Source organism: Lacerta agilis, chromosome 10, assembly GCF_009819535.1.
Source record: "Lacerta agilis isolate rLacAgi1 chromosome 10, rLacAgi1.pri, whole genome shotgun sequence".
Classification (NCBI taxonomy): Eukaryota; Metazoa; Chordata; class Lepidosauria; order Squamata; family Lacertidae; genus Lacerta; species Lacerta agilis.
The window spans coordinates 57674466-57746554 of NC_046321.1; the positions used below are offsets into that span (position 1 = coordinate 57674466).

General features: G+C 43.8%; 1 protein-coding gene across 1 annotated transcript; it reads left to right on the plus strand.

The window, feature by feature from the left end:
* Positions 1-1807: 1807 nt before the first annotated feature.
* On the plus strand, positions 1808-49698 carry IL17REL (interleukin 17 receptor E like). The gene is made up of 16 exons (XM_033163525.1): positions 1808-1904; positions 19320-19347; positions 22772-22921; positions 24805-24914; positions 27927-28041; positions 36427-36471; positions 36864-37009; positions 40176-40247; positions 40472-40526; positions 41227-41390; positions 42693-42737; positions 43747-43804; positions 44695-44843; positions 48218-48283; positions 49139-49196; positions 49528-49698. The coding sequence occupies exons 3-16, from the start codon at positions 22837-22839 to the stop codon at positions 49671-49673; spliced, it is 1314 nt and encodes a 437-aa protein (XP_033019416.1). The 5' UTR covers positions 1808-1904; positions 19320-19347; positions 22772-22836; the 3' UTR covers positions 49674-49698.
* Positions 49699-72089: the final 22391 nt, after the last annotated feature.

The window sequence follows — 72089 nt, forward strand, 5'->3', positions numbered from 1 at the left end:
TGAAGGTTGCATACAAATGTATCATTGTGTTTGGCACTTTTTATCATCCATGGTGGTCTTGCAGAGGAATAAAAGAATTCTTGGAGATGGTTTATAACAAACTTAAGAAAATGTTTAAGAAGAGTTTGGATTTGATATCCCGCTTTATCACTACCCGAAGGAGTCTCAAAGCGGCTAACATTCTCCTTTCCCTTCCTCCCCCCACAAGAAACACTCTGTGAGGTGAGTGGGACTGACAGACTTCCAAGAAGTGTGACTAGCCCAAGGTCACCCAGCAGCTGCATGTGGAGGAGCGGGGAAGCGAACCCAGTTCACCAGATTACGAGTCTACCGCTCTTAACCACTACACCACACAATGTTTCCTAATGACCTCTCTCCACATCAAACAGAGGGCCCGCGTGCAGCACCCCCGATCCTACGTGACTCCCAGCAGAGCGCTCTGGACCCCCCCCCCAAGACCACCCTCCTAAGTTGCGAACCTTGAGGTTCCCGCCAAACCTCAGTTCAAATAACCAATTGCGACTGGGGAGCTGGAGTCAGGGGAGCAGACCAGGTAAGGTTAGGGTCCGCTCTTTAAGCATAAAAGGGGGTGTAGCCTACCTGGGAGTTCTCAGTTGGCACCAGAGCTTCACTTGCCCTTTAGGCCTTTTGTTGCAGGTTAACTTCTTTACAGGTATGTGGGCAATGCTGAAGTCTTACGATGGTTGCTGTTAAAGGACCGGGAAGTAATTTCACTTGCACTGGCAGGTTTCACCTTCCCCGTAGCAAAACATCACAATGATTATTACTCATACAGTGGTACCTCGGGTTAAGAACTTAATTTGTTCCGGAGGTCCGTTCTTAACCTGAAACTGTTCTTAACCTGAAGCACCACTTTAGCTAATGGGGCCTCCCACTGCTGCTGCACCGCCAAAGCACCATTTCTGTTCTTATCCTGAAGCAAAGTTCTTATCCTGAAGCGTTATTTCTGGGTTCGTGGAGTATGTAACCTGAAGTGTCTGTAACCTGAAGCGTCTGTAACCTGAGGTACCACTGTATATCCAATTACCCCTCTCTCTTTTTTCTTTCTTTTTCCGAAAGCAGTTTACAGTAGTTGCACTAGGATGCCATGCCGGCAAACTTTCATTTTAAAACTTCCTACCTTTTTATCTTCCGGCCATGCTTGCTGTGCTAAACCACTGCTTGTTTCTCACAAAAGCAGAATGCTGGTTTCTGGTGTCCATAGGAAAGATATGGGAGTGGCTACGTCACTGAGAAATTGATATATTTTGGCACATTGCCAAGGGACTTTTGTGCTGTATTGCATTAGAAGCAGGAAAAAAGTGAACTCGGATCCTTGCACTATCTCTGTGCTCACACTTTTTTCAACTCATGGTAATAACTTTAAGCTTTACAACCAAAATTATGATTACGGCAAAATATTTACACAGTGACTCAAAACAGTAGTAAAAGTTTCTCTGACTCAGCAAGTTTGATTCAAAATTTAAGAAGAAAGATGACTGTCTGGGACTTAACTTCCAGAATCTTGTGAGTCATGTGGCTGAGGCAAGAGTTGTTTTAAAATACAAGGGGGGTTGGGTTTTTTTTTTTTTAAATTGTCCTTGTACGTTGTTGTTGTTTTTTTTAAAAGAGGAGGAGTCAAGCTGAAAGATAATAGGAGGTCCTTGTCATCATATCACAGTATTTAAACTTAGTTTCTCAGAGTGGAACAGCTGTTTCTACAAGATAAATCAAAGGGTAGCTTATTTTAAAATACTGTAGTCATGATTTTAAAAACCAGAAAAGAAAAACTTTTTATAACAGTAAAGTTGCTATTTAAGTTGCAGATTTTTGCAGTGTTTTGGGGAGCTTATGGCTATCAACTCATCCCCAGGATTGAAGAGTGTGGACTGACATGTTCTCAGGTATGTTACAGTTTTCTCTATATCTGTTGTCTCTGAATAAGTAAATTTAATGCTGATAACTAGAAGCATCTGATATACTCATGAAAAACTTCTTACATGTGCCAGTTTTCAGGTGGGGGATGTGCATTTCAACAAAAAGAAACATATATTCCGTTGAGCTTTCCCTAAAAAATGTAAAATAAAAACAGGGCAATGTTTGATACTAAATACTTAGTAACACAAGCTTTCAGGAATTGTTATTTCCAAATATTAAAAATATAAAAGAGGAAATGAGAGAGAAAAATCAGACAGATATAAATTCAGTCCATATTAGGATAGTGTGCAGATCACTTTGATGCTGGTCATATTTGCTTATAAACTATGAACACTGATGAAATTAACAAAACACTGTGAGTTCCTTTGTGCCTAAACTGAGCACAGAATTGTTTTATATCCTCACTGACTATCTGCTTTCATACCAAGCACTCATTGATTTATATGATCAATGAAACTATTTGAAAATAAACTAATTTAGGTCAAAACTTTATTCCTGTGGGCTTGTGCGCTTCTTAGGCTTGGGCTGTGCATTGGATATAAATGAGAAAAATAAACAGCACCGCTACAACCCTTTCATTTTCAGCTTGAATGACTGTTTTAAGAATACTGACTTTTAAAAGTATCTCCACTTGGGGGCAGTCCTGCAGATATGCTGAAATAGAATGCAATTTGAGTAGTGAAGTGAGGCTGAGCGGTTTATGAAAGCAAAGTTTTCAGCTGAGAGCCACACAGTGTTAAGAAGTGCAATGAGTTTGCTAACAGCAGGTAGCTGCAACAAAATGTTCTTTCTCAAAACGGGACAGGGTTTCTGCTAACCAATGCTTCCAAGCGGGATATGATTTAAATGATTGATCCTCGGCACTGCAAGGCTATTCAGCATGGACAAAGGACTGGAGCTCAGTTATAGATTTCCATGTCAAAGACAAGTTCAGTACCTGTCATTTCTAGGGCTGGGGAAGTGCTGAAACCATTAAAAAAAATTAATTGATTTTTCCATGTATACTTCTTCTAACAATATATCTTTAACAATGTTTCATATTTCCACCCTCCTCCCCTGGACTTCCCCCACACTCCCGTTTTGTTTTATTCCCATATTGTTCACCCTGCGTGTTGTTTCCCCCAAATTTTCCCAATACATATAGTCTTATTTTTTGTTGTATACAGTTGCGATTGTTTACTCAAACCCTGCCAATGAGTCCATTTCTTTATGTTGACTCTTCATATATGTTGTAAATGGTTCTCGTTCTCTTTTGAAATCTTTGTTGTCCTTTTCATGTAATTTTTCTGTTAGTTTTCCCCTGCCATTGTTCTTTCGCTGGTATTTCTTCTGTCTTCCAAGTTTGTGCTAATATAATTCTTGCCGCTGTTGTTGCATACATAAATAATTTCCAATTTTCTTTTTTTACATCTTGGTCTAAAATTCCTAGATTCTTCACAAAAGTCTTTTTAAACATCCCCCCCCCCAATTCATTATATATCATTTCCCAGTAATTTCTAATCTTTTTGCATTCCCACCACATATGATAGAATGTACCATCTTTTTCTTTACATTTCCAACAAGTTTTTGATCCCTTTTTAAACATTTTGACCACTTTCTCTGGTGTTATATACCATCTATACATCATTTTCATATAATTCTCAATCTGTAAATTTTAGATTCACCTTCCACATCTTTTCCCAATCTTCAAATTGTATATTATGTATATTATGACTTAAATCCTGAGCCCACTTTATTTGTGCTGACTTTACCATTTCATCTAACATTTCCCCATAAAGTAGGAGATTGTACATTTTTAAAAGTAATTTCGTGTCACTCTTGATTATCTGTTTTTGAAAGTTTGAAACTGTATAACTAAAACCTTTCTTATTGTCTTCCTTAAACTGTTCATTTAATTGTCTATGATGTAACCAGCTTTGTAAAAAGGTCTTCAATTTCTCATATCCTTTCAGCCTTAATCCTTTTTCTGCCTCTATTAATAATTCTCTATACGTTGGCCAATTTCCTTCCTTACTAAGTGGTTTTAATGCTAATGCTTCCACTGGCGAGAGCCACCATGGAGTTCTTGGTTCTAGAAAGTCTTTATATTTATTCCAAACTTTTATAAGTGTTTTTCTTATTATATGATTATGAAAACCTTTATGTTTTTTACTTTCCCGTACCATAAATATGAATGCCAACCAAATCTATTATCATGTCCTTCCAAGTCCAGTATTTCATCTCTTTCTAATTTAATTCAATCCTGAATCCACGTGATGCATGCTGCTTTGTAGTATAATTTCAAGTCTGGAAGGGAAAAGCCTCCTCTATCTTTTGTATCTATAAGTATTTTATATTTTATTCTAGGCTTTTTCCCATTCCAGGGAAGTCTGAAATCTTGAAGAGCTACTGCTAGTCCTTATAAGCAGTGTTCAGCTAGATGGTGGGATTTGTGTTTCACATTTACAGAAAAAAGGCTAAACTCACTGGGTAGTTAAAAAAAAAGTTTGGAACAAGCTGATTTCCTTCTGGAAAACTATCATGAATCAATTACGATTACTCTTGTTGGATAACAGGAGTCACTTCTTGAAGGGCTGATTCATCCTTCATTTTTTGGTGTCTTGCTGTTTGTTGACTCCCTGCTGCTGAATGTGACTTGCTCTCATTGAAAGTTATTGTGAGGTGATGAAATCTGGCAATATGTCGAAATCTCATTGCTATTAAGCTTTAACGGCTGCTTCACACGTGCAATTCATCAAGCGATGCACACAGTTGTTAATTTCTTATACAATAACTAGGTTTTTTTTTAGAAAATGAAATGAAACATTTTCCAAAACTCAAACAGAGCGCACTGTTGAGTTCCAGCAAATACGGCACGTTGTGGTCAGATATTGTATAGCTAAAGAATGCAGTGCCTGAATTCACCCTTAAACATACCTTTCTTGAGCAACTTGTGTCATGTGTGAGTTTTGTTCATATGGGATAGAACATGAAAGAGAAATCAAAATCACACTGCAGCCAGTGAAGATTTTATATCTGTGTTAAAACAGAGGTAGCAAACATCAGGGCTTTTTTTAAGTTTGGGAGGGCAGTGGTATAGTGTGTTGGGGTAGAGGGGCAATGGCCCCTCATGCAAAAAGGCACTCCCACAACAGTTTCCTTCATGTGACTGAGTTCCTGCTGCCTTCTGGGCCAATGGGGAGGCAAGCCATGCCTGCACTGGTCCTTTGGGTCTGGGGTGGTGCCTCCTTCTCCTTGTGGCCAGCGAGAGGACACCCCTGGGCTGGTCAAGCTGGGAGAGCTGCCAAGCCGTGTGGCCAGCACCACCAGCAGGGGGGCACAGTACTCGGCCCACCCCGGGCACCAGCAACCCATTCTATGCCACTGGCAGGGAGCAAACTATGTGGACTAGAAAACAGCCCCGCTCCATCATAAGCAAGCAATTCATTCAGGAAGTGTCTACTGATGAGAATGCCCTTGGATACATGTTTGAAATGCAGAACAAGTCCAAATTGACAGAGGAGTATTGGAAGATAACCATCTTAGGTTGTTCATTTAAGCACCCAGCAGTACGACATTCCCCTCATTAAATCAGTGGTTAAATTATACCCTCTGCCATAATTTCAAATGTTTTAAAAATACATTAATAGAAGGGCTCCCCCCCCCAAGCTGGAGCTCACCTCTGAGGAGGGGGCCATCCGACACCTGTTTTCCTAGAAAAATAGCACTGTTTAAAAGTATGGTCCACTGATTTGGTTTTTCAGTTTCTGCCATGAAATCCTGAAACTTCAAGGTGAATTGTTAAGAGAGAATTTTATGCAGATTGTGTTTTCATTCAGTTTATTCTCTGTGCTCAGTCTGCATATTAATTAGTACAGGGCACCCACAGCCCAGCCCACCAGGAAGACTGACCTTTTCCTGCTTTTACATGTGCAGCTTTTCTGTTTCTAAAAGCAATACATGCGACTAAAAATGAAATAACTGCAAAAACTGGCGGCAAGCCTATTTTAAAGGTGTTGTAGGTTAACTCACCAGGTCAGTTCATTTTGGACCCCTGATAATTTGGCAGCAAATGACACACTTAGTAGTGAGTAACAACCCCCCCCCCCCAAACAATGGGACTTGCTTCTGAGTAAACATATAGAGTATTATCCATCAGAGTATTACAGGGAAACTCCATGGTTTTAATCATATCTTTATGTTGCTTACTCTTTTTTCACAAAAGTAAAAGTGCTAAAACATGGATCTCTCTCCCTCTCGCGCTCCCTCTCTTTCTCTCTTTCTCTCTCTCTCTGAAAGAATATAGAGGAGGAAATAATCAAGGTAAGCTGGGATTTCCCTGTCACAGGAAAGTTTGTTTTAAAAACAGCAGCCAGTGAATCATGACGGAGTTCTCTCCCTGTTGTGACTTTGGCCTCTTAACCTTTAATATGGCTCACCTAGGTAGCCTGTAACCTGTGTGTGTTGAAACCTGCACAACATTAACACCCGGGGAAAGCTGTGATCATGATAATTTATGGGCAAATACTTTGCAGTGGTTCAGGCTTGTGGCTTATGGCTTTAGGCTATTATTTATTTAGTTATTAAATTTTCATACCGCCCTTCCTCCGAGGTGGTTCACAGCATAAAAAAATACAAAATGAAAACAAAAAACCAAAACAAAATACATAATACATAATGAAACAAGACCAAAAACAAGTGATAGACCCTCCCTCCCTGCAAAGCATTTAAAAGCATTTAAAAGACCATAGTCCAAGGCCTGGTTACAGAGAAACATATTCTCCCGGCGCCTCAAGTTATGTAGGGAAGGTGCCAGGTGAGCTTACCTGGGGAGAGCATTCCACAGACAGGGAGCCACCACAAAAAGGCCAATTTTTATGTCGCCACCTTCAAGATCTTTCATGGAGGAGTCGCATGACGAAGAACCTCAGATCATGATTTCAGGGTCCGGGTCGGTTTATTTGGGGAGAGATGGTCATTGAGGTACAGCGGTCCTGAGCTTTATAGGTCAAAGCCATCACTTTGAACTGTGCCAGAAAGCTTGATGATTTCTCCAGCATCCTACTTGAAAGCTTTCTTCTTCTTCTTTCCCTTTCCTGTGTTGTGTTGTTGTTGTTCAGTCGTTCAGTCGTGTCCGACTCTTCGTGACCCCATGGACCTGTCTTCCACTGCCTCTCGCAGTTTGGCCAAACTCATGTTAGTTGCTTCGAGAACACTGTCCAACCATCTCATCCTCTGTCGTCCCCTTCTCCTTGTGCCCTCCATCTTTCCCAACATCAGGGTCTTTTCTAGGGAGTCTTCTCTTCTCATGAGGTGGCCAAAGTACTGGAGCCTCAACTTCAGGATCTGTCCTTCTAGTCAGCACTCAGGGCTGATTTCTTTAAGAATGGATAGGTTTGATCTTCTTGCAGTCCATGGGACTCTCAAGAGTCTCCTCCAGCACCATAATTCAAAAGCATCAATTCTTCGGCGATCAGCCTTCTTTATGGTGCAGCTCTCACTTCCGTTCATTACTACTGGGAAAACCATAGCTTTAACTATACGGACCTTTGTTGGCAAGGTGATGTCTTTGCTTTTTAAACTGCTGTCTAGGTTTGTCATTGCTTTTCTCCCAAGAAGCAGGCATCTTCTAATATCATGACTGCTGTCACCATCTGCAGTGATCATGGAACCCAAGAAAGTGAAATCTCTCGCTACATTAAAAGGTTTTAAAAAGAAACAATCAATCCATTTCTTCCCCTTCTATTTGCCAGGAGGTGATGGGACCAGTGGCCATGATCTTAGTTTTTTTGATGTTGAGCTTCAGACCATATTTTGCGCTCTCCTCTTTCACCCTCATTAAAAGGTTCTTTAATTCCTCCTCACTTTCTTCTGTGTTGTAGAGGGCACCTAATCAGATCAAAGCTCTGCCTTGGTCATGCTTGACCTTTCAGACCAAGATATGCAGACCTACAGGGAGCGGGAGATGAGTGCAGGTTCCCATTGATCACTTGCGTTGGCAAAGATCCCTTAGGGCTCCTTACGCATCTTTAGTTCCAGCATTCTTTGCTGATGACCTACAAGTGTCTAACAAACATGTTTGCTTTGTTTGTTCTGTGCTCTATTAAAAGTCACAGCTAGTCCTGGGAAAGAAAAGAGGACTACTTGGAGTTGTCCTTACTTGCCCGCATATTTCCATGCTATTTGAATCAGCAGTGGAATTTTTAAGAGCGCAGGATTTTGTAGGTTAAGTCACATCATTCATTTAAAGCACTCATACCGTTTTGAGGCTGAATAATAATAATAATAATAATAATAATAATAATAATAATAATAATAAATTTATTTGCTGCCCATCTGACTGATCTACCCCAGCCACTCTGGGAGGCACCCAACAAATTAAAACACACCAAGACATCTAACATTAAAAACTTTCCTATACAGGGCTGCCTTCAGGTGTCTCCTAAAAGTCAGGTAGCTGTTTCTTTCCTTGAAATCTGATGGGAGGGTGTCCCACAGGGTGGGCGCCACTACCGAAAAGGCCCTCTGCTTGCATGTACACCATACACTTAAAAGCACTGCACTGGAATCCTGGAAACTGTAGTGTACAGAGCTCCAATTCCCAGCACGCTTAACAAACTACAGTTCCCAGGATTCTTTGGGGGAAGACCCGTGCTTTAGCTGTATGGTGTGTATGTGCAGTGTTGTGTATTGATTCAAGGGTTATAATATCTGTATTACTATTGTCTGTATTCACATTAGGGGAAAGGAACAGCTACTATTGGTTCATTCAAGTTGCTGCATTTGGATCCTCAGTCTTATTGGTTCCCACCAAAAGGCAGCTTTGTGATTGCTTGAGATTGTTCCCTCCAAAATGTATCCTTTCTAGCCAGTCTTTCTGTCCCTATAAATGTAGCATCCCTCTCCTCAGTTCCCCAGTCTTGTTTGTCTGCATAAAGAGTGTTCCATGAAGAAGCTGTCTCCTGCCTGCTATGTCAGAGCTGAAATCACTTGCTGAATCACGATCCCCACGTTACAACATTCAGCACAACAGTCATGGGAACTGTAGCTTGATAAGGTTGTAAGGAACCAATTCTCAGCACTGTTAACACAGCAGAGTTCCCAGGTTTCTCTGGTGCAAGCCAAGTGGGTATAAGAGTTCTTTAAATGCATGGTGTGGGTGACAATAGCGAGAGGCTATAGTACAGTGGTTAGAGCAACTGCTTTACATGCAGAAGGTCTTGGGTTCAATCCCTGGCATCTCCACAGAGGGCTGGGTGAGATTCCCTGCCTGAAATCCTGGGCAGCCACTGCGAGTCATTGCAGGCAATATAAGCTAGATGAGCCAACAGTCTGACTAAGTCTAAAGCACCTTCCTAAAACATTCCTATGATTTATTTTTCTCTGAACTGTGTCGAGGGACTGTGCTTGACATCCACTCAGGGCTTGAATTTCATCCCCACTTTCGGACTTATCACCAAAGGTTCACCCGACTCCAGGCTTCCTCCTCATTCTGGAATGCGCCTCCCCCTAGCCAAACTATTTATATACCGCAAAAAAGAGATTTTCTTCCTTGTGTGATTAAGTTAACCACCGCAAATGGTTTGCAGGAGGTCTGTCAAATATATCCGCCAGAACGGATTATGGTGGTAAGTGGAGGTTCCACTGTATAGATTTCTCCCATTCTTTGTTGAAGCTTTGATCCTCCTGGTTTCTGATTTTCCCAGCCATTTTTTCCATCTCCGCATAATCCAGTAGTTTAGTCTGACAGTCCACCCCAGCATCCTTGCAACTCTTGTAGCATATATAAACAGTCTTTTCAGTTCTTTCGGTATCTCTGCACCTACAGTTCCCAACAAAAAGGCTTCTGTTTTTTTTTAAAACAAACATTCTTTTAACCCCCCCCAAAAAAATTCATTGCGTGTCCCTCCCTCCCATTGAATAATGACACGTGAGACATTATATCGAATTAATGGGCGTAAAGGCCACAACTTTATTGGTTACGGATGTTGAGCGGTATTTGTTTAGGCATTGGATCATAACCACTATATCTGACCCCAACCCGGGTGTTGGAGGTCCGTGAAGGGTTAACCACCAAGGGTAGCCCCACTGATGCTTATCAAGTGGAACTCCCCCTGTGATCACCGTTGGTGCGTGCCTTAGGCCCTAACCTCCCTAGGCTTCGGACGGGACCACGCCCCCGGAAACCTTTAATGGAATACCCCTTCCAATGAGGGGCAGGTGATGGCGCTACCTCCCCTTTTTACCTCTATTGATGTTATCCAATGCCTAGTCGCCAAACCAAAAGTTGTGACGAATTGCTACGAGGTAGGCGAAAAAACCCGATTTGGCTAGTCCAAATGGGAAAAAGTCCTACCAGGCCCCCCAGCCAACTGGGGCAACCAACCGGAGTCCATAGCAAGGTCAATAGCTAACCTAAAGGGTGGGTGGGCGGGAGAACCGATGCAGCTGGGGGCAGGGAAAAGAGGGGGGGGGAAGGATTCCCGCCATCTCCTAATAATAATAATAATATTTATTATTTGTACCCCACCCATCTGGCTAGATTTCCCCAGCCACTCTGGGCGGCTTCCAACAAAAATAAGATACAAAAATACCACACATTAAAAACTTCCCTGAAAAGGGCTGCCTTCAGGTTTTTTCTGAATGTCAGGTAGTTGTTTATCTCCTTGACCTGTGATGGGAGGGCGTTCCACAGGGCGGGCACCACTACCGAGAAGGCCCTCTGCCTGGTTCCCTGTAGCTTTGCTTCTTGCAGTGAGGGAACTGCCAGAAGGCCCTCGGCACTGGATCTCAGTGTCCGGGCTAAATGATGGGGGGTGGAGACGCTCCTTCAGGTATACAGGACCGAGGCCGTTTAGGGCTTTAAAGGTCAGCACCAACACTTTGAATTGTGCTCGGAAACGTACTGGGAGCCAATGTAGATCTCTCAGGACCGGTGTTATGTGGCATAGTTAAAGGCATGCCGGCCACGCCCCCCAGCTGATTGGTCGGCCTTCGGGGGGGGAGCGGCGGGAATCCAGCCAATCGTGCAGGGGCTGTGTATCAGCCCCTGCACGCGTGCTCGGGTCGTGACGCCCGCAACGCCACCTCCTGCTCATGGGCGGAAGCGGCTTTGTATATCATTTCCCAGTATTTCAAGGGAATCCTCATGATTAGATTCAGGGGGGTCCTGGCTGCTTTTCAAGGTCTGTGACATGTTAGGGATCTGGTTCGTCCTACAAGGACAAACCTACAAGGACTCCATACCTGGCTCCAGTTCAGGGCTACGTATGACATCAAACGCTGCACAGTCATGCTCTTAAGACAGTTTGTGTACCCTTTTGGAAATGCGGAAGCCATAATCAGCATGTTTGATTGAGATCATTTAAGGCAACATCCCCTTTCCCTCAGAATGCTTTCACAGGTCTTTTTTGATAATTACTGTTAGCATTTTATGCATTACTTCCTTGTATAATTCCAGTACGGGCGATAAAAAAAACACTTGTCTTTTATTTTGTTTCCCTTTTAAACTTCTTCCTGGTTTGTGGATTGGTGTTGGCACTCAGCTTCTTAAATATGGCTTCATCTTAGCTATATATATCTTGGCTAGTAGGCTGAGCTAAGGGACAGTCCCTGGTAAAGGTGAAATCAAATCTTCCCCATGACCCTGCAAAGGCTACAGTTCCTATTTCCTTGAAAAAGTTGTCTCAGTGGCATTGGGATGTGTGTGTGTGTGTGTGTGTGTGTGTGTGTGCACATTCTGGTGGTGGGCAGGGCAGAAAATGCTTATGCGTACAGGGGACAAGTCTCTAGGCACACTCACCTGTCCCTCTCTGTCTCTATCCAGGCGAGCTGGAAGCTTTTTTCAGAGATCAAGGGCACCTGCTAGCCAGGTAAAAATATCCAGCTAGGGTGAAAACAGGGCTGGTGAATCAGTGGTGTAGCATGGGAAGGGGGGGGAGAGTCAAGGGTGGTTGCCCCAGATGCAAAAGTGTTGGGGGCGCAACATTTCAATACCTGGTGCAGCTGTGCAATTCCGTAAGTGGGCTCTGTTGAAAACAGCTTCTCCATTCAAACCAGGAAATAACCTCTCCAGACAAAGGAATGATTCTTCTTATCTCTGCAGCTGCGACCCCCTGGGTGATGCAGATGCTGTTAAGCAGTTGAATGTGCATGTGTACTCCATCTGTTTCTCTCCCTCCCATCCCCTCTGCGTTGCCCCGGGCACTGGGAACCCACGCTACGCCACTGCAGTGAATAGTCTGGTCTGGAGAGATGTAGCCTAGGAGGGTGTGCAGCCTGATTTTAACCAATAGGTGGGGCTGTTCCTTAGCTCAACCTATAGCTTCCACTTTGACCTAAGATAATACAATCCACCAGCCAGGAAGAAGCTTAAAACAAAACAAAGAACTTTATTGCTGATAACTGACCGGAAACAGTAAAGAAAAACGAGAACAGAAAGACAAGTCCCATACTCATTGCATTATAGCATTATAAGTTTGTGGGTGCCTTGACCTGCCTTCTAATTCCTGGACCACACTTCTAATTACTGGGTGCTGGACACTGGATTTAGCATGTTAAAATCAAGCCAGGCATGTTCAGGAGATCACCTAGGATGGGCCATTAAGGAAGACAAAAGGAAAGTGATAAACCGTTAGGGATCTTGCACGAGAGAGGGGTCTTTCCTTGAGTTGGGTAGACCCGTAGTAGAGTTTCAGATTTGCAGTTTGCCCTCGTGTGTTCTAAAGGAAAAGTTGGGAAGCTGTGAGGCAATGGAAAAGCCATCTAGGCAGCTGCCTAGTGCAAAAATAGGAGTTATGGAAAGGGGGAGAGCAAGGCAAGCTGCAGAGCGACAGGCAGGAAGTCTGATGGCTGCTTGAACTCAGGACTGTGCCTATGAGACCCTCTTGAATGTAATGCTGTACACCCCTCTATCTGAGATTCAGGTTGTATATATGTGTAAATAATCCATATATGATAAAGACACCACAGTCTTTGCTGTGCCTCATTTCCAAAGGAAACACAAACCCCAGGCAAGCGTCTAGAATCCCTGGAATCTTGCGCGGCTGTGGCGATTGGGTTGGTGTGTAACAATAGCAATTTATCTTTGTACATTTATTTGCCTTCCCTTCCTCAAGATCCTGATGCCATTAACGAAACACCAAATAAATAAAAAATAAACGCTCAAGCAAATCCACACCTGAGAAGTGAGAGTGTGTGACTTCTGCTCCTGGCTCGTTTTACGTGTGATGAGGAACACACATTTAATATGCATGCAAATTATATTGTGCCCAGCTTTACTGATAAGCAGAGATTTCAGGTCCCTCTTTATTGTGTAGAGAAGAATGACTCAGTCTTGTTTTCCTTGTACCAGGAAATGGAATCTGACTTTGCAAATCAGGCAGTAAATCTAACAGAGATCCATTTCTTATCTCTTTGACACTATTAGCAATCATTACCATATCCGTGTGTGTGTGTGTGTGTGTGTGTGTGTGTGCTTATACCCCTCCATCCCCCCCAAACAAATTCCATTGATGCAAATAGACAAAGAGCAAGAGAAATAAAAAAAATTGTGTTTGTTTTGTGTAAATCCTGTTTCTGCAGTCCAAAAGATCTCCCCCAGATTGGCTTGTAAGAAAATTAAACACGGTGAAAGCATTTAAAAAGAGAGCTGCAGAACAGTGACATAAACCATTAGACCTGCAGTAAATATAACTGAATTAAAAATAAATAAATCGGAAACATAATTAGACCCTTGCCCTAAAGGATCAACAAATATAAAAGGTGTTTCAATTGGCACAGTGCCGTGGAATGGTATGGGCAAAAAACTACATAATTCTCACTGCCTAGTAAGCCTCATTGGAGAAGACATTCTCAAGCCAAGGGACAGCATGGAAAAAGCCCTTTTGCAAGTTGCTGCTTGCCTCACCTCTGAAGGCAGGAAGACTTGGAGAAAAGTCTCAAAGGATGCTCTGAATACTCCGGCAGGGTCCTGTGGAAGAAGGTGGAATACTGGAGCTAAAAGGTAAAGGTAAAGGTACCCCTGACCATTAGGTCCAGTCGCGGACGACTCTGGGGTTGCGCACTCACCTTGCTCTATAGGCTGAGGGAGCCGGCGTTTGTCCGCAGACAGCTTCCAGGTAATGTGGCCAGCATGACTAATCTGCTTCTGGCAAAAACCAGAGCAGCGCACAGAAACGCTGTTTACCTTCCCGCCGGAGCGGTACCTATTTATCTACTTGCACTTTGATGTGCTTTCGAACTGCTAGGTGGGCAGAAGCTGGGACCGAGCAATGGGAGCTCACCCCATTGCGGGGATTTGAGCCGCCGACCTTCTGATCGGCAAGCTCTAGGCTCTGTGGTTTGGACCACAGCTCCACCCGCGTCCCCCAATCCTGGAGCTGGAGACTGAGTAACCCAACCCTTGCTCTATGCAGGAAATTCAGAACCAGAGCATCGCCATATGCTTGTCTAGTCTCTGCTTGAAGACTTCTAACAACGGAGATCCTACTACCCCCTAAGTCAGGAGCAGGGAACCTCTAGCCCAGGGGCTGAATGCACCCCCCCCTGTCCTCCCTATATGGCTCTCAGGACTCTCACCAGCTCAAACCACTCAATGGCCCCGCTAGGTAAGAGGTGCATGTTGTTGGTATCCATCTGTCTCAAGAGACAATGGAGTGCGCCTTCGAGGGTGAAGTCAAACTTCTGTGTTAGCAGCAGACAACCCAGCTGCTTCTGCTCAACCTCTCAGTGCTTTAAGTAGTATTGATCATGTTATCCTTCTGGACTGCCTCTGCAGGATGGGCCTCAATTGTGCTGTGGCTCTGTTCCAACCTGCAGAACCGTGTCCAGAGATCAGCTCTAGAAGAGTTCTCTCTCTTTTTTTGGCAAATTTATTTATTTGGTTTTACGTATTAAGATTTACATTCTTTCCACAACATCTTACATAAAACGAGATCCCCACAAATCCCTAGACTCCCCTCCTTTTCTACTGCACCTTATTTATAATCATCTCAATTTTGTATCTTCATAGCATCCATAGTTTCACCTTACATTACAAGTGTTATTGCAATCCCACTAACGTTTTTAACTGTTTACAGTGGTCTCTTAGGTAAGTTATCAATTTTCCCCATCCCTTTGTTAAAGTTTTGGTCTTCCTGATTTCTGATTTTCCCGGTCATTTTTGCCATTTCGGCATAGTCCATCAACTTGATCTGCCACTCTTCTCTGGTAGGGACTTTGTCTTCTTTCAATCTCTGGGCTAGTAACATCCGAGCAGCTGTTGTCACAAACATAAACAGTCTTTTCTGTTCCCTTGGAATTTCAGCACCTAAAATTTCTAATAGAAAAGCTTGTGTGTGTGTGTGTTCTTTTTTTTTGGGGGGGGGATGTTATTTTAAACAGTTCCCCCCCAATTCATTATATATCATTTCCCAGAATACTTTTGCTACCTTACATGTCCACCACATATGATGAATGGTGCATTTTTTCTTGACATTTCCAATAGATATTTGCACCTGTCTTATACATTTTTGCTAATTTACTGGGAGTTAAATACCAATGGTACATCATTTTTGTTATGTCTTGGGTTCTGGGAGCAATAAGTCCAGCGACACTTCTTCGTGAACAGCTCTTTATTGTAAGGATAGGACAAGACTGGGGAATAGGGGGCAGGGGAATCTCTATTTATAGACACACTGGTACAGAGAGGAAAGATACATTTAAGCGGGAACCAATAATATTCAAACGTTCCGGCGGGACCCAATCAGGCTGTGGATTGTGCTTGTACTCTTTAAATTGACCAATGGCATTACTCCACCTGGCTGACAGAATGTCTTAATTAATACACAACAATTTTCATATAATTTTCTGGAAGGGTTCTCTTTGGCCTTTGTGTGCGTAAGCTATGGGGGATCCACAGGAACAGAAGCTGATGCCCACATGCAGGTTCACTAAACTCATATCTCCACCCTCCCGGTATGAAAACAAAGCCAATTAAAAACCTGAACTGAACAAGAAAATGTAATAAACTGGGCACACCTAAGAGGGGCAAGGCCAACCAGTGGCATGTGGTCAGTGGACTAGGGGGACTTGTCTAGTTCCCTAGATGTTCCCGGTAAATTAGAGTATTAAAGTATCAAAGCCTGGTGCCACCTTCCCCAAGGGCAGGGAGCTTCTGCCTGGCTTAGGGAGGGAGGCAGGATGCTCTGACGGGGTCTAAGAGCCCTCCCACCGATAACAGAAATCACTGGGTTAAAGCTGACTGAAAGTCCAGAGGGAGCATTATTATCAATATACAATGGGGTGGAAGCTTCGCAGGCTATTAAGGACTTGCTCACAAATTTATTGACAGCTGCACAGATTAGGATAGCCAGGAAGTGGAAGGGGCAAGCAGAATATAAAATGGGAGAATGGTATAGAGGTGTGGGATATAGCTATTAATGATAAATTAACATGTGCCAAGATGAATGATTCTGAAGAGACATGGAAGGTGTTTGTAGAATTTGTACTGTTAAAATGGAAAGGGGTCAGACCATCGCAAGAGGTGTTGAATTTTTGGGAGGTTGGATAGTTACAATGGCATGGTCTCAGGGGTGGGGTGCACATTTTTATTCTTATTTATTTATGATTATTACTTTGTCAAGGATGCGGGTGGCGCTGTGCTCTAAACCACAGAGCCTAGGGCTTGCTGATCAGAAGGTTGGCGGTTCGAATCCCCGCGACGGGGTGAGCTCCCGTTGCTCGGTCCCAGCTCCTGCCCACCTAGCAGTTCGAAAGCATGTCAAAGTACAAGTAGATAAATAGATAAATAGGTACTGCTCCGGCAGGAAGGTAAACAGCGTTTCTGTGCGCTGCTCTGGTTCACCTGAAGCGACTTAGTCATGCTGGCCACATGACCCGGAAGCTGCCTGCGGACAAACGCCGGCTCCCTTGGCCTATAGAGCAAGATGAGCATGCAACCCCAGAGTTGTCTGCGGCTGGACCTAATGGTCAGGGGTACCTTTACCATTACCTATTACTTTGTCAAAATAAAAGTAATACTAATTTAATAAAAAAGAGTGCTCCTGCCACATTCCCCAAACCCACCCAGCTTTGGGAAGGAGGCAGCAGGGTTCCAGCATCCTGTGAGAGATCCAGCACTTCTTTCCCAAAGCCCAGGAAGCTTCTGCCCGGCTTCGGGAGGGAGGCGCAAAGAGCCAGTGTGGTGTCGTGGTTAAGAGTGGTGGACTCGTAATCTGGTGAACCGGGTTCGCGTCCCCGCTCCTCCACATGCAGCTGCTGGGTGACCTTGGGCTAGTCACACTTCTCTGAAGTCTCTCAGCCCCACTCACCTCACAGAGTGTTTGTTGTGGGGGAGTAAGGGAAAGGAGAATGTTAGCCACTTTGAGACTCCTTCAGGTAGTGATAAAGCAGGATATCAAATCCAAACTCCTCCTCCTCCTCCTCCTCCTCTTCTTCTCACATGCATGATGTCAGGACATTGCCCCCCCCCCCATCATCCTCACAAGCTGCTGTCTCCAGCCCTAACTGTTCCCCTATGGAAAAAAAAATCACTGCACTCCATTGATGCTCACCCCTGGTGGCCTGTTTGAACAGTGCCCCCCTTCCTTCTTTTCCACAACACCCTTAATTATTACAGCATGTGTGTACACAGTGCGATTGAGCAAATTATACAGATGGGGGGGAAAGTACTTCTTGGGTAATTTATGAGTCATGTTTTGCCTGATTCTTCTGCTGAATGTAGGTTAGCGGGTCACCACAAAGAATTCTCAGAAATGAATTTCCCCAAATATCCGGAGTTCTTAAAAAAAAACAAAAACCACACACACACAACCCAAACAAAGCAGAAGTAGTCAGCCACACCATCCTTGTCCTGCTTTGGACTGGAACAGTTTCACTGCTTGTATAGCTGTCATTGATTTGCTTGCTTTTGTAACTGGATAGTGTAATGTTGTAAGCTGACCTCCGGTGAAGGGTGGGTAGGAAATCTTAAAAATAAATGCATCATTTAATACTAACAGAAAATATATACATATACACATACAAATATATATAATCACAAATACACACACACACACACACACACACACACACACACACAGTGCTTTTTTCTGGGGGGGATGCAGGGGTACGCATACACTAAACATTTTGTAACTCTAAATTTGGCCTCATTGAGGGGCAGTATTTCAATATGGGTAGGAAAATGAGAGTACCCCTAAACATTTTTTTAAAGAAAAAAAGCAGTGTGTGTGTGTGTGTGTATATGTGTGTGTGTGTGTGTGTGTGTGTGTGTGTGTGTGTGAGAAATGGTATTCTGCCAGGGAGTTTCGGAATTTTCAGTCTGCCTATGTTTTTGCATAATTGAATGCAAGTTTGTGTAAAATTTTATTTATGCTAACTGATGTCAACCTCGACACAGATCTCATTTCCCCTTTGCTTGCCAAGCTTTTGCTCTTTGATGGTTTGATGCATAGATGCAAATAAACACATCTGAATCCTGTGGAGGAACTGAGGCAAAGCCTATCATTTGGCCAATTAAGGCAGCTGCCTCAGGCAGCTTTTTTTTGGGGGGGGGGGTTGCAATAGGGGGTGGTCGTGAAAGGGCATCAAACAGTCAAGATCCGAAAAAGTACTGACTGTTCTCAAGAGAAAGACTGTGCTTTTATTCCCATGAAGCCTAGTAGCTTTAAGCAGGTTTGCAGCCAAAAATCTTGATCTTCTGAGAGAAGGCAAGATCGTTGATTAACCAAGGAACAGATCAGATCAAAGGAACTGCTCCAGTTGTCCTCGTGGGATCAAAGAACAATTCTAGATGTAGAATAGAAGTGAGGGACATCTGGCACAGGTCCCAGTTGGACTTGCAAGGCTGTGTTATTCAGGGGACCCAAAGAGACCAGCCCATCCTCACCCCAAGTTGGTGCCCTTGTGCATTAAGAACTTTGACAGGTGAGCAGGGCAACACAGCTGTCAATCATCTGATGTCATAAGGACAGAAAAGGTTCTGGGCCAACATTTTCTCCCCACTGTCTTTAACCCAACGAAACCAGTAGTTTTCTGGAAATCTAACTATATTTTGAATCCTGGTTGCAGGTTGTTTTGGTCCATTAAGGGGTGGGAAAACTGTGGTTTTCTAATGTTTGCTGGACTCCTCACCCCCACCACCCCTGACCCATGGATATGCTGACAGGGGCTGATGGAAGCTGGGATAACAACATGGGGGGGGGGACACAGGTTTCCCATATCTATCCCAGAAGAACAAATAATTCTACCTTCTTTTTTAACGATTGCCCTTCTCTGCCGCTGATAATGTGTGAACATATGCTTGTCATTGCCATACATAATAACTTTGTAAGAAGTGTCTTTTATTCCTTAGACACACAGTTTAAAAATTAATGACTTTCCCCCCATTTTTCCTCCTTCAGGGATTTCTTTGCAGAACACAGACTTCTAGTAAGTATAACCTTTTCATTGTTCTAGAAATTAAAGTATCCAAATACTAAAGTCCTAAGTGGACTTCAAAGCTGCTTCAGAGCTTTCTCCCTGAAATTTCCGGCTCAGCGGTAGACACCACCACTGATTCTCAACCGCTGTCTTGCCGAAATATATGACAACACATGAAAGGCTTGAATAGCAGCCTTACATCTAATATAAAAATGGGGCCTGGTTTTTACACAGAGACACTATTAAGCAAAGGAACGCCTCCACATGGAAACTAAGACTTATACATAAGACCTTAGTTCAGCTGTTAGTGACCGATACAGAGAAATTATCATTCCATCACAACTGAATATATGTGCTCCCTACTTTCTTAATGCCTAATGTCAGCAGCAGCTTTCAAACTTTCTACCTCCATGGGCTGCTATCCACTTCTGCATTTCTCTTCCTGTCTATCCCAGGGATCATAAGATCACAGAATTGTAGAGTTGGACAGGACCGCAGGGGTTATCCGGTCCAACCCCCTGCAATGCAGGAATCTTTTGCCCAACGTGGGACTTGAACCCATGACCTTGAAATTAAGAGGGATGGATGGCCCAACCTATTTCTAGTCTATAACTGTTTCATTCAAGTCCCAGTTTTGTGTGTGTGAATAAAACAAACATGCAAAATTTGCATGTAAACTTCATGCACTTTGTACATATGGCAAACACATTCTTCCTCCAAAATGCACATTTCTGTTTGTTTTTCAACACCTCTCCCAGTAAAATATGCATTGTTATTTTTTAAAAAAAAATACTGCAAAATTTTGAGAAGTGCTTACTCTGGTGGATAGCTGTGTTCTGATTTGCAGACATAAATCAGAAACCAGCAAATTAGGTCAGGCTGATTTAAAATGCTCGCCAAATGATTTTATCTTCCATCCCTAGCCTATATCACAGAATCCTCTGCGTCACAGAGGACTCTTGGAAGAGGTGTATGTTCTAGGAAACCCACTCAATGCATATAGAGAGTCTGTCAGACATGTTGGGTCTAATCATCTCAGGAATCGTATTGCACACTCTGGAAGATACCAAACCCTTCTGTGCCACAGAGCTTGTCGTATTATTTATTTAATTTAGGAATCGCTTCCCCTAAACAACCCGAAGTGATTAAACCATAAAAACATCAACAGTAAGAACATCTCTAAAACAATTTCAAGTCCAACCCAGATAAGGATCGAGCCAGAATATAAGGGACAGACACCTGCTTCTCCATCTCTCAAGAAAGTTGTGATAGGCAAACTGCCTTTGGGAGAAAGGTGTCAGTCATTGTTGATCTTCCTTCTGAACAATCCCTGATAAGCTTCCATACATCCTCAGGATTCCCCAGAACACGCTTATAAGAAAATTCCCATAATAGCCTTGGAAAACTCCTAAGCATGGCAACTTGTGGCATTCCTCCACAGTGAGTAGCACGCATTTGCAAGAATATCCACATTCAGTAGTTCTTGTACTGATCTGATGATGGTGATGATTGTATTTTGACTTACTGGTCGCTTAGTACAAAAAGCCTCCAAGCAACTTTCGAAAAAATTAAAAGCCCAAAGATGCCCCAAACCTAATAATAAACCATCAATTAACCCATCAGAAGAAACTCCAGCACAAAAAACATTTAATCCAATAGGCCCTCCATCAGATTGCCATAAAGTCGTGTGAAATAATATCAGTAGTAGTATTTTAAAATACTAGACAACGCCAAACACCGATGGGCTTTCTCCAGGGCTCGCTTTAATGCTCTCCCGTCAGCCCACCTAGAGGGACGATACAACAAGATTGCGATCGAACAAAGATTGTGTCCCTGTAATAGCAACGAGATAGAAACTATTGGGCATGTTATTTTACATTGCCCATTATATCGAGATTCAAGAAAAGAACTGATTGAACCGATTCTGAGGAAACTGCCTGGTAGCATAGATGATACCTATACCAGACTTCTCCTAGCAGATAAAGACCCCGAAATTACCAGGGCTGTGGCAAAGTACTGTTACATCGCGACTAGAATCAGACGAGTAGTGATGTCAACAATAGACTTCGAATTTTAACCTCGATGGAACGATAATAGTTAGCAGAGACCAATGAATTTAAATTTTAAACACTAAAAGGCTGAAATTTGGCTTGGGTGTGGGCGTCGGTTTTATGAATTGGCCCGCATTCCTGTTTTTGTTTGTGGCATAACACAACCTACACCAATATGTGGTTTTATAAATTGCTTTCTGGTCCTTGACCGTAATAAAGATTTTACTTACTTACTTACTTACTTACTTACTTACTTACTTACTATCAGTAGATGAGAAATCTTTGTGTCTGTGATAACCAAAATATTCAGACCAAATGGTTTGGAAGGCTATGGTGCCCTCTTGTGTAAATCTGCCATTTAGCCACAGCTTTGCAGGAGTCCTTCCACTTTGGAATTCGAATCCTGAATCCAATAATAATTCCCCAGAAATATTTAATGGGCTTGTCATTGGAATAAGAAACCCCCCAACATAACGAAGTGTGTTACAGTATTAAGTTAGTTCCCCCACAAGATAATCAGAGCAGCTCAGGTCCTGTGGGCCAACGGCAAGGAAACTTTGGTTCATCTGATATTGGACTCCTGAGTGGAGGGTGGGAGAAGCTCTGGAGCCTGACTGCCGTTTCCCCAGGTAAGCTACGCCTTCTATTGTGTGGGCTGGACGGTTCCTCCCCTAACCTGGCCAATCCCCCTGGCAACGCGTCCCCCAGGTGGGATTGGACACTGGCTGAGGTAGGCGGGGACCACAGGTATCCAGCCTGGGGAAGGCGACGCCAGCCCAAACTGGCAGGAGCCGCTCTGGGGGTCCAAGGAGGCTGCATGCGACCACACAGAAGTCGCTCCCCATTTAATGTGGGGAACGGTCATTAGTCTTTTCTTCCCTATAATGGGGTGTGTGTGTGTGAAGTGGTGACTCACCCCCCTGCGGCAGCGATTCCAGGGTCCCCTCTTAAAAGGGGTTATATAAATGGGTGTCACTGGCCATACACTGAAAAGTTGTCGGTGAACTACCCTGTGTTCGCGGATATGGGCTAGGCTGCCTGCACACACTTACGTCTCGCAGTGCACCCCCTTATCCCATTTACCCTGATGAGCCCCAGTTCCCCCCAGCTGGGGGGCTGGGAGGGATACACGCCCAAGGCCTAAGCCAAGGTCTTCCTGCATTCGGAAGTTTAATAAAGTTGTGGCCTAATTTTAATTCCATATATTGTTGTCAGAGTCTTTATTCCTTCCTTATGATCCCTTGGGGATGGGGCTGTCGCTGCCTGGTTACACAAGGATAATTTTAAGAGAAGCCTCCTGCCAACGAGCAGAGACTGTTCGTAGGGACAGTGCTTTTAAAAACATGTTCATGCACCTTTTATATATATAGGTCTATTCACAGGTGGTATTCTTAGCAGCTTCTGCTATCCTGCTGCTGCCTCTCTCTCTCCTGTCACCCTGAGAAGCATGAAGCTGTGGACTGTAATGAAGTGTGCAGGACAAAGGCAATGCTCTCTCCTCTTAAGTGTTAAGGGGACACTACATCTCGAGGGTAAGTAGGATTCAATGTGGAATCTCTGCAACAAACAGGTCGGGCGCCATTGTGGGATGGTGACAACGCCTACCCTGGGTCTGGCAGTTGTGCTGGAGGCAATGGGTTTTCCTGGACTTTGGTAAACCCTTTTGTCAGGGACCATGCTGAGGAAGGCTGCCCTGAGGAAGAATGGTGGGAGCCACCCCTTCCCCCTGACCCTGAATCTTCCCAGGAGCAGGAGGGCAGTATAGATTTGGAGCAGTGGTTCGCAGAGGGGCATAGTTTGGAAGGTAGGAGCTGGGAAATACTGGATGGGGAACAGCTAGCAGAATAAACACTAGAAGAGAGAGAGTTAACAGATTCATTCCTCCACTCAGCCCAAGGTCAAGAAGGGCCCAGAAAATCTCAGAACAGAAATAGGGCCAGATTTAGGTTTGATGAGGCCGTAAGCTACTGAAAGTAATGGGCCCTTTATACAGTATGTCCAGCTGTCCTTTGTCAACAACAAATTGTCGCTGTTTTTTGTGTGTTGAATATATGCTATATGGTAATTTATGGACCTAATAGGTATCTAAAGCCATTTGCACATAACAAAATAGGAGCCTACAAAACACTGTTGCTGTATGTAGGTTTTATTTTATTTGTTTTTTATTTTATATTTTGGAAATGTACATCCAGGTTTTTTTCCCTTTAAATTTTTTGGGGGTCCCCAAGAGAGTGGGGCCCTAAGCTATAGCTTGTTTAGCTTATACGTAAATCTGGCACTGCACAGAAAACACAGAGGGTGCAAGCTCAGATTACAAAACGTAGGAGTGATGTAGATTAATAGTGATGGAAGCGGGTGTGATTCTTAATTGGGAGCACCGCCATTCTGGTTAGATACTTTATTTTGTCCTTCGCTGTGTTTATTAAAGAAACTAACAGATAAGAATTCCCTTTCGTTTGATCTCCTCATTCACGGCCACGGGGGAGGAAGCTGATCCCCCCAAAGCCTGACACCTTTTTGGCTTCACCCAGGTTCGGAAACTGGATCACAGCCTGCCTGCCTATTTGGCCGATGGCAAGTGGGCTGTGGATTGATCCAGCAGGCTTCACTCTGGTCTGCCCCATGGGATTTTAATCCCAGGGCCTAGTCCACATCCTTGTCCAGTTTTGAAAAACTGTTCGTACATGTTTCACCTACACTCCAACATTTCTGTGATGTAAATAGGGACGTCCCATTCAATTATAGGAGGGTTGCGGGTGGCGCTGTGGTCTAAACCACAGAGCCTAGGGCTTGCTGATCGGAAGGTCGGCGGTTCGAATCCCCGTGACGGGGTGAGCTCCCGTTGTTCAGTCCCTGCTGCTGCCCACCTAGCTGTTCGAAAGCACGTCAAAGTGCAAGTAGATAAATAGGTACCGCTCCGGAGGGAAGGTAAAAGGCGTTTCGTGTGCTGCTCTGGTTCGCCAGAAGCGGTTTAGTTATGCTGGCCACATGACCCGGAAGCTGTCTGCGAACAAACGCCGGCTCCCTCGGCCTATAGAGCGAGATGAGTGCGCAACCCCAGAGTTGTCCATGACTAGACCTAACGGTCAGGGGTACCTCTACCTTTTTATTCAATAATAATAATCTCCTTGGCTCAGGGGTCATATAATGATGCTTACCGATGAAACATAGAGTTAAAGCTGTAGCAATTGCTTTACTTTCCAAATAAACACACAAAATACAAGTTATAACTGATCAGTGGTCAAGTCCACCCACACTGCATCTTTCTGTTTGTTTGCTTAAAGAAGATAGATTTCCAGGTGTGTGTGTGTGTGCTGAGTACCGTAATAATTTTTTTTCCCTGAAAAGGGGGCGGTAGGCCAAATACGTTTGAGAAGAGAGCAAGACTTACAAGTATTTCTAAATTTCTTTTTAGAAAATATCCGTGGCATGGAAATTTGTTATCTCTCAATGGAAACGCAGAACTCTCAGTGTGTGAGAGTGAAGATCTCGAAGGACATAAATGTAAAATCTGCTGTAAGGAAGGTAAATGCCATTTTGAGGTTTTAAGAACGAGCTATTAAATGCAAGGCTGTGCATATACCGGTATATCATGTATTTAAAGTACATTACTTCCCCAAAGGAATCCCAGGAACCATAGTTTACCCCTTGCCGATCTAAAGTTCCCAGCACCCTTAACAGAGTACAGTCGTACCTTGGAAGTCGAACGGAATCCGTTCTGGAAGTCCTTTCAACTTCCAAAACGTTTGGAAACCAAAGCGCGGCTTCTGGTTGGCTGCAGGAGCATCCCACAGCCCACCAGAAGCTGCGGAAGCCATGCTGGATGTTCGGCTTCCAAAAATCGCTTGAAAACCGGAACACTCCTTTCCGAGTTTCAATTGTTCGGGAGCCATTTTTTTTTCTGGGAGCCAAGGCGTTCGGGATCCAAGGTATGACTGTACTGTTCCCAGAATTCTTTTGTGAAAGCAATGTGCGTTGAATTGATGGCAGAAGGCTATACATAGCAATGCCCCCCTGCCCTCATTAATATAAACCAGAAAACAAGTGGTTTTAGACCGTGGGATGTTGAGGAGAGCTGGGGATGAACGTTTGCCTAGGAACTTATTTCTGACCTACAGTGCTATTGGGCCACCCTAAGCCATTCCCACTTCTTGGCTCCTTCCCTTAGTAATAATTGAACCAGGGAAGAGCTGCAGGCACCGAGTGAGACTGAAGCTATTTGAACAGGATCTGCAGCTCTCATAAAAGAGGAGCAAGCGTTTGACTGTAATTGCTACCACATTTGCAGACTGGTTCATGTCTGTCTGAAGAAGACATTGTGGTTTATGTTTGCATTGATATTATGAAAGCACCATAATGGCTGTATGTGTGTTGTGTGGGCTTAGGTATTTTGTGTCATTGTTCCCAGATGTATGTGTATATATCTACAGTGGTGCCTCGCAAGACGAAATTAATTCGTTCTGTGAGTGCTGTCGTATAGCAAAAATTTCGTCTTGCGAAGCACCAACGGGGGACGAGCGGTTTGACGGGGGGAAAAAACGGGAAATTTTTTTGTCTTGCGAGGCAAGCCCATAGGAAAATTCGTCTTGCGAGACAGCCTTTCGCTAGCGAATGCCTTTCGTCTAGCGAGTTTTTCGTCTAGCGAGGCATTCGTCTAGCGAGGTGCCACTGTATATCTATATCGATATCTATATCTATCCACAATTCATGGAAAAACTAAAATAAAACCTGCTTCCAACCTACCCTTTTACTTTTTGGGGTACAGAAAGTGATGGGGAAATGCACTGAAAAGTGTGGGATTACTTGACGAGATGCTGTATAACCTCCCCACAAATAAATCAGAATGAATAATCAATAGATAGTGGCTATCACAAAATTTGTGCAAAAAGATTCTATATGAACATGTCATCTGGAAGGAACCTTGAAATTCTTATCTCTCATTCATTCATTCATTCTGTTAGATATTATCCCTTCTTTTCAAAGGAGCCCAGGGTGGCACACACCAGACTGTTAAAACAATACAATTTAAACTAAAATAAACACATATTTTAAACACTTGAAAGCATTTAGAGCACCTAAGAAACGTTTAAGAGCAATCACAGTTGCTAATTTCAAGGTTGCCATGACCAGTATCTATCAACCTGGGTATTTAAATTCTTCCTGAAAGCCAATAAAGGAGGGAGAAAGACAAGCACATCAGCAGAGAGGGCATTCCACAAATGGGGAGCTACCACAGAGAAGGTCCCGTCATATACTGTACTGTATATGTATAGTGAATCTATTAATGGAAAGTGTTTTATGGCTACATTTCTTTTGCGAACCCTGGACTTAATGCTGGTTTGGGGCTAGAGGTTTGATCATTGTCCCGATTCAGCAAGGAGATGGGGGAACTGGCCAGCTGCAAATGTAGATACACCAGTGTAGATGCAGCTGGGCAAACAAATTCTCATCCATGTCAGGAGGTGCGTCTGAGACACTTTGAATAATGCTGGATGCATAGTTTGATGCATATGCGAATGTGCATCCATAGTCAGAAGAACTGCTGCTAACCACAGCGTCTTCCCTGCAAGCAGAGCTGAATCAGGGTCAGTGCTCATATACATTGATGGAAGGGCGCAGTGGGAATTTCTGCTAAGTCCCAATGCATAGGATTGCAGCCTAAATTTCAGAGACCATGAGCTTAAAAACCTGTACAGTCTCATTCGCTGAAATACCGACGAGTGATTCACTGCTGATTTCAGCGAATGATTCCTGTTTAACATAATGCAAATCTTTGAGCATGCTGTGATGTATACTAGGGCGGTTCATTAAAAAAACTTTGTTTTGAAAATGCCTGCTCCAAAGGTCTTCTCTTACTACACTAGGGATTATATAGCTACATATGAAATTTCATGCATATCAGTTAATATCTTGACCCTCCTCCACAAAAATAGCTGTTTACTTGGCCGTTTCCCTATGTCGTGAAGGCTGAAATTTCAATTCAGTGGGTCAAGATATTAATGGATATGCATGAAATTTCAGACATAGCTATATAATCCCTAGTGTAGTAAGGTAAGACCTTTGGAGCAGGCATTTTTTTAAAAAAGTTTTTTTTATGAACCACCCTAATACATACATGTGAGAGTTCTCCTCAGCTTCCTCCTGTGGAACATCTCAATATAAGACATTGTTGATGGAAAGGTGCTATGAATGAATGTTTGAAATCACCGCATTCTCAAGGGATCATTGGATCTGAGCAATTGCCAGAACGCTGAGTTTGCTATAGTTTGCATTTTAGCAATGAGCTTGGAATGTGAGGACCTCAGGAAATGTTTCCTTGGAAATTCCTCATGGAAGTCTGCCAGTATGCCATTCCTCTTGATTATTTAAATTGCGGCGAGAAAATAGAAAATATACCGTTTTCAAAAACAGGTTTGAACACATCAACCCAGTAGAATCAACAAGACCATAATCTAACCTCATTTTGGAATCTTTCCAACATGATCCGGAAATTGCCTATTAATTCCCTTGATTGTTTTTGGTATGTAATCCAAACAGGTGAAAGTGCAGTTTAACTGCTTTGAGGTCAGTGCAGGACAACATCTCCATGTGACCATGAGGACAATTCCAAATTACTGCGGAGTTAAAAAGGATCAAGAATATTATGTTGAAGGTTGGAATCCATCTTTAGAAATCAATGATGATCTTGGAGGTTGGGAGGGTGTAATGAATGAGAAAACGGAGATTCATACTGACCAGGATATTGGCAATTTTCACAAATTAGAACTATAATCCCAAACTGTAATGCCTTCTCTCATTCACCTTGGCTCAAGATTTACAGTATATAGCTGTAAGTATAAATATACTTACAGTGGTACCTTGGTTCTCAAATTTCATCCGTTCTGGAAGTCTGTTCCAAAACCAAAGCGTTCCAAAACTAAGGTGCGCTTTCCCATAGAAAGTAATGCAAAATGGATTAATCCGTTCCAGACTTTTGAAAACAACCCCTAAAACAGCAATTTAACATGGATCTTACTATCTAACGAGACCATTGATCCATAAAATGAAAGCAATAAACAATATACTGCAGTCAGTCAATCAATCAATCAATCAATCAATCAGTAGCTGAACTGGGTTCCACACAATCACAAAAAGAGCCACAAAAACACAAAATAAATAGCAAAGACAGACAGACCCCAGAGTAACACTCAAAACAGAAGTGTGGCACTCAAAAGGGAAGCATAGCACTCAAAACAGAGCACATTCAGCTTCCGAAAAATGTTCGCAAACCGGAACACTTACTTCTGGCTTTGCAGTGTTTGGGTTCCAAGTTGTTTGAGTACCAAGGTGTTTGAGAACCAAGGTACCACTGTATTAACAAATATGAACCAGGCTGGTTAGATTGGTGATATTTAGTTGTTTGTAAAGTAGTGTTGGGGAAGGAACTCAATTGAGTTCTCATTTGAAGGTGAATTTGCCCTTTCCAAAATAACACACAAACCAGAACACAGCCACCCTTCAAAAACCTGCACTTCTCTGAATTTTGCAGTACAGTTCTTCAGCCAAGTAATTTGTACAAAACTGCAGATCCTGGGGCAAAGTGTGCCTATAAATTCATATATCGGGGCAAGTATTAGGAAAATTGCATTTCACTTCCGGTGGCGGCGCCGGCTCATGCAGACGGGAGCTAACGCTCCGGTCAACTTCGGTGTTTTTCGGGGTACCTGTGACCGCGCCACGGCCCCCGTAGAGCCACAGGAGGGGAGTCCTGTGGACAGGGTTCTTGCGGGCACCAGACGCGTCGTCCCAGCTCCTGATCTACCCCCGTAAGGAGGAGGATTGGGCGAGCTGGGCTCCGGCGCGGTGCTGAAGAAGCCATTGCTGGCCGAAGTTGACGAAGCAGCGGGATCTGCTGGGCTTTAAAAAGAGCGCCCCATTCTTCCGAAAACTGATCGAAAATTAAGAGACTCTGTAAGTACTGAACGTATTGGATTATAATTTGAAGATTTTATTGGAAATTTGGCTTGCGGAGGGAAACGTAAAAGTAGGGAGTCCGTTTCCCTTTGACAGCGGCAAGGCGGAAGCAGACTGAATGAAGCTGTGCCGCGGACTTTTCTTTGATCTTTAAAAGACTTTTTAAAGCTGCTTTCACGATTCTTAATGGAATTGACTGGTTGACTGATTTAAAACGTGATCATTTGGATTTACTAAAAGGCTAAGAAGACACCGCTACACCCTCTGGATACGGAGACCGGGTCGGTTAGCGGGCTGCGTTATTTTGTTTAAATTTGTTTCACTTCTGCTTTCAACTGGAGACTGTTACATTTGGCTACTTTTTTGATGTACTTTCCCTGGATACACTGCTTATTTGACTGAGATGCCTTGGTGAGGTTACGGCTAAGATACTTTTCTTGACTTTGGAGTGAAGTTTGTGAAGTTTGTGGGAGTTTTAAAACTTTGAAAAAGATTTACTGGAGCTGGAGGCATTGGGACTTTTATTTTGAAAACTGCTTTGACTGTTCTGTTCATTGTTCTCTGGCACTGTATGTTTGGTCTATCGGCCACCTGGGATTTGCAGCAAGATTGTTTTGAGACTGGCCACTTTGTATATCTGGTGGTGACCTTGAAAAATATAGCTTTCTGCAGGATAGCAGTAAGCTTTTAATAAGTTGCCAGCAAAGCATAGCAGAAGAATGCAAACCCAGGAAACAACACCTACATCTGGATCTGTCTCTTCCAGGATAAGATCCAAAAAAGGTGATGAAGAAAAACAGAGAAAAGGGTCGGCTTCGAAACCTTTTGAGGAGCAAATGCTATCTGCTATTCAGAAATTAAGTGTCAGTCTGCAATCAGTGCATAGTGAACTTAAAGAAACAAGAGAAGAACTTAAAGGGACCAGAGAGGAATTACAAAGTGACATTAAAAAATCATCTGACTCTTTGCAAGCAGCAATTGCTTCTGTTGAGAAGACAGTGATTCAGAACAAAACTGAAATCACTAGAATTGGAAAAGAGGTTGATACACTTAAAAAGGAAGCTAAAGACGTTGGAGAAAAAATTAAAAAAGTGGAGACTAAAGTTGAAAATCTGGAACCAGAAGAGATCCAGAAAATTAAGACACAGCAGAGAGATCTACAAGAGTCTTTGGCCTTTTTGCAGTTGAAGGAAAAAGAGACCAACATAAGATTGAGAGGCGTCCCCGAATTTGAGCAAGAAAGTCTGAAAGACTTTTTAATTAAAGAATTTTCGGGATTCTGGGAGTTGGAAGAGTCGGATCTACGAACATCTATAGTGAAAGCATACAGGTTTGGAACGAAAGAAAAGAAGAATAAGAAAGCAGTGAATGACTGTATGGTGGTCTTCCAGAACAGGATTCAAAGAGACCAGATTCTTGACTTCCACTATAAGAACAACTTGGTGATCCAGCAGAGACCAATAATTATTTTTAAAGACATCCCACGTTACTTTTTGGACAGGAGATTCCCCTACTACGATCTAACTACAGAATTAAGAGCCAGAAAAATCTCCTTCAGCTGGGAATTCCCAGAGGGCCTGACTTTCAGATACAAAGAGAGAAGAGTAAGAATAAGATCATCTGAGGACAAGAAGAAATTCCTGGACAAACACAGTGCAGATTTTGTAGGATCTTCTCTGGATCCAGCAAGGCTGCGAAAATTGGATTTTCCACCTCCGGGAAAACCATCATCAGGAGAAGGAGAGAACAGTGAAGAAGAGGAAGAAGAGGAAGAAGAAGAAGAAGAGGAAGGAGCAAAGGGAGGATCGAAGGTATAAAATGGCGTTGAAAGTATTAACGTGGAATGTCCACGGCATGAACCTGAGGCCGAAAAGACACAGAATATATCACATACTAGAGAAGAAAAAGCTAGATATAATTTGTTTACAGGAGACCCATGTTGTTCGGCATCACAGAAGGATTCTTCAGAATAAGAAATTAGGCCAAGAATTTATATCGTCTGACAAGGTCAAGAAAAGAGGAGTTGTAATTTATGCAAAAGAGAATTACAATCCAAGGCACCTATTTAAAGATGAGGAAGGAAGATTCACCGCAATAGAAATTACAGTACAAGGCGAAAAAATTTTAATACTGGGACTCTACGCACCAAATGAAGGAAAATCAGATTTCTACAAAAAAATACATGATCTGCTGATGGACTATTTGGATTATAATTTAATTTGTTTGGGAGACTTTAACGGAGCGGTCTCTACAATGATGGATAGATCTCAGAGATCTAAGATTACAAATGAAGGCAAATTGCCAAAAACCTTCTTCAGAATGATTGAGAATTTGGACTTGATTGATACTTGGAGGCTGAAAAACCCAACAGAAAAGGAAGCAACTTATTTTTCTGAACCGCAGCAGTCATGGTCGAGGCTAGATTATGTCTGGGCTTCTAGAAGTCTGGTACCTAAAATCCAAAAGGCAGAAATTTGCCCTAAGACGTGCTCTGATCACAACGCAGTACAGGTGGACTTTAAAATCTACTCTAAGGATTCATTTCGGTGGAGAATGGATGATGTGTTATTAAGAGATACCAAGCTAGCAGAAGAAGCAGCTAAAAAGATGAGAGAATATTTCCAATTAAATTTAAATACAGAGGTGGAGAAAAGAATAGTATGGGACGCTGGGAAAGCAGTTATGAGAGGGTTCCTCATAAGGGAAAAAGCAAATAAAAAGAAACAACAAAATTTGGAAAAGGAAAGAATCTTGCAACAATTAAAAGAAAAAGAGAAGAAGTTGAGAGGACACCCGAAAAACCAATTTATTCAGAAAGAAATAAAAATACTACAGTCCCAATACTCTAAGATTTTAAATCAGGAAATTGAATGGAAAATTAAATTGATGAAACAAAGAACATTTGATTCAGCAAATAAGTGTGGAAAATTGCTGGCATGGCAGCTGAAAAAGAGACAGAAATTGAATACCATCACCAGTTTGAAGATTAATGACAAAACAATAGAGAATCCAGAAGAGATAAGAAATTGTTTTCAAAAAATTTTCAAACTTCTATATAAAAAAGATAATGTGGAAGAGAAAGATATTGTACAATTCTTGGATAAAAATGGTTTGCAAAGAGTCCCAGAAGAAAAAGCAAAAATACTCAACCACCCGATATCGACTTTCGAATTGGAAGAGGCAATTAGTAATATGCAGATTGGAAAGGCCCCAGGACCTGATGGACTTACAGCAAAATATTACAAAGTGTTAAAGGATTGGTTGATCCAGCCTTTGAAAGATGTTTGTAATGGAATATTGGAGGGAGACAGGGCACCCGACTCATGGAAGGAGGCGTATATTACACTAATTTTAAAACCAGATTCAGATGGCACCCAAATGAAAAGTTATCGACCAATCTCACTCTTAAACGTGGACTATAAAATATTTGCAAATGTGATGGCCTCTAGACTGAAAGGAGTACTGAAAGATTATATCCACAAGGACCAAGCAGGTTTTTTACCTGGAAGACACATCAGTAGCAATACAAGAAATATTGTGGATATATTGGAAAGACTTGAGAAAAAGATAAATACAGATGCTCTACTTATTTTTATTGATGCAGAGAAGGCCTTTGATAATATCTCTTGGTGTTTTATGAAGAAAAACTTGGAAAAGATGGGAGTTGGTCCAAGATTTCTAAATGGCATCAATGCTATTTACACAGAACAAAAGGCTAAAATAATAATCAACAGTGTAATATCGAAAGAGATTAGAATTGAAAAAGGAACGAGACAGGGGTGCCCGGTCTCCCCACTGCTATTTATCACGGTCCTGGAAGTTCTTTTGAATATGATTAGATTGGACAATACGATAAAAGGAATAAGGGTGGGAGAAAAGGAGTATAAACTTAAAGCCTTCGCAGATGATTTGGTGTTATCTCTACAAGAACCAGAAAGCAGTGTGACCAGAGTGTTGGAGACAATTGAAAACTTTGGAAGAGTAGCAGGATTTAAATTGAATAAAGCCAAAACTAAAGTGTTGACAAAAAATATGTCACCATCGCAGATTCAAAGATTACAAGACCTGACTGGATTGAACTTTGTTAAAAAGGTCAAATATTTGGGGGTTAATCTGACTCCAAAAAATATAAACCTGTTCAAGGACAATTATGAAAAATTATGGCAGGAGATAAAAAAGGACCTGGAAACATGGACTAGGTTAAAGTTATCCCTTATGGGCAGAATAGCGGCCATCAAAATGAACGTATTACCAAGGATGTTGTTCCTGTTTCAAGTCATACCTATTATAGATAAGTTAGACTGTTTTAGGAAATGGCAAAAGGATTTATCGAAATTTATTTGGCAAGGGAAAAAACCGAGAATTAAATACAAGATTCTTATTGACTCTAAAGAGAGAGGGGGCTTTTCCCTACCGGACTTGCGGTTGTACTTTGAAGCAGCTGCCTTTTGTTGGCTAAAGGACTGGTTTAAGCTGGAAAATACAGATCTGTTGGATTTGGAAGGACATGATAATGTGTTTGGATGGCACGCTTACCTGTGGTACGACAAAGTAAAGGCTCATAAGGCATTTAAAAATCATATAATTAGAAACGCCTTGTATCAGGTTTGGCTGCGTAATAAAGACTTATTGGAGAGAAAGACCCCTAACTGGATCTCTCCAGTTGAGGCGAAGGCTCATAAAAGACCCAACATGCCTGCGAAATGGTTGAAATATGCAGATATATTACAACAAGAAGGTCAAAGCTTTAAGTTAAAAAGCTATGACCAAGTAAAGGAAGGGGTGTATGATTGGCTGCAATATTATCAAGTAAATGAAGTCTTTAAAATAGATAAGAAAGTTGGCTTTCAGGTAGAAAAATCTAAGTTGGAAACAGAACTTTTGGACACAAACTCCAAAAATCTCTCCAGGATGTATAATTTGTTGTTGGAGTGGTATACGAAAGATGAACTGGTAAAATCCGCAATGATTGATTGGGCAAAGGATGTGGGACATAATATTTTGTTTTCAGATTGGGAAAGATTGTGGAGGGAAGGTATAAAATTTACTGCATGCAATTTGTTAAAAGAAAACATAATGAAGATGATTTACAGATGGTATTTGACACCAGTTAAATTAGCCAAGATGTATCATGGATTGACTAATGAATGTTGGAAATGTAAGAAAGTAGAAGGTACCTTCTATCACATGTGGTGGACGTGCCCAAAGGTTAAGGACTTCTGGGAGAAGATATACAACGAGTTGAAAAGAGTGTTTAAGTACACATTTTCTAAAAGACCAGAGGCCTTCCTATTGGGCATCTCCAACCATGAGATACATAGAAAAGATAAAGTGTTTTTTATGTATGCCACAACGGCCGCAAGAATCCTAATCGCGAAATACTGGAAGAGTGAGGAGTTACCGACTGTAGAGGAATGGCAAATAAAGACAATAGACTATATGGAACTCGCAGAGCTGACCGGGAAGCTACGTGACCAGAGGGAGGAGGTGGTGCAAGAAGACTGGAAGAAATTTAAGGACTATTTGAAATATCGTGAAAGACTGGTTGTTTGAGTGCAAGCAGCTGAAATATAGGCATAAGCTATAGAATGTTAGATATTAGGATATAAGAAGGAAAGAGTGAATAGTAGAAGAAGATATTATAATATGATTAAACAAGATGTTGATATTGATGTGTTACTTTTAAGAATTTGAGATAGAGACAACAAAGGTTAACTAAGAAGCATTATTATGACTGTTAATTACATCGGTTAAGAAACTGCTAAAATAGATTTACTAAGAACGCAGATAAGGGAGCGGGGGAAGTTCTATAATAAGATTAGAAACAAGAATATAAAAGTTAGAAAAATTTTGTTTTTGTCTTTTATGCATTGTATTGTTTTTTGATTGTTTTTATTTTTCTTTGTTTTGTTTTTTAGGTTTCTTTTTTGTAGTGTAGTTATGTTGTTGTGTAGTTTTTTATTGTGTGTTTTGAAAAATTTAATAAATTTTATATATATAAAAAAAAAAGGAAAATTGCATTTCATAGATGTGCTTGATGGGCAAAACATGTGCATATTGGGAGAAATTCTCACCGCAAACGCTGACGAGTTTTCATGAGGAATTTTTGAAATAAAAACAGTGAACTGATCTGGAAAGGTGGAGAACTGAATTGAAGATTAGGGGAAAAAATATTTCAGGAATTGAGAGACTCTGAGATTGACAGATTTGTCTACCCCTAGTATAAGGGCAGCCCATCTCCTGCCATGTTCTGCCACTTCTGCCACTAATGCCTAAAACGAAGAGCAGCACAAAGGGGTGGTTTTCATTGGTATCATAGCTAGGGACGAAATAATTTAACCTTCCCTCTCTGTTCACTCTAGTCCTGGTGAAAATCAGCTCAGCTATTTTTTTTTTAATAAAAAAAAAACTTGATGTAGTTTCTAATGATGCATTGAGCATCAAATCTCATTTGACCCTAATCGGCTTCCCAGTAAAACACAACCAGAAAGCAGAACTTATTCTGAAACTCCATTTAGCATTTCCATCCAAGCCAAGTAACCGATTCACCCATGCATTTCTTTTTAGGAAGTGGGTTCTGCCTGACTTCCCTTATTTACAGTGTTTGGTAAATAAAAGAACAGAAAACTCTTTCCAGCTGCCGTATAGTTTGACCTCCTACGCGTAACACTAAAATGCTTAGCGTTTGCTTTTCATTTTGTCACATGAAGAAAAAAAACCCCAAATAAGTTGTGAATAGGCTTTTAAGAAGTATCTTTAAAAGAGGGAACAGAATCAAATAAACGTGTGGCAAAAGAGCTTCTACCCCACTACGGGAGACCGTGAAACAAACAATAGTTAGATGGGGTGGAGCTGGGCATGAGAAAAGAGGAACTGGATTAGACCAAAGGCCTATCTGGTCCAACATTCTGGTTCCCATAGAATAATATTATTACATTATTACATTTATTAATTTTATTCAAGGGATGAAAGGTGGGGTGCATGGTTGTCCCTTTCCCATTTACCAGCACAACAGCTCTGTGAGGAAAGAAGACAGACTGAAAGACGTCCCAGAAAAATAAACGATCTGTTTTGAATTTTGCAGATTGCAGAAACAGTGATGTGGAAGAAAATATTCCCGTCTGTTTTGGTAAGCTGAGGTCCAGGAGGTCTAAATTACATGCACTACATCATGTAGTACACTTCCATTGTTTCTGAATTCTACTAATCATAGTTTGAAACTAATCTGAAACAGAAATGCATGCTTTGGTAAATTATTATTATTATTATTATTATTATTATTATTATTATTATTATTATTAGACTAGGACATCCGTACTCTCATTGGAGAAATATGGGGCTTACTCCTAGGTAAATATGGACAGGAATGTAGCCTTGCTGATCTTAATACTGATTGAAACCAAATGTCAAACCCAAATAGCAATGAAATCAGTCATGGAATTCTGGATCTTTTATTGACTCACATCAACCGTAAAATTAAAGCACAAACATTAATACCATTCTCTCTCTTCCCCCTTCAAGTTCCGGGCATCAGAATTGTTTATGACGTGGACAGAGCAAGAAAAACCATTTTGGTGGATATTTCAGGGGCTGTTCAAGGCACAGATTATTATGTTCGCCTTTGCCACCAGTGGTTTCTTTGTGAAGATGTGGGTCCAGTCACCTTGGTAAGTGTTTGTAGGAAACTGAAAATGGTCCACTTAGCACATGGGTAGGCAAACTAAGGCCCGGGGGCCGGATGCGTCCCAATCACCTTCTAAATGCGGCCCACGGACGGTCCGGGAATCAGTGTGTTTTTACATGAGTAGAATGTGTCCTTTTATTTAAAATGCATCTCTGGATTATTTGTGGGGCCTGCCTGGCATTTTTACATGAGTAGGATTTGTGCTTTTATTTAAAATGCATCTCTGGGTTATTTGTGGGGCATAGGATTTCGTTCATCCCCCCCCCCTTTACAGTGGTACCCCTGGTTAAGAACTTAATTCATTCTGGAGGTCCGTTCTTAACCTGAAAATGTTCTTAACCTGAAGCACCACTTTAGCTAATGGGACCTCCCACTGCCACTGCGCCGACAGAGCACCATTTCTGTTCTTATCCTGAAGCAAGGTTCTTAACCTGAAGCGTTATTTCTTGGTTAGCAGAGTTCTTAACCTGAAGCATATGTAACCTGAAGCGTATGTAACCCGAGGTACCACTGTAGTTCGGCCCACCACAAGGTCTATGGGATAGTGGGCTGGCCCCCTGCTTAAAAGGTTTGCTGACCCCTGACTTAGCAGAAAGAAATTTCCTATGTTACTAAAGACATCCAAAGGCCTACTATCATTTTGTACCATGTTCCTGATGGAGAGGCCATATTCAGCAGGACGGATGCATGCAATGTTTTGTCCTTTGTTGCTCTCTGTTTTCCTATCCTATCCTCTTCTCTTCTCTTTCTTCCACCTTTCTCTTTGCTCTTTTTCTTCCCCCAATGCTGCCAGCATCTTGGGACATCTAACAGGGGAGGCTAGTTTGCCTTGAGACTGGTAGGGGGGAAGGCAGAGAAGGCCAACAGGAAGCAGAGCCAGAGCCAATGACAGGCAGAGCCAAGTCATTCCAGTTTTTGCTCCCATCATCGCCCCTGCTGAGATTAAGAAGGTGGTAGCGGTGGCTGACAGCCAGCGCCATCCCTAAACTGGACGGATGACGGTTAACGGATGACGGAGAGCCAGTGTGGTGTAGTGGTTAAGAGCGGTAGACTCGTAATCTGGGGAACCGGGTTCGTGTCTCCACTCCTCCACATGCAGCTGCTGGGTGACCTTGGGCTAGTCACACTTCTTGGAAGTCTGTCAGTCCCACTCACCTCACAGAGTGTTTGTTGTGGGGGAGGAAGGGAAAGGAGAATGTTAGCCGTTTTGAGACTCCTTCGGGTAGTGAAAAGCGGGATATCAAATCCAAACTCTTCTTCTCTTCTTCTTCTTCTTAACTGAGGACAGAGTGAGGTTGGTGGGACACCCTAATGGACCAGCCTCCACTAACCTCTAGTCCTGAGCTTCAGAAAAAAAGGCGCTCTAAAGCAGAGATGGAGAATTGGTGGCCCTCTAGATATTGCTGAGCTCCAACTCCCATCACCTCCACCAGCTTGGCCAATGGTCAGGGCTGATGGGAGCTGTAGTCTGGTGAAAAAAAACCATCTGGAGGGCCATAGGTTCCATAGGCTCTAGAGGGACAAACTTCTAAATGCAAATAAGAGTATGGCTGCTTACATGAGCAGGATCTCCACTTCCAATGGTCATCTCCCCCTTCATAGAGGGCAGTGCTGATGGGGAGAAGGAATAATAATGATGATGATGATAATTTATTATGTATACCCCGTCCATCTGGGCATGAGCAGAAGCGATTTCTGGCACCGCGGACATGCACAGGTGCGATTTCCGGCATCGCGCTGCGCATGTCTGGCCCATGGACAATCTCGGTGGGAATGATCCAGCCCATGGCCAGAAAACCTTGCCGACCCCTGGCTTAAGCTGATAACACCATGGAAGTACATCAAAAGCAGCACTAAAATTGTTGAGCTCCTGTGCTAAAAGCCTAAGGACACAAGAGGAGCCCTGCTAGATCAGGCCAGTGTCCCATCTAGTCCAGCATTCTGTGCTCACAGTGGCCAAGCAGATGCCTATGGGAAGCTCACAAGTAGGATCTGAGTTGAACAGCCCTCTCCTCACTTGTGTTTCCCGGCAACTGTTAATCAGAGGTGTATTGCCTCCACGTAGGATGCGGGTGGCGCTGTGGTCTAAACCACTGAGCCTCTTGGGCTTGCCAGTCAGAAGGTTGGCGGTTTGAATCCCCATGACGGGGTGAGCTCCCGTTGCTCTGTCCCAGCTCCTGCCAAGCTAGCAGTTCGAAAGCATGACAGTGCAAGTAGATAAACAGGTACCACTGCGGCAGGAAAGTAAACAATGTTTCCATGCGCTCTGGTTTCCGTCCTGGTGTTCCATTGCACCAGAAGCGGTTTAGTCATGCTGGCCACATGACCTGGAAAGCTGTTTGTGGACAAACACCAGCTCCTTCGGCCTGAAAGCGAGATGAGCGCCGCAACCATCCAAGGTTCCTTTCCCTATATTGCCTCCGATATTTGAATGAGAACAGCACCTTGAGGCTTGATTACTGCAATGTGTTCTCTGTGGAGCTGCCCTGGACCTGGTCTGAAGCTCCAATAGGTGCAGAATGCAACAGCCGGACTGACGATGGGGGTGCGTGGCTGAGAACTTGGACCACCATTGTTAAAACATCTGCACCGGCTGCCCATCTGCTGCTGAGCCAGGTTCAAGGGCCTTGTGTTAATTTACAAGGCCCTGAACTATTTATATCCAGAATACATTAAGGGCTGCCTAAACCCTTATATCCCGGCTCGATCACCGAGATCATCTGCCAATGTATCATTGGTTGTCTCCCAAATTGGCAAGGCTCATTGGCATCAAAACAAAGCGCAGTCTTTAGTATTATTGGCCCAGGCCTGTGCAATGATTCTCTTGTCAGTAGAGATTCAGCAGGCGTCTTCTGTTTCAAACTTTAAAAGCCTCCTGAAAACTCTTCTATTCCATCAGGCTTATACAGGCCATTAAGAATGCCACTTTCCATAACTGTTGATGGTCCCCAATTTTGATCTTTGTGTGTTTTTATTATATATAAATAGTATTGTAAAATGCTCTTGTGTTTTTTCTTAAAACAAACATAGACAGCATTGATAACATTGATAACATTATTCTCCATAATAAGAATACATGGGGAATTTTCTGAAAGGTTATTTACTGTGCAGAAATACGTGACTTATTGCAGGGTATTTTACAATTTCAGGTACAAGGGAAGGACTTGGTGAAACCAGTTTCTTTACAGTACTCTCAGTTGTTGCCTTGTCTATGTATCGAGGTAGGTATTTTCAACTTGGTTGGACATGTAACCTGGTTAGAAAACGCTGTTCCTAATTGAAGGAGATTTATTTCCGAGAGTGGGGCAAAATCCTTGAACAGGAACACAACCAACTACATGAATGCATTTAGTAAAGAGGGGCTTTGTGGATAAGAATTTATTCAAAAATAGATTTTAAACTAGCTGGTTATTTGAATTAACGGATCTTCCTGTTTGGATTGCAGGCATGGCCAGCGATTTCCGATGCACAGAGAACCCAATTGTGCCCATTTAAAAATGGCAAGTAAAATATGTTTTTTGTTTTTTTGGCTCTTTTGAATGGACACTGTGCTGTTAAAGAAATGATTGTCAAGGGGAAGGTGAAATCACAGGTAGCATGATAGTAGGCTATCTGATCTGTTTTTAGTCTGAATTTTCTGCAGATGTGAATCCAGATTTCTGAATTTTACCTAAAATACTTGTCCAGCATATCAACAGTCCTTTAAAAATTGCAATAACAGATCATAGACCTGCGTCTGTACTCTCATGGTAGATAGCAACAGAGCCACATCTCACTCCTAGCCAACAAAATTATAGGTGCTTATAGCTAGCTTGTTGTCTTTGTCCATGGAGTTTTCGTGGCAGGGATACTGGAGTGGCTTGCCAGTTCCTTCTGAGAAGAGAAGACTCCCTAGAAAAGACCCTGATGTTGGGAAAGATGGAGGGCACAAGGAGAAGGGGACGACAGAGGATGAGATGGTTGGACAGTGTTCTTGAAGCTACTAACATGAGTTTGGCCAAACTGCGAGAGGCAGTGAAGGATAGGCGTGCCTGGCGTGCTCTTGTCCATGGGGTCACGAAGAGTCGGACATGACTGAATGACTGAACAACAACAAATAGCTAGCTACCATTGGGGAGGAGTTGAGTTCAGCATCCTGGACACTTGAGTTATATAATGTGCTTTTACGCAGCCTTCATTTTCCTCCTATGTTGCTTTTAGATACCAAGGCCCTGTGGGACAACGTTATTTATAATCCCAACACACAAACACTGGCATGGGAAGCAGCCTGTCCTGTCCACGTTACTGTCAGCCTTTGTCAGCTCATGAAGACTAATGATCAGTGCGTTGATTTAGAGAACACGGCAAATATCGCTGCAGAGAAGGTAAGCACCAGAAGGAAATATATGCACTGGGTCCAGTATTTCTGCACGTAGTCATTGAGTGGGAGGGCGAACTTGGTTTCACCTGAAGAACTGTGAAACAGTAATTGGCCAAAACGCATTGGTCTCCTTTGAAAACAAATTTCTTTATTCTTTCCCCACAAAATAGAATTTTTCATTGCTATATTTTTATAATACATTATTTCATTCTGAAATAGGCATTCTGAATGCGTTTGAATACAAGATAGGTGACTGGATGTGCATTTTGGTACATATTTATTTATTTATTTATTTATTTATTTTCCAAATGATTACAAATCAAACCAAATTACTTCAATTTAATACAATTCAATTTAATACAATTTCTTAAAATCAGGTTTCCTGCTCCTGTTGCAAACGCTATGTCGATCATTTTCTCCCGTAGCAGCATCATCTCTTATTTAATGTCCAGTTGTCATCCTTCACTTGTCGTGAGTCCATTCTCGCAGCTGGCAACATTCCCCCCCCCCCCTCCTTACAAACAGCGCCTCTGTTACATTTTATAATATCCATTTCACGTGTGTAGTCCTTCATATACATTGCTGTTTCAGACCTGGTGCGCTGGGAGAATTAATTATCTTTCATTGTTCAGTTCTTTGCAATGTTTATCTTTGGTACATATTTTTTTAAGCGGTGGACGGTACTGCAAAATGTTAAGAGACTTGGGGGGAAATTGAAGGATAAATCTGTTTGAACATTCCTACCCCTGTGTCCACAAGCGATATGCAGATACACATCAGTTTGGATGTGGCTAGGATGTGTTCAAGAGGGTGGGTCAACAAAGGTTCAGAGTAGGACCAGTGGCGGAGCTTCATGCTCCAGCACCGGGGGGCGGAGTGCAGGCGGGGGCATGACTGTCGCGTGTCCTGGGGGCATGGCACGCGTGTCCTGGGGGAGTGGCATGCCACCTCTGGGGGCGTGATGCCCAGCACTGTCGAGGGGCAGCTGCGATGGCACACCACCGGGATCACGCTGCTGGGGGCGGTGTGCTCCCCCACCTCCTCTTCCACCACCAGTCTCTGCACTCCATGCATTCACTAAAAATGCCATCCACACGAGGCTTTGATGTACACCAAGTCAACTTTTAGTTTTCGGTAAGTAAGTCAAGTTTACACCAAGTCGTGCTTAGCTTTCCGTTCAGTAAGGAACATCTTTGCAATGTTTATAAATGAATAATCTTTCCAATGCATCTAAAAGCTAGCTATGCCAATGCCTGTTTTTCTCAGACGATGCCAATAACTCTCTGATCACTCTGTTTCCAATCAGGTAAAATATTCTCGAGTTGATGCACAGCCAAACCTTTGCATGAAGGTATATCTTTTCCCTTGTACATTATTTCCTTATGAATCACCCCTTTGCTCGACTTATGAAGAGAAATCTTGTGGCCGGGTCCTGTGGAAAAGCTACCCTGTCCCCTCTATGACTCACAGGACGGCCATCATTAGAAATGTATTGACAGTTTGAGAAGCAGTTCAGAGAGCACTGGTTTTGTTGAAGGCTGCATTATTATTCCATTGGAATTATTTAGCTTGTTGGGAAGAAGCACCCAAATCTAATCTCCCCCTAACCCCCAATTCATTAGAACAGGGGTTCCCAAGCTGTGGTGCAAGGACCACCCATGGTCTTCAAGTTTCCTTCATGTGGTCCGAGGTGTGTCTGTAGATTTGTGGTTGAAGACGGGCACAACAAGTCCATTGCATTCAATATCCATGTTGATTTTTGACTGTATTTTTTATTGCTCCTTATACAATGCACATAGGGATGCGGGTGGCGCTGTGGGTTAAACCACAGAGCCTGGGGCTTGCCGATCAGAAGGTTGGCGGTTCGAATCCTCATGCTGCTCTGGTTCACCAGAAGCGGCTGTACGCCGGCTCCCTCGGCCAATAAAGCAAGATGAGTGCCGCAACCCCAGAGTCATCAGCGACTGGACCTAATGGTCAGGGGTCCCTTTACCTTTACCTTTATACAATGCAAAAGGAATAAAATAGCAATAGAAATGACACCCCAAACCATACAGCATTTTAGTGTTGCAATTGCCACAACAGGCGGAAAAATCATGAAGTGATCTGCCAAGACCCTCAGTAGTTTTCACGTGGTCCATGGTGCAGGGCAAATATTAGGGAACCACTGTGCTAGCTTCTGCACAGCAGAATACTATGGATGTTGACTTGGAACCAATTCCCAATGGGTTTAAGATAAAAGCCATTGTTCCTCTATTCATCACTACATTCCATTTAGAAATCCAGATTAAGATAAAAAACAAAAACCCCCAGTGTAACTAATCACTTCTTTTTTTAAAAAAATAAAAATCTCTTTTTAGTTTGCAACTAAACACGGTTCCTGGTTTCGATGCCCATTTGCTCATGGAAATACCCAAGGTAAGATGATTGCATTCATAAACACCTTTCTACATTTGTAATGGCTCAATGGCAGTCATAGTGGAACAAGCCGCTTAGTCTATACCTGTCATAATGCAAGGTGGGGGTTTTCCTCTAAGACCAGATCTGAAGGAACGTGATTAATGAGGAACTGTATCCTTTGAATTGCGGTGTTTTCCTTGGTGTCCCTAAGACAGTTGGATGCAGAGCTGTCAACCTTCCCTTTTATTTTATTTTTGCATTGGGAAACGGCACTGGAATAAGGGAATTTCCTGCAAAAAAGGGGAAAGTTGACAGCTATGGGATGGTGTCTTGTACGCCTCCTTTTGGCAACTCCTGCAGCCAAGCTGGTGCCAAATTCATTGCCCTGCTTTCCTTTGCACCACATCAGCAAGGCTGAGAGGGGGTGGGTCTTGTTATCTGGGCAGCCCAGGACCTCCATACACCAGTGGTGGTCTTTGGTCGTGCCACCCTAAAACCGTCTTTGCATACACACTGCCCAGGTCACTCCGGTGGTGTTAATGCAGCGAAAACAACACAGGAGGCAGCAGTGATTCTCCAGTAGTTTGCCTTCGCCACCGGAAGCACACTGCAACAATTCCCGTTCCAAGAAGACATTTGCCAAGGGCAGTTTATTAAAATCAACATACTAATTTGTATCGTATCTAAGCATTGGCGCGGTGTTTGATGCTCCTGGGTACAAGGCGCACGGACCTCATAATGTGATAGTTGCGAGATTAAATAAAGGGTGGACATTTTGCAGTCGCCCCTGAGCTTCAGTGATGAAGCTGGCTGAAAAAATGCAGCAAGTATTAAATGGCAAAAACAAAAGTGTCACTAATTAGGATCACTTCTCGGTAACGTAGATTGCTTTTCTACTTCTGTTTCAGCTTGGGAAATGAATCTTGCGGTGATGGACGAATGGATAGAAGTTTCCTTCATGTCACAAGCTGCCGAGGCAGAATTTTCCGTTCAAGTGTGCAACAAGACAGAGGCGTCTTTATGCAACTCTACTGGAATCCACCAGCCCATCTCAGTGGTTTGTGCCATTTTTTTAATTTCTCCTTTCTTACAAGTGAATCCGGAATGCTTGATCTGTCAGATCCTTTTAAGGCAAACAGTTTGAAAAATTTGGCATGCAAGAGAATACCCATTTCAGTCAGTTGGAAACATACTGACTAACCCTAAAGACCCAAGTTAAAAAAAGAGCAACTAAGTACTACTGTGAAATGGGATATCATTCATACACACACACACACACACACCCATCAACCCTCAAGTACCATTATGGAATTGATACATTCTGCACAGCTATGTTATGTTGTGAAATCATGTAGATTTCGAGTCACAGAGTTCCCGTATTTTGTTTTTGAATGGTTTCCTTTTAGTGACTTTACAATGAACAATTATTTGCACAGAGCACTTAGCGGAAATATCCTTCCAAACAAAGTACCCAAAAATTTCTTCCAAAATGCTTGACTGACTAGAGATTGCTACATTTTGGTGTTTGGCATCATTTTAAAGGAAAGCACGTGGTAGTTATTGGCTGCTGAGACATGACTTCAAACTTTGATAGAACTCTGATTCACTGCTAATGTTTGCACTTCAGATCAGATGGGTTCTGCTAGGTACACATTTTTAACAACAACAAAAAAGCCACTTCTGAATTTCGAGAAGAGGGTCAAGATTATGACACGGCTGGCTTTGCGAATGCAAAGCTTCCATCATAGGAACACGTTCGAAGTTCCCAAACGTCTAGTGGTTGGGAAAGCAATGTTCTGATATCTACTGTATTATTATTATTATTATACCTTGCCCATCTGACTGCGTTTCCCAAGCCATTCTGGGTGGCTTACAGCACATAAAAATTGTACAAGATTAGACATTAAAATTTTCCCAATACAGAGTTGCCTTCTAAAAGTCAAGATAGTTGTTTCTTTCCTTGACACCCAATGGGAGAACCTTCCACAGGGTGGGTGCCACTACCGAGAAGTCCATTTGCCTGGTTCCCTGTAACCTCACTTCTCACAGGGAGGGAACCGCCAGAAGGCCTTCACAGCAGGACCTCAGTGTTCGGGCTGAACGACACTGAAAGATAGCAATCTGTAAAACCAATACAGTGGTTACAGACCAATACTTCAGGTTACAGACTCCGCTAACCTGGAAGTAGTACCTTGGGTTAAGAACTTTGCTTCAGGATGAGAACAGAAATCATGCGTTGGCGGCGCAGTGGCAGCAGGAGGCCCCATTAGCTAAAGCGGTACCTCAGGTTAAGAACAGTTTCAGGTTAAGAACGGACCTCCGGAACAAATTAAGTTCATAACCAGAGGTAGCACTGTACTGTAATATCCATCTGTCATGGATGCTTTAGCTGAGATTCCTTCATTTCAGGGAGTTGGACTAGAGGACACTTGGGTCCCTTCCAACTGTAGTTCTATGACTCTGATTCTATTATCAATCTAGCCACCTAGTAGCCTTCACAAACAGTAAGCCTGGCCTCAAAGTATCGGAAAAGAATATGTATTATGATGCATTTCACAAATGATCAAACAATGAACATGCACATGGGAACTGGCTTTCAGATGTTGTTGGCATCTATCTGCCTTGGTGGACAATGGAGGAGTGCTTCTTTGAGGATGAAGTTACAGCCAGGGGCAAACGAAGGCCAACCAACACCCGGGGCGAGGCAAACTGCTGGCTGCGCAGGCGTTGCACCGCTACGTAGGGCGCATGCATGGCGTCGCTATGTAGGGTGCATGTGCAGTGTTGCTATGTACAGCACATGCGTGCTACACCCCATATGCATTGTACATAGTGGTTTGCCGCTGGTGTCGCTCAAATGCCATATGGATGGTGGCAGGATCCTCTGCTCGTGGCTGCAGCTGCAAACGGAGGATCCTCCACATGTGGCCGCAGAGGCACGATGGCTGCTTGCACCACTGTGCCCAGTGGCGGCGGGGCAAGCACCACGCGGGGGGCCTTCTTGTCACCCCCTGACATGGCACATGGGGCGAACCACCACCACCTTCTTGTGACGCCACTCGTTACAGCTCCTGTTGTGGCTGTAAAGACCAATATGGGAGAGACCTGTTTTGTTTTAGCTGGGCCAGATGAAGGCATCTGGTTGTGCTGCTGCAGATGCACGATGGCGTTACTTCACTGTGTGCTCTTCCCGGCGGTCATTCCTCCTCTGGTCACTGCTATGGTTGCACAACCACCTGTCTCCAGACATTGCGGTTGTCTGTAAGGGATTCCCACATGGCGGGGTTGATGTTGCCAGGCTTCAACAACTCTCAGCAAAAGCAGCGAGAGGCACTGAGTCATCACCTCTAACTGGGCAAATGCAGAGGAGCGCAACCAAGGGTTTGGAAACCAAGCCTTAGGAGGAACTCTTTAAGGTGCTGGGTATGTTTAGCTTAGAAAAGAGGAGACTAAAAGGAAATATGATAGCCATCTTCAAATTTCTCAAGGGCTGTAACACAGAAGAAGGAACAAGCTCGTTTTCTCCTGTTCTGGAGGGTAGGACTCGAGCCAATGGCTTCAAGTTACAAGAAAGGAGATTCCTACTAAATGTCAGGAAAAACATTTGGACAGTCAGAGCTGTTTGACAGTGGAACGTTCTACCTCGGTAGGTTGTGGACTCTCCTTCCTTGGAGACTTTTCAGCAGAGGTTGGATGACCACTTGTCCTCGATGCTTTAGCTGAGATTCCTGCGTTGCAGGGGGTTGGGCCAGATGACCCACGGTTTCCCTTCCAACTCTACAATTCTATTATTCTACCCATTCTTGTCCTCACAGACAGAACACATGGCTCACAACACAGGCGGGGAAGCTGTGTGTCCTCCACGTGTTACAGGACTCCAAATCCCATCATCCTTGACCATTGACCATACTGGCTTCAGCTAATGGGATTTGGAGTCCAATAACATCTGGAAGGACAGATCCTGAAGCTGAGGCTCCAATACTTTGGCCACCTCATGAGAAGAGAAGACTCCCTGGAAAAGACCCTGATGTTGGGGAAGATGGAGGGCACAAGGAGAAGGGGACGACAGAAGACGAGATGGTTGGACAGTGTTCTCGAAGCTACCAACATGAGTCTGACCAAACTGCGGGAGGCAGTGGAAGACAGGAGTGCCTGGCGTGCTCTGGTCCATGGGGTCACGAAGAGTCGGACACGGCTAAACTACTAAACAACAACAACATCTGGAGGGGCATAGGTTCCTCACATTTAGAACCATGGCACAGGATTAGCATGTTCCATGGACACACCAAAAAGGGTGAATGTCTTCATCAATGCAAACCACTGTGTTTTGCGGCACAGTCAAATAAGTATTACGGCCAAAAAGGAAAATGAGGCATCTCTGTTGCCTTTGGGCTAATGTGGTGTTTTTTTTTGCTTTTGCCTCTTTCACAGGCTGGCTTGAGTTCAACGTATGTCAACATTTCAGGCAAATTGTGTGGCTCAGACATCTGCATTCAGGTTTGTCTTTTGTTTCGAAGGTCTTTTCTGTGCTAGCATGCAAATGATAACTAGCGGGGGAAGTAGCACATCTTCCCTAATCAGTTCTTTATCATCTTATCGCAGCAGCAATGGCAAGGCATCTGGGGGTGGGGGGAATGCATTTACCTCCTTGGGAAAATGTTAAGACTATAGCTGATGAGAGGGAGAAATTGGGGAAGCTAGATCACAAAGACAACACCCCTCAGGAAATGAAATAGATGGATCAGAACTGTTGTGTGTGGTGAATTTTTTTGTGTGTGTGTGTAGGGGAACACTTAAGGACAAAGGCACCAGCAGCCTCCCTAAGCCAGACAGAAGATTCCTGGGCTTTTGGGGAGCCAGACTCCAATACTTTATTTTATTGGGAGCATTTAGGGAACTAGCCTAGTTCCCCTAGTCCACTGACCTCATGCTATTGGATCAGAAGTGGCTTGCTGGGTGGGTGAAGATGCTATGCTAGGTTTCTGGCAGGTGGGTCACTGTTGTTTACTGGAAGCGGAAAATAGAGGCGTCACAGAGACTGACAGTGTGAAAAATCTCAATTTGGTGTTCCTGCTGGTGCATTTGCACCATGCCAACCTCCCCACTGATTTGCCCCTCTCCCTCCAGATAAGCAATAGCGACCCACCTGACTTTGGCCCACCCAGGGAGCTGCTTCTGGTATGGGCAGTAGCTAAACGTTATGCTGTCAACACCTAGTTAGCAGATGTATCAGTGCAGGAAAATGGAGGAGTTACATTCAACTGACCAACAAAACAAAACAAACAAAACAAAACAAAACAAAAACCTGAGCTAAGGTAATAACCTTCCACCCTTTTTTTTTTCTTTTATAAGGGACGGAGGACAGATGTAGACTATTCCATTCCTTCACACATCTGTGATTTGCCCTGTAGTAAGTATTGATAATAGTATTGCATTGGCCACTATAGCCCAAAGCCAAGTAAAATAATGTGTGGTCTGCAGCCACAGTTGTCCCATGTGGTCGGCCCTGGGATTGTCTTGGTGGTGGAACCTTCTGTGGTCCTGGAGCCTGTGAGAGTCAGGATCAAATGCAGTCCTCGCTGATGGACAATGTTCTCTCCAGCTATTTATTTGGCATCACCGAGAACAAGGCCTGCACCCTATAACAAATGTTCTAATGGAGACAACCCTCATATGAAAGGACTACATATTCTTGAAACGCATGTATCGACTACAACGCGAGGACATTTTTTTCTTTCCAGTTTCTGCTACTCGGAGTCAGGAACGTGACGAAAATTCCTTAAGCATCCCATCTCTAATAGCATTGCTTGTGTTGACTGTGACCATGATGGGCCTCCTGGGACATAAACTTTTATCAGGTACGAATCCATGTAAACAAAGCATGTAACCTAAGTATGTCATGAATTCACACAGCAGGGTCTCTATATTGTGGCAAAGGGATCTGTTCTGTTTCTTCTAAGTCTTAAAAAGTCATTAAAAAAAAGGTTTGATGTTGCAGTGGAATCTAGCTTCCAGGTTGGGGTGTTCTGCTTATGCTAGCCCTGAGGATGTGTTGTAGAAATTGGAGTTCTTGGTAATATCCAGAAGTCAGAAATAAAGAATCCAAGGACTCTGGCCAGGCGGGAGATCAGTTTTAAAGTCTTCAAACAGTTTTATTATTATAGTATTGAAACAAATTCCAGTTGAAATAAATTCCAGGACAAGGCCCTGTTTCGCTAATTCTTCGTCAGCTAGATTTTCATGGTCAAGGTGTACCAATTCTCTGTATGCCCTGGGGATATGGCAGCATGCTAGCTCAGAGTGGCTTGGGGGATAGTTAGAAGTATCAGCTCTTGGCTGAACCAATACCTTGAGATTTTGGCTTTTGAGTTTCTATGGTAACAGCTGAAGGGGAAGATGCACAAGCTTTAGGAAAACCGGTAGCAAGTTTCCTCCTGGATGTGAGAACGATTGCATAAAGGGCTTGTGCATGCATTAGCTGGAGCTTCTAATAACATCCAAAGCTGTTCCCTGTTCAGAGTCTTCCTCACCCTGATTGTTCATTACAATGGTTGACATGTCCTGGTTTCAGCGTCGGGGGGAATTTTGCCAAATTGCAAAGTGTCAGGAAAACCCCGGATGTATGGCAACACAACGGAAGCAGCAGCGGAAATATGGCAACCCCAATCTTTGCTAGGACGCAGGTGCTTGTCTGATGTTGCATGGAGCCTGAGTGTTGCAATTTTAGACATTTGTGAAGAAGAACAAATTGGCTCGGCCATCGTTCCATGTATGAAAGCAGCTCTGGGTTCATTGAAATAGTTAAGCAAGCTGAGTATTCAGTGTTTGCAGTTAATTTTTCCTCCCTTGGAGTTAATAGGAAACTTTGAAAGATAGGAAGATTCACAACTTATTCATATGTTCCCTTCTGAACTTTCTTTTTCAAGCAAGAAAGGTACATGGAGTCGATCGAACTCACTCACAGTTTCAGTGTTCTACCAAGCCTCCTTTCTCCTGCGGCTTGTATTAATCTTATTAAGACCAACTTGAACACCTAAGTTCATCTGTTTTCCACAGACTGTAAAATCTCGGCTCGGTGATGCAACCTCCAGAACATAGAATGTTAATCAGCCAAAGGCCTGGTTGAAAAAGAACGTTTTCACCTGGCACTGATGTATAATGAAGGTGTCAGCCGATCCTCCTTGGGGATGCCACTGCAGAAAAGGCCCGTTCTCATGTTGCCATCCTCTGGGCCTCTTGTAGAGGAGGCATACTATGAAGGGCCTCAGATTATGATCACAGGGTCCGGACTCTGTCATATGGGGAGAAGCGGCCCTTGAAGTATTGCAGTCGTGAGCTGTTTAAGGCTTGATAGATCAAAACCAGCACTTTGAATTGGACCCAGAAACTAATTGGCAGCCAGTGCAGTTGGGCCACGATCTGTGCAATACGCTCAAACTGTCTTGCACCAGCGGAAGTTTCCGAACTGTTTTCAGAGGCGGCCCCATGTACACATAACACATTACAATAATCTCACCTAGAGCTTAGCAGAACATAGACAACAGATGTTAGCCTATCCCTATCCAGGTAGGAGCAAGGGTGGGGCACCAGCCAAAGCTGATGGAAGGCGCTCTGTGCCATCGAGGCCACCTGAGCCTCAAGTGACAGCCGTGGATCTCGAAGTACTCCCAAGCTATATACCTGCTCCTTCAGAGAGAGTGTAACTCCATCAAGAGCGGGCAAGCTCCTATTCCACAGGTCTAGGGATCCACCTACTAACTGTAGCTTCTGGCACAAAGCTAAGAGTTTCATCTGTTGCTCTGCCCACTTTTGTCTGCAGCTCTGGTCCTCACTTGCAAGCAGCTGCATGGCTATCTATCGGGGAATGTGGCCCTAAAGGATATGTCCAACCCCTTCTATAACCATTTTTACCAGTCCAAAATGGTCTGCTTAGGTCAAGGTTGTAGAGTGTCTGAACTCTTATATCCAATATAATCCAGGTCCATACTCCTATCTGTTTCCTCATTTCCTTCTCTATCTGTTGCTCACCCAACAGAGCCCCAACAACAAGGCATTCCCTGACAGATGGGGATATTCTAGAAGACTTGAGCTCACCATGGCAGGGGTAACCTTACATGTTAGAAGGTACCCAAGTGGTTTTCATTTATATAACCCATGCCAGTTGTAGCTATACAAATGGACAGTATTGCAGTCTGCCCATTTGTTACTTATTTGAGTCTGGTGGTATGGCCTCTTCAAAGGCAACGTTTCCATATCCACTCTGGACAGAAAAGTTGTTGAGCTTTATTATTATTATTATTATTATTATTATTATTATTATTATTATTATTATTATTTCAAATTCACGAAACAGAACATGGGTTGACGTACATCCAGACACTGCTTCCGACTGCAGTATTCCAGATACTTCAGGACACATGGCAACCCTACACTCAGACAATTGCCAGCTATATTTCCATATGAGGTCTAGTAGAATACCCAGGGCAGATTTGCATGATTCAAGGAACTGCAGAATCTATTTTTGTTTCTCTCATCCATTTCTGGTAAGATGTTCAAGCTGTAATCTCTCCTTGTAAGGAAGAGATGCAAATAAAATACCCTCCTTGCACAAATGAAAACCACAAAAAGATGCATGAGTCACTTGTGCATCCTCTTTTCAACACATAATGTAATGTGCAAAGCAACCTTCAAGATGCCATCTTCAGAAAACATGTTCCTTAAAATGCCAGTGCGTTCCAGACATCCTGCTGGATTTCTGCCTTGGATTGCCATTTAGGAAACAAAAATAAATATCCAGTCATACTTAGAAATGGTGGGCTGATTCAAATATATGAGCCTTGGTTCTGGTAAGTTATTGCTTGATGGAACATGTGACTCTCCAATGAGCTGCAAGCTTCATTGTTTGAATAAGTGATGAATAATGATATATAAACTTTGTCCTTATTGTTCAATCGGCAAGGACTGTTTTGTAACTTCAACCCATCATTTGATGTTGCCGTTGTTGAGTGATGTACAAGGATGGGTGAAATGTCTCTGTTTGTACAACACAATGAGCAATGACACCATTATGACCTAAGTCTGGCGGATCTCAGGGTGAGGTTCTGTCAAGTGGCCCCTGAAGACATGTTTATACAAAACTTCCTTTGCTTCTTCTTGTCAAACTGTTTCTTAACTGGGTCAGATAGGAGGCTAGATGAAGTATGATGTCGTGTTTAGCATGTTGGACTAGAACTGGAGAGACACAGGTCCATATCACCACTCAGTCATGAAACCTACTTGGTGACCTTTGGTCAGTCACCATTCTTCAGCCTCACCTACTGCACCCAGCTGCTTTGAGGATAAAATTGTCAGAGGGGAAACTACGGGCATTGCCCTGGAAGGAAGACCAGGGTATCAATATTGTTATAAAGGTTGCGCACCACCTCCAATCTCTGCTGAGCGAAAACAAGATTCCAGTGGGTTCCAGGCACTCAACCAGGGTTGTGTTTCCACTGGGAAAATTGAGACTGCTTGGAGGCTAGTACCTTTAAGAAATATGGCTCATTTTACACGCATATACACCTAAAGTCTTCTGTGGAGGGGTTGCAGAACATTATACTCCTACAGTGGCTCTCATTGCCGCTCTCATAGCTTTGGTGAGCTTGGGTCTAAAACAGTCATCAGTCATGGCTCCCAGTCTCAGTGTAGCCTGCTCCAGCCAACGCCACATTGAGTTCTGCCCACTTCCTCCTTTTCATTCCCAGAACACCTCTGGATTTAAAGAAGGATGCATTTTTCTGTGACATCCTGCCCCCCCGTCACCTTGGCAACCTCCCAAATCTCCTGGTCCCATCCACTCCTTGGAGCAGGGGCACAGGATAGCTTTCCTCAATGCCAATTGCCCTTAATGGCCCAATATCTGGTTTTCCATTGTTTTTCAACAGTTCTGTATGCAGCTAGAATCCAGAAATTTCTTGTCTGGCACAGTACTACAGTTTGTGTTTTCCCTTTATTTCCCCAATATTATCTCAATGCCACCATTTATTAATTTCAACCATTCGCTTGAAAGGCTCTGGTACCTTAGATCTATGATGAGATAACTGAATAATTTGAGGTGGAAGATTAACTGCTCCCATTTGTTTCCCCTCCCAGTTTTTTACAAGGAGAGTCACAAAGAGAAAAGCACAAAACAAACCAAAATGCAGAGGTGAGTGCGCATTTTTTTGGTATGGCTTCTTTTCATCCGGAAGATGCTTTGCTTGCAAGACCCCCCCCCCCCCCAATTGATCTAGAAGTCAATGCAACGCCATGTCTTAGAACTGGGGAAGGAAATCTCACTCCTTCATAACCTTCTAGTCAAGTTTTAAACCATCTTCTGCTCAGAGAAGCAAAAATACAGGCAATACATGAATATATCTGTCACAGATTTGCAATCCAGCCTGCCGAATTGGCCAATGGCAGGCTGGTGTGGAGGGCTAGATTCTCCAGAGGTAGGCTTGAGGGAACAATCAGGCTTCCCTCAGGTCCACTCTTGGGGGATTTAAAACAGCCCACACCAGACACCCAGCTCTTCTTCGTTGGATCAAACTCCGGTAATTTTGCATTTACTCATTGAATTGACCTTGCTATGACTGCAGTGGTTGCCATATTTGTGGGGCTGGGTAGGAATAGGCTATGACCTGGAAGTTTTGCCTACCCCGTAGAATCAGCACAACTTTGGCAGTTTAGGCGTTGGACAACCTTAGCCTTGGTTGGAGGGGTGTGTGTGTGTGGCATCGTCTAAAACAGGGAAAGGGAACATGTGGCTCTGCAGATGTTGCACTCCAAATCCCATAAGCCCCAACCAGCATGACCAAAGTTGAGGGATGATGTGCGTTGGAGTCCAACAAAAGCTGGAGGGCCATAGGTTCCTCACCTCAGGTGGAAAAAATAAATCATGATTAATACTATCTGCTAATTTTGGCAGATCAAGTTAAGTTCCGGAACATGGACTGATAAAAAAAAAAAGTTGTCGACAAAGCCTGAAACACACTATCACTTTTTAAAAACGGTGAAAATTCTCCACATCTGACACCTCTTTCTCTTTCTTCCTGCAGTATGAAAAGCACCTGTTCTTTGCACTTATGAAGAAAAGCGATCAATTTAGAGGAACAATTTCAACAGCCTTCTCAATAACTGTGTTACTTCTCTTGGGGCGAGATGCTCTTACTTTGGTGAACAGTTGCCACATGCCAGTAATTCTCATTGATTTCAAGGACTATTCATGAGGTCAAGATTTTTGAGGGCAAGCCCTTACTTACAAAGCGGCCTGGAGGGAGAGAGAAGAGTGAAAAACATTCTACAGTCAGTTTTGATCTCCTTCGGAAGTGATGGATGTGCTCATTAGATGGATGTGCAGTACATGCCGTGGGAGCTGCTTCGCCATAGATTCATCCCACAGCGTTCTTGCAAACATTCAAAGGTCCACAGCCACCAGGGTAGGGACCTGGGTAGCTTGGAATTTTCCTACAGAATCATCGCCGTCCCTCTTGGTAGGTTGGTAGTTCCACAAACTTCTGGTGGGCTTTTAAACATTTGTGGCAGCTTTGTGGGATAAGCCAATGGGAAAGTGTTTCCACGGTGCTTCTGTCATGAGTAAGGGAAACAAAAAGAAACTCCCCTGTGCACAGATGGTGTACTAAGGCCCCATCTGCACTTTAAAACAGTGCCATACCACTTTAAACCTGGTGAACTGTAGTTTGTAAAGGGTGCTGAGAGTTGTTAGTAGACCCAGTGCTCTCCTTACAGAGCTACAGTTCTCAGAGTCGTTCAACAGTCAAGCCCACTTCCCAGGGAATTGTACTCTGGGAAGGGAAGAGGGGTTTTCCTACAATGCCTAGCCCTCTTAAAAAAACACAGTTCCCATGATACTGTTCTTGGCTGTTTAAAATGATGTGATATTACCTTAAATGTCTTCTCTGGCGATCACTCGTAGCCGAGTAAGATTGACTTCCATGAACACGGTCTTAACAGTGAGTCCATAAGTGACCGTGGAGGCCAATTCTGGATCCACACGTCCTTCCACAGTGGAGACGTAGGTTTCCGGGTGGGCGTTGATCACGGTGAGGGTTTGCCAAGCGTGCCTTCCTCTTAGCATGTTTCTCCCTTTCGTCCTGAGTTTGAGGGTCTTAACAGTCCATGACACCTTTGGTGCCTAAGTGTTGTTATTTGAAGGTCATCCCGTTTATAATATGTCACTTTGTCAAATCCAAGCACATCCCAGAAGTTATTGAATGGAAGATATTTTGTTTGGATATTTGTTATCTGTCTTATTGTTTGTGTCCCCCTCCTCCTCATGAGCTGTTACTTTTTATTACTGAGGAATAAAAAGTTCCTGTCTTGCCATGGACAGAGTCCTAACCCTTAGACAATTCCCAGGTTTTATCACATAGCTGGATTTTTCTACCTGGAGACAGCATGCATTGTTTCTGTGGTTGAAGTACTCGGCAAAGTTATTACGAATCAAGCTCAACTGCATTTTGTGGGACTCGCTTTTGTTGAAATGCATTCAGCATCCAGTTTTAATTCTTATCCGCAGAGTTTGTGAGAGCCTGTTACAGATTAGTAGACTGTTTCTGCGATAGCCTTGGGTTTATTTTCTATCACCTTAGCTAGTGTTGTTAAGTTGTTTTTTTGCCAGCACTTTTAAATGCTCAGAGACACTGTTTGTTACAGAGGGAGCTGGTCAGTAAATCACACAGTTCAAAAACACGACCTTCACAGAGTTGGCCTAATAAACACAGTAGCTTGTTCCCTGTAGGTCTTATTCCAGGAAATCAGTTGCTGAGAATAAAGGTCCCCATCTCCCCAAACCCGTCTGTGCCTCCTCCTCTCCGGGGCTTCTTCCAAGCAATCAGACAAGCAATTGCAGACTGAGCCTGCATGCAGCCAGCCTCTCCTCCACCCTTTTCATGTCTCTTCTGGTTCTGGGAGACAACAGCAAGGGGAGCTTATCTCAGCAGGAGTGGGAGATACTGTGATTCTTCATCAGTCTTACTCATCTCAGCCTCCTGATCTCTCTCCTCCCACTCACCTGCTTAACTTCTTCCTCTGATTCTTGACTTCTCTCTGCCACAGACTCCTCCAGCTCACTAAGCCCTGTTGCCTCTTCAGCTTCCAACACCTCCTCTTCCCTGTCTTCCACCTCTGAGCACTCATTGTTGTCCCATCACCACTCCTCCTGTGGGTGCAATTGAAAACGAATGAGAAAGGACACCGCGCCAGCCTGTTCCCTTGTAGAGTCCCCCCCCCCCCCACGATCCAGAATCACCTATATTCTTCTTTCCTAGATATACTTGAGGAAACCCCATTCATTGGCTTCATCCACATGGGGAAATTGGGTCTGTGGTCTGTTCGCCATTTAGAATTCCTAACGTTACTTAGAAATCTGAAAGATATAATGACGTGTTCTTGTTATGTACCAATCCCAATATTTATACTTAGAAATGAGAATAATACCATGAACACTACAAAATGCCAACTGTTTGTCGTTTATTTCTTCTACTGAAGTCCAAATTCCTGCCAGGCATGCCTCAATTCTGAGGCAGAACAAGGAGTGAAGTTAACATACATGAAAATGGTGGAGCTTAAAAACCTGTGTGGGATTCTGCGGGGGTCTATTTAATTAGGCCCCCAGAAAACATGAAAGGTGGTGAGTCTTTCCCATCTGTATGAAATTTTGTCTTAGTATTCTCAGAGGGTGCATTTTGGAGAAGCATGTAAATTAAAGACATCTTGTTGCTGATGAAATGCAGGAAAGTGCTGGGATGCTCTGTGAGCTAAGATGTGCTGAGGAAGAAGACAGTCCCGGCTCCTGCTACATGAAGGCAGAGGACAGCTCAAGTAGAGAAACGATGCCAGAGATTGCTTTTCAAGATTTTTAAAAAATATATAATAGGCCTGAATCCATAACGTGCTGGGGAACCGTGACTCTCCAGAAACTGATGGACTCCATCTCACATCAGCCCAGGTCAATACATCTGATGGTCTCAGGGATGATTGAAGCCGTAGAACAGCAATGGCTGGAGAGTCACAGGTTCCCTGTTGCTAATTAGAGAGACGCGGAACATGCTGGACAGCAAGCAGAGGTAGGAAAATGACACAAAGCTAAGGAATAATAATAATGACAATAATGATAATAATAATAATAATAATAATAATAATAATAATAATAATAATAATAAGTGATTCCAAGAGATACAAGATGATTTATCTGTAAATGGAGCAGGCTCCCATCTTCAGACACTGGCCCACAAAACAGATTTTATTGTGTGTTTTGCACATCACATTTATCCTCACAAAGGGTGGTAAGGGTGAGAACCATTGGACATCTGATAAAATAGTTGAAAGCAGCAATCTGGCAAAAAGTTATTGTCAAAAGCTGCTGTTGAATATACCTTGGGTAACGTGAAAGGAAGATACCTGAATAAGGGACCCTGGTTTGTTTCATTTGAACAAACCCTGATTGGTAAGCCCAGAGCTGGCCTTTGTTTAGCCTCATGTTTTGGGGTGATTGATTGGACTGGTTTTTATTGATTTTCATTGATTGGGGGGCCAGCTGGCCCTCCCTGCCCCCCGGCTACACCCATGGGTGCCATGAAGACACGCTCTGCCGCTACTCTCATCCCATTAGCAGCAGCTTGAACTGCATCAGTCCCAACCAGCATAGCCTAAAGATCAGGAATGATCTGCTGGAAGTACCCAGAAACCTAGCAGACCACATAATCCCTTCTTTAAGGGCTGCAGCTGAGCACTGAACTCACACAAGTGAAGCAAGCAAATGGAAAGGAGTTTCCATCCATGGACACAAATCTGTCAATTTCAGATTCTCTCAGTTTCCTGTTTTTAATCCGTTTCTTATTTTTTAATCTTCAATTCAGTATGCCCCATTTCCCCATCAGCTTGTGATGATTATGGTACTATTTTAAACAAAGGTCCTCGCAAAAATCCATGTGTTTCAGCACACATGTCTCTTAATAAATACATTTTTGCAAGCCATTTCCCTATACATAATGCATTTTTTGGTATGGCATTTTCACGGATACACACTTTCACACATTTCGGTACGTATTTTTGGGTTGGGGGAACAGCACCACAAAATTCAGAGAACTGCGAATTTTGAAGAATCCGGGATGCTTCCAGGAAATCAGGTAAGTGTGTTACAATCGAAAACCAAACTGAATTTCTACCCCATTCCTACCTGGGGCAATGGCAACTCCAGGGCAGGCATTTTTCATTGGAACGATGTGGAGATCAAGGGTTAACCCTCTGTCTCGCCATTGTCCTGATCGCTTCCCTGTAGCTTCTCTTCCTCCTCCCCCTTCCTCTTCATCAAATGAAAGCCATGCATTTAACATGGTTCCACTTGGCCCTGAGGCAATGCTGCACTGAACATGATTTCCTCACTGCGCTTCACGTTTACACAGCAATCTGTGTTAGTGGATGATCCGACCTGTGTGTTTATTGCCCATCATTGCACCAATAAACCCATCAGATGTTAGTCTTGGGGGCATGTCTGCATACGACCAGGATGGTTAATGAAGTCCAGAAGCGCTGTTACATCAAATGGTCGTGAGCTGCAGTCTGAATGACAACGTGCTTATTTATGTCATCCTCTGCTGTCATCGCACTGGGGATTTGCGTGTGGGTCGAGATGAAGCATGTGGCTGGCTTTTGCTCATAATTCGTAACAGAACCAAAGGGACTCACCAGGGTGCAAAACCTATTACCCTAACATAACATGCTTTTAAATAAACCTGGGCACAGGATGGTGTAAAGCAGGCACGTCCAACAGGTAGATCGTGATCTACTGGTAGATCGTGATCTACTGGTAGATCACTGGATGTCTGTGGTAGATCACTGGCTCACTCCAAAGAAGCCCAACAACTTTGGCTCCCCTAAAAATAGCTCATTTTTGCCCTGCACCCCCAAAAGTGGGCCTTTCCTTCTCCCTAAAAAAGCTCAACAACTTTGATCTGAATGCCTAAAAAATGGGCCTTCCTCCTCCCCCAAATAGCTCAACAACTTTGACCTGAACCCCCCAAAAGTGGGTAGATTACTGCCAGTTTTTAACTCTGCAAGTAGATCACAGTGTCTTGGGAGTTGGCCACCCCTGGTGTAAAGCAATAGCAGAACACATGTATGTTTTCTCCAGCATGGATAAACAAGACAAGGGAAGATGGAGGGAGAGAGTTTAGGCAATATGGATAGAGCAGTGGTAGACCTGGAGGTGCAGGTCAATTCTGTGTCCAGGGTGGCTGTCTACCAGCTCCATCTGGTATGCCGACTGAGACTCTACCTGCCCACAGACTGTCTCACCAGAGTGGTGCATGCTCTGGTTATCTCCCGCTTTGACTACTGCAATGCACTCTACGTGGGGCTACCTTTGAAGGTGTCCCGGAAACTAAAACTAATCCAGAATGCGGCAGCTAGACTGGTGACTGGGAGTGGCCACCGAGACCATATAACACCGGTCCTGAAAGATCTACATTGGCTCCCAGTATGTTTCTGAGCACAATTCAAAGTGTTGGTGCTGACCTTTGAAGCCCTAAATGGCCTCGGCCCAGTATACCTGAAAGAGCATCTCCACTCCCATCGTTCAGCCTGGACAGTGAGGTCCAGCTCCGAGGGTCTTCTGATGGTTCCCTCACTGTGAGAAGTGAGGTTACAGGGAGCCAAGCAGAGGGCTTTCTCGGTAGTGGTGCCCACCCTGTGGAACACCTTCCCACCAGATGTCAAGGAAATAAACAACTATCTGACTTTTAGAAGACGTGAAGGCAGCCCTGTTTAGGGAAGTTTTTAATGTTTGATGTTTTATTGTCTTTTTAATATTCTGTTGGGAGTCACCCAGTGTGGCTGGGAAAACCCATTCAGATGGGCAGGGTATTATTATTATTATTATTATTATTATTATTATTATTATTATTACTATTATTATTATTACGGTTCCCTCTGTGATGCCCCCCAGAGCCCTTGTGCTTCTTTCCCATAGTGGGGTAAGAGAGGCATGGGGTTTGGGAGGGAGGAGTGAAACTCTGGCAGGGTTCTAGAGCCCTCCTACCCAAAGCTGGGAAAGCACTAACCTGGCTTTGAAAAGGAAGGAGGACTCTAGAACCCTGTCAGAGCCTTGGGTCGCCTTCCCAAAACCTGGTGCCTTGCTTACTGGACTTTGAGAAGGTGCTATGCAGTGCGACTGCAGTGCCCCTGGATGGAGAGGTGTGTGTGAAGAAGCTTCATACTTCTACATGGCTGGAATTTTACCACTTTTAGGCAGGTGTTACAAAGGCTGGGTGCCTCCACCTCTTTCTGCCGAGCAGTGGCAAGCGCCCATGGGGTCCCAGGCACTCACTCATGGTCCGTGTTCCTTTGGAGAATTGAGACATGGCGGAAATTGCCATAGCTTTAAGAAATATGGTCTATTCGCCTATTTACGCCTTCAGTCTGCATGGAGGGAGTCCAGATCTTACAGCATGGTCATTTCCAGAGGAGCTTGTCTCCCACAGCATCGCAGCCATGGAGTCCAAGGCATCTCTCCCAGCCTGCCTTCAGCCAGCCTGCCCAAGATGGACCCCAGTCTTTCTTCCCAGCAACCCTTGCGCAAGACTCCCTTTTCCTGTCACCTCAAACACACACCCCATCACCTTGGGAACATCTGTCTCCTCAGGCCCAAATATTCCTCACAGATGGCCCATCAACCCCTTTTGTCATGTTTAGGCCAGCCAGGCTGGTTTTCATAAGCCAGCCTGGCACAGTTCTGCAGCTAACAGCGGGTAAGACTCACATCCATTGCATCACCCACTTTGAGCCTCTGGCTCCATCTACCACTGACATGTGGTTGTCCTCTGCTGACCTCTGGCACTTCCTGGGCCTGCTGCTCATCTTCCTTGTGGCTGCTGCCTGTTCATGTGCCCTCTCCAAGGGAGTAAGCAATGAGAGAAAGCAAAGATACGTAGTGAGCACCTCACAACTTGCCCTGTCCCTCCCATGATTCTATGAAATCTATGGCATAAACTCTAATGGACTAAAATCCACTTCATCCGACGGGCAAGTGTTAGCCACAGTTGGAAGGCATATACTCATTCATTTTTTAGGGAGGTGGGTGGGGTGACGGCGGTGGCAAAATGTTGTAAGCGCCGAGGAACCCAGAGAAATGAAATGCAGAAAGGACAGACTGTTACAATTATGACAAAGTCAGCATGCATGTTAAATCATAGTTGCCGCAACCATTTGTAAAGCTGTGCTGATGACAACACAAACACCCCGGGGGCCAAAATCCAGTTGATGAGCTGCTAAGACGCCTCCTTTCACGCCCTCCCAAAGTCTAGGCGTCGACACTCTCCAAGACGTTTTTCAGGGCTGTGATAGGCATCTCAGGAATTATTGGCATTTGGGTTGAGGCGGCCTAGTTTCCCTATATGATTGGGCTGGCTCTGTGCTCCTGCATTCCAGCGTTTGAATTCCCCCCCCCCCCGGCAAGGAACTTCTGCTGCTGATAGGAGCAGGAGAGGAATTGGTGGGAAAGCGGGTGGTGGCAGTCTCAGCTGGGGATTGGGGTGTCATTGCCTTCACCCAAGGGTCAGATCCATATCTGCCCAAGAGTTGCTTTATACCGAGTAAATTCATACAATATATGAAATAACATTGAAAACATTTGAAAACGTTTGTAGGACTGAGTTAAAATATTTTGTAATGTTAATGTTGGGAACTAATTTACAATTAAAAAGGTAAAATTTACTAAGGCAGAAAGAAGGTAAATAAGTTGTTAGTGGAATGCTAAGACCTAAGTGAATTCCTAGGAAAGCCAGAGAGTGGGGAGGAGGGAAGTCAAAGCTCAATATGAGCAATGTTTCTGGTGATATGAATAACTGATGGAAAGTGATTATGATAAAATTGTAAACTTAATAATAATAATAATAATAATAATAATAATAATAATAATAAGTTGCTTTATACCTTCCCAGACCCTCCAAGTGCCTGTATTTTCCAGGGACAGTCCCAGATTGACAGAAGCCGTCCCAGTTTCTGATTGGATCCTGGAATGTCTTGCTTTTCTCAGGAGGTCCCTATTTTCATCAGAGAAATGTTGGAGGACATATCTTCAGTGGATGCAGTGAGAAAGGGGAGGGGAGTGACTCATGTTTCTTCCTCATCCTGATCCTCTGCTTTTGGGTTGCAGGGAAAGTATGTAGTGGAGGCTCCAGACTTTTTATTTATTTCAGTGTTGTGTCCTTGGACAACGCGGCCTAGAAAGGTCTCTTCACTGTTTGCGAGTGGGCACAAGGAGAAGGGGACGACAGAGGATGAGATGGTTGGAAAGTGTTCTCGAAGCTACTAACATGAGTCTGGCCAAACTGCGCGAGGCAGTGAAGGATAGGCGTGCCTGGCGTGCTCTGGTCCATGGGGTCATGAAGAGTCGGACACGACTGAACAACAACACAACTCTGTTTTGTATTTGGCCACATTTAAAGCAGTATCATACCACTTTAGACAGTCATGGCTTCCCCCAAAGCATCTTGGGAACTGTAGTTTGTTAAGAAGCCCGAGGCTTCTTAATTTACAGCATGTTGTACAGTGGTACCCCGCAAGACGAATGCCTCTTACAACGAAAAACTCGCAAAACGAAAGGGTTTTGCGAGTTTTTAGTTGACTCGCGAGACAAATTCGTCTATGGCTGTTTTTCGCAAGACGAATTCGTCTGGTGAGGTACCACTGTAAGCTGGCACCGGAGCCGCGCAGCGCTGCGTTTTAAGGCTGCAGCGAATGAACCGCAGCGCTGCTGTTCGCTCGCTGCAGCCTTAAAACGCGGCGCTGCGTGGCTCCGGTGCCGGTTGGGAGGGGCCCCAGGACTTTTCCCCCCATAGGAACACATTAATTAAATTTTAATATGTTCCTATGGGAAACGGTGCCTCGCCAGACGAAAAGTCTTGCGGAACGAATTAATTTCGTCTTGCGAGGCACCACTGTATGTTGAAGGAAAATTATATGAAAATGATGTATCATTGGTACCTAACTCCTACTAAATTAGCAAAAATGTATAGAACAGCTACAAATATTTGTTGGAAATGCAAAGAGAAAGAAGGCACATTCTACCATATGTGGTGGACGTGCAAGACCATGAATGCATATTGGGAAATGATTTATAATGAGTTGGAAAAAATGTTTAAAATAACTTTTGTGTGTGTGGGGGAAACAAAAGCTTTTTTATTAGGAATTTTAGGTCCAGAAATACAGTGGTACCTCGGGTTACAGATGCTTCTGGTTACAGACTCTGCTAACCCAGAAATAGTACCTCAAGTTAAGAACATTGCTTCAGGATGAGAACAGAAATCGCATGGCTGTGGCGCGGCGGCAGAGGGAGGCCCCATTAGCTAAAGTGGTACCTCAGGTTAAGAACAGTTTCAGGTTAAGAACGGACCTCCAGAATGAATTAAATTCTTAACCCAAGGTACCACTGTACCAAAGGAGCAGGAAAGACTGTTCATGTATGCAGTGACGGCTGTGAGGATACTTCTGGCCCAGAGATGGAAGGAAGACAAAGTACCAGAGAAGAATGATTAACAAAGATGATGGATTATGCCGAAATGGCAAAAATGACTGGGAAGATCATAAACCAAGAAGACAATATATTTAATAAAGAATGGGGGAAATTTGTAAGCTATTTAGAGGGACACTGTAAACGATTAAAAACATTGGCAGGATTTTAAGAACAAGAACTATGGTAACAATTGAGTTTTAAGGAAATATAGAGAACATTATATGATGCAGTTGAAAAAGAAGAGTAACTATGGAACCCATGGAGGGATGGAGGGAAGTCTAGGGATTCAGAGAATCCTATTTGTATATGATTCCGGGTCATGTGGCCAGCATGACTAACCAGAGCAGCACACGGAAATTCCATTTACCTTCCCGCTGGAGCGGTACCTATTTAACTACTTGCACTTTGACATGCTTTCGAACTGCTAGGTTGGCAGGAGACTCCTATTCCTATTCCTATTTATCTACTTGCACTGGCATGCTTTCAAACTGCTAGGTTGGCAGAAGCTGGCAGAAGCTGGGACAGAGCAATGGGAGCTCAAGCCCGTCACGGGGATTTGAACCGCCGACCTTCCGATCAGCAAGCCCAAGAGGCTCGGTGGTTTAGACCACAGCACCACTCACGTCCCTACTCACCCCTACGGCACACTGGCAGATGAGCAGAACACCTGAACTCTGAATTACATGAACTCCCCAGCAAAAAAGAGGGAGTAAATGATGTACTGGTGGTATTTGAATCCTAATAAGTTAGCAAGGGACGCGGGTGGCACTGTGGGTTAAACTGTAGCTCTCACAGAACTACACTTCCCAGGATGATTTAACAATGGATCCCTCTTCCCAGGGAGCAATTATCAGGTACCTCAGAAATAAATAAATAAAGTTTGAGCATCTCTGCCCTAAAGGAAGAATGATTGACTTTCTATCGCTCAGACAAATGACACAGCTACAGGTAGGTAGCTGTGTTGGTCTGCCATAGTAAAAACAAAACAAAATAAAAAATTCCTTCCAGTAGCACCTTAGAGACCAACTTGTTTGTTCTTGGTATGAGCTTTGTTCTTGGTTTGAGCTTTCGTGTGCATGCACACTTCTTCACAAAAGCTCATACCAAAAACAAACTTTGTTGTTGTTCAGTCGTTCAGTCGTGTGCGACTCTTCGTGACCCCATGGACCAGAGCACGCCAGGCACGCCTATCCTTCACTGCCTCCCACAGTTTGGCCAAACTCATGTTAGTAGCTTTGAGAACACTGTCCAACCATCTCATCCTCTGTCGTCTCCTTCTCCTTGTGCCCTCCATCTTTCCCAACATCAGGGTCTTTTCCAGGGAGTCTTCTCTTCTCATGAGGTGGCCAAAGTACTGGAGCCTCAACTTCAGGATATGTCCTTCTAGTGAGCACTCAGGGCCGATTTCCTTGAGAATGGATAGGTTTGATCTTCTTGCAGTCCATGGGACTCTCAAGAGTCTCCTCCAGCACCATAATTCAAAAGCATCAATTCTTCGGCGATCAGCCTTCTTGATGGTCCAGCTCTCACTTCCGTACATTACTACTGGGAAAATCATAGCTTTAACTATACGGACCTTTGTCGGCAAGGTGATGTCTTTGCTTTTTAGTTGGTCTCTAAGGTGCTACTGGAAGGATTTATTATTATTTATTATTTTATTTTTTGACAAATGACACAGTGGATCTTGTGGGATCAAAACCCCCATAAACCAAATCATTCCTAGGGCCAGCTTTATATCTGCACCCACTCGTTTCCCTCAGAGTATTGACATCTGTGTGCGTCACCCTGCCAGATTTAGCCCTTGTAAATTTAGATTACAAAAGAAGGGAAGATAATCTTGGCACACGGTGGGTATCTGCCCAACCACATGGGAGTATTAAAGTGATAACAGCATGACTAAGGCAAACAGCAGGGCCCAAACAAATGCCACGCCTGTCAGTTATCTCCCATGTGGTGTGTGTGAGAGAGAGCCACTTCCTTTTCCAAGCTCATCATATGGCGTCCCTCTGGGAATCCCCAGGATCGCTGGCGAGAAAAGCCCTTTGAGTGATGGAAAGCAAACACTGAACATAAAGCGGCTTTCATCCTTGCTTTATTGGTTTTTTTTGACCCCCCAACGCTCCCAATGAACAGATGAGGTGTGATTTTCTTTCTTCATGTTTGTTTTGTGGGAGTCAGAATTCTGTAAACCTGCAGCTCTTCCGATTAGGGATGGGAGAGACTGTTTGATTGTTCCTTGCATTTTAATGAGCAACTTTCTAATTCACACTTCTTCAACCGACAGAGGAACTGAAGCACACCTATCATTGGCAATTTGCACTTCCGCAAATTGTGTGATGCACTCCCCTAAACAAAACAGTGTGTACAAAATGCATACATTAGGGGGAAAGTCTGCGTAACAATGCATACATTAGTGAAAACGTCAATACTGCATACAAAATTGTCCTTGCTGAGATAAATTTGTACTAAAATACTGATAATCACACACACACACACACACACGAAAGTTGCTGCAGAAATGTGGAAATCTGAATTTAAGATTGGTAAATGAAGTAACTGAGAGAAACTAAAACTAGGATATCTGTCCATTTCCATCTGAGACGTTGCTGGACTCCAACTCCCATCAGCCTCAGCCAACATGCCCAATGTTCAGGGATGATGGCATCTGTAGTCCATGGACATCCGGGAAGCCACAGATTGCACATCCTAGATATATAAAAAAGTAAAGGTAAAGGTAAAATCCGGGTTTGATTTCTTCTGATTTAGAGCAGGTTTTTCCTTAGAAAGGAGAAGGACAAAGGGGGAAAGACCTGAGACCTGTGCCCAGGGGCGGAGGAAGCCTCTTGGCCGCCTGGGGCAGCAAACGACGCGCGGAAGCAGCCCCTGGGGGCAGGGCGTCCTGACGTCATGATGCACATTGGGATAGACTGCACATGTGCGAAAATGCGCTGATGCTCCCGGGGCGACCGAGTGAGGCTGCCCCGGCCATCCGTAAAGCAGCACTGACAGGGGGCGGGTGGCGGGGCTCGGCGAGTGGCGGGAGGGACCGCCGAGTGTCACCCCCCTCCCCTAGAACCCGGGGTGCCCCACCCTCATCGCCCCACCCTTGCTACACCACTGTCTGTGCCTAGGAAGCATGGGTACGCAGAAAACCTTTTGGATCTGTGCTTTCTAGGACAGGACAAAAAGGAAGTGTGGGCAACCCCTTAGCTTTAGTACAGACTCCTTGCGCCATTCCTGTTCATGTGAGGCTACTGAGTAATTCCGAGCTGACCCAAGTCATGCTTCCTGTTCCTCCTCTCCGTCTTCTTTTCAGACAATGACCAAGCATAAAATAACCAAAGCAATCAAAACCGCAACTTCCTCCATCAAACCCACATCCCACAATTTTGACCCGTTGGTTAGAGTACTGAGAACTGATTTTCTAGAGGCATGTGAAGCGCCCCCCAACAAAAAACCCCCACATACACACATACCAGAAACTCCCCCATTTTCTGCCCTCCCCAATTTGTTTCTGTCAGGGGAGAGGCTGGAAAAAATAGATTGGCCCCTAGGAGTTGGTTCCTGTGCATATAGCACATAAACTATGGAAGTTTAACAAAAGGCAGTGATGGCCACTAACTAGGAAGGTACCGTACGAGGAGAGGAAATGCCCATGTGGCTCTGGGCAGCAGGAAACAACGGATCATGCCCTTCTTTATTGCCAGTATTATATAGACATTCAAACTGGGTTTATCCAATCCATTTTATATAAGTTTCCTGGGTGTTCAGAACAACACAACATCTCCCTATTATTACAGGACGAGAGCCCAGAAGTCAGATATTCAGTCACCAGATTTTGCGATGCCATGATAGATATTCGATGAAGAATGGTCTATGCCATATTCAAAACAAAATCAAAAATTCTTTCCAGTAGCACCTTAGAGACCAACTGAGTTTGTTCTTGGTATGAGCTTTCCTGTGCATGCACACTTCTTCAGATACACTGAAACAGAATTCACCAGATCCTTAAATATAGTGAGGGAGTGGGGAGGGGTATTGCTCAGAAGGGTGGTGGGAATGGGTGATCAGCTGATAGGTGTGGAAAACCTGTTGACGACTCTTAACGGAATCTTTGTTCAGACCAGGTTTGTCTTTGTTCAGACCAGGTTTCTCCGTGGTTTTAAGTTTGGTTTTAAGACACTTTTCTGAAATAGACTGGAAAGAGAAGTGGCTGAATTACAACTAATCACCAAACTTAAAACCACGGAGAAACCTGGTCTGAACAAAGACATTGGATTCTTATCTCATTATACATAACAAAGCTATCTTTAGCCATCTCACCCCTTGCCTTTCCCTGCAAGACTAATTACAGCCGTTAAGAGTCGTCAACAGGTTTTCCACACCTATCAGCTGATCACCCATTCCCACCACCCTTCTGAGCAATACCCCTCCCCACTCCCTCACTATATTTAAGGATCTGGTGACTTCTGTTTCAGTGTATCTGAAGAAGTGTGCATGCACATGAAAGCTCATACCAAGAACAAACACAGTTGGTCTCTAAGGTGCTACTGGAAAGAATTTTTGATTTTGTTTTGACTATGGCAGACCAACACGGCTACCCACCTGTAACTATGCCATATTGTTAGATCTGCACTTCTGAAGCCCCACCCAGTATAGCTGTGTTAACCGATCTTTTAATTTTTCTTATAAATTTTTACTTACCCATTATCTATGCTTAACTAAGTATTCTATGTATATGTTTAAATCTACGTTTGGTTCTTGCTCCTATTTATTTAATAGTTATTCACTTAGATTCATACTGTTATGCTGTTTGCGTGGACAGGCGGAGTCCCCCAAACCCCAGGCAACCCCTGAGTGAAATAATGACACAAGACAATGTGCTATGGGATTAAGATGTTGGGAGACCTTGGCTCAGGCATTGGGCGTTTATCCTTCCCAGCCCCCAGCTGGGGATCTGGAAAACTTCAGGGTTATCCAGAATGTGTGGGGATTGGGCTGGCTCTGGAGAACAGATGTTCAAGCAGAGAGCCCACCCCCCATTCGCCGTCGCTGGAGGGGGAGGGTAATGACAACCTCTCGGCGTATGGTCAATGCCTCCCCCCTAGACCCCTTTAACGGGAACCCTGGTATCACAGCCGCACTGGGGGTGTGGAGTCACCACCCCACGCCCCCCCCCCCCCTTTAGGAAGATGACTAAAGGATTCCACCCAAGGCCTGAAACCACCAAAGTTGTGACGTTTTGCTATGGGAAAGGTGAAACCTGCCAATGCAGGGAAATTCCTTTCCGGCCCTTCAACAGTGGCCTTGACATAGCAGCGCCTGCATACCTGTGGAGAAGAGGTTAACCTGCAAAATTAAGAATTAATTGAGGGAGTGGAGGGTTGGAGAAGCTCTGGAGCCCAACTGCTGCTTCTCAGGTAGGCTACGCCTTCTATTGTGTGGGCTGGGTGGTCCCTCCCCTTACCTGGCCAATCCCCCTGGCAACGCCTCCCTCAGGCGGGAATGGATGCTGGATGAGGTAGACGGGGACCACAGGTATCTAGCCTGGGGAAGGCGATGACAGCCTGAACTAGCAGGAGCCGCTCTGGGATCCAAGGGGGCTGCGGGCGACCACGGAAAAGTCGCTCCCCATTTAATGTGGGGAATGGTCATTATTTAGATATTTGCTTATGCTGGTCTATGACCGTAATAAAGTACTTGACTGACTTGACTGACACTAACTAGGATGGTTTTAAAAGAGGATTAGACAACTTCATGGAGGAGAAGGCTCCCAATAGTTACTAGACATGATGCCTATGCTGTGCTAAATACCATTTGCTGGAAAATGCAGAAGGGGAGAGTCCTCTTGTCCTTGGGTCCTCCTTGTTGGTTTCTTGCATGCATCTGGTTGGTCACTGGTTGAGAGGTAAAAAAAGGTAAAGGTAAAGGACCCCTGGACAGTTAAGTCCAGTCAAAGGCAACTATGGGGTGCAGCACTCATCTCGTTTTCAGACCAATGGAGCTAGCATTTGTCCACAGACAGCTTTCCAGGTCATGTGGCCAGCATGACTAAACCGCTACTGGAGCAACGGGACACCGTGACGGAAATCAGAGAGCATGGAAATGCTGTTTACCTTCCCGCCACAGTGGTACTTATTTATCTACTTGCACTGGTGTGCTTTCTAACTGCTAGGTTGGCAGGCGCTGGGACAGAGGAATGGGAGCTCACTCGGTTCCGGGGATTCGAACCGCCGACCTTCCGATCGGCAAGCCCAAGAGGCTCAGTGGTTTAGACCACAGCGCCACCCGCATCCCTGTGAGAACCAGATGCTGGACCAGATGGGTCATTGGCATAACCCAACAGGCTGTTCTTGTGTTCTTATGTTTACAGCCAGCACAGAAATATATGGTAAAAAAATAATAATTAAGAAATGGGTTGCAAGTAATTGTTTGGGTTAAAGGTGAGGCCCAGGTCTGAGAACACTGAAGGCGACTGGTGAATACAGTACCGAGTTTGCTGAAGCAGAGGTCTGAGCCAAGTATAAGGCTTCGTGGAAAACAGCGTGCCAAACTACAATTTCTGCAAAAGTGTGTGTAACTGAACCCAGATGATGTTTATTTTGTGGCTTAAAACAACTCCCTTATTTGGGAGGGGTGGTTTAAATCACCCTTCAGCTGCTACGCTGAGAACATCAGACACAGACAGACTGTGTTTCTAACAAATAGTCATTCCTTTATTCCACAAAGGGAGCCATTAATAGAACAGCTTCGGGAAGCAAAGGGAAGTGCTCAGTTTTTTGTTTCTGTTTTGTGTGTCTCTAACACCATGTTCTGCAGTATCTCCTCCTTTTATAGATTCATATACCTTACATCAATTTTCTTCTGTGAATGCCTGGATGGGGGCGTATTTTGCCCTCCCCGCAATTAATATTCAGTTAAAAAACAAGAGCAGCTGAATTCCATACCACACAGTGATGAACGCCTAAGTCCCAGTGTTCATTAGGCACAATATGCAGTTACCTTGTTGAAGCAAGGCAGGTCTAGGTATGGAGAGAAGACCACCTGGGAATCTACCTGGTTTTCCTTCACAGAAGGGAGATATGCATGCAGCAACCAATATCGATCATATGTCCTTGGAACTTCTCATCCTGCCACAGCATTCCTGCCTCCACTGGAATGACTCCGGCCATTTTTGCACTGCAGGGGTAGTCAATGTGATGTCTTCCACATGTTCTCGGACTACAACACCCATCACCTTTGGCTGTTGGCCATGCTGGCTGGGGCTGATGGGAGTTGAAGTCTAACAATATCTGCAGGGCACCATGTTGGATAACCGTGATGTAATGCTTGGGCTATTTAAGCAAAATAACAAAGAGAGCCTAAAGAGTCACGCTGGTTTGTTGCCTTCACCTGCCCCTCCTCAGTAAGGGTATCCTGTTAAAGGGATCCGGGGTGTGAATCCTGTCCGAAGCCTGGGCATGGGCTAGGGCCATGTCACAACCCCCAGGGGCCCCCCTTGGGGTGCCCCTATTTGATGTAAGTCACTGGGCACCCCCTATCAGTGGTTTAGCCTTAAGTGGAGTCGCTGCAGACTTCACCCCAATGCGTAAGCCAAACAGCTCACATCTGTAACCAATAAAGTTGTGGCCTATTTGAACCCACAAACCAAAATACTTTGTGTCAGTGTGTTTTATTGTTCTCCTGGGAACTTTTTGGCTCGGGTGCCTTGGCACGCAAATAACAAAGAGAGCTTGAAGAGTCATGCTGGTT

Bases quoted from the DNA above. Each gene is read 5' to 3' on its own strand.
- IL17REL (XM_033163525.1), top strand. From the start codon at position 22,837: ATGAAGCTGTGGACTGTAATGAAGTGTGCAGGACAAAGGCAATGCTCT. The intron at 36,472-36,863 runs GTAAGCTGAGGT...TCCCCCTTCAAG, and splicing joins AAATATTCCCGTCTGTTTTG to TTCCGGGCATCAGAATTGTT. The intron at 43,805-44,694 runs GTAAGATGATTG...CTTCTGTTTCAG, and splicing joins TGCTCATGGAAATACCCAAG to CTTGGGAAATGAATCTTGCG.